Here is a 60,948-nt window from a genome sequence, read left to right on the forward strand (position 1 = left end):
TCCTGAGTGAACGAGAACATCTTCATCAGCAGATGATAGCTACCAAGAAATTATGGGAGGAGCTCTTGGTCTCCTTGCAATGGGGAAGACAGCAGACTCACTATCCTAGTGCACAAGCTCATGGCACAGCAGAGCTCGTATTAACAAATCACAAACTGGCAAAAGCAGTGAGTTCTCATTTTCTGGGAAATGTTGGCACTAATAGTCAAAAAAAGATTCCATCCACAGTCAAATTCTGCAATACCCCATCTGAAAAAATGGCTGAAACGATTCTACACATTTTGGATCCAGTTACCTGTACAGAAAGCTCAACCGATAATCCATTTTCTGAGTCTTCACCAACCACTTTACTTGCTACAAAGAAAAATATTGGATGATTTCATCCCTATACTAGATATGAAAATATAACTTTCAATTGCTGCAATCACTGCCAGGGAGAACTTATTGTCCTTTAACGTCCAGTATGTTAGAGACACTCACTTATAACCTAAGAGTCATTATTATTTGGGAACTGGGGTTCTTATAAGTGGTAGAAAGTACTACTACTTTCTATTTAAGTAATACATATGCCCAAAGATGTTTCATGTACTGGACTACAGATTACCCTTTCTTAAAAAATATCTCAGAGTATGACTAGTACAAAATTTTGTAAATATATTTAGACTAGAGACTACTTTACAAGTAATACACTATGCTTTTCCTAAAGGACTCTAAAAGTTAAAGATTCTGTACCTTAGACTAAATTAGTATTTATCTTACTGGATATTATATATGAACAGATTTAATCTTGGTGCTCTAAGAAGGGATCAGCAAACTATGGCCTTGGGTCAAATCTAGCCACACCCGTTCATTAATATTATCTATGACTGCATGTGTGCTACGATAGCAGCGTTGACCAGATATAACAACTTGAATGGCTATAAAGCCTAAAATATTTATTATCAGGCTCTTTACAGAAAACTCTAAAGTAATAATTTACTTTACTCCTACTCTAAAGTAATAATTGCTGGGGTGGAGGTGTTACCTTTCCCTTTTTTATGATTTTATTGGTGCTACAAAAGGGGCTTAGGGTAATCTTAGGGGAAAAGAGACTAATCTTTTAAAATAAATTCTATTAGGAAAAAAATATATGTTTTATGAACAAATTAGCAAGTGCTTCAGCAAAACATGTTTTCATGTTAATTTTGTGGAGGGAATTCCATACTCTAAATGGACGCAACCTGACATAAGTTGATGAAGCAGATTCTAACTATTCAGCTAATTTTACCAAACGTAAAACACAATAGCAATACCCAACTTGATTTTTAAAATATATGGTGAAGAGGTAGGATCATTCTAGAAAATGTACAATTTCAAAGAAAAAAATGCAATCCATAAATTTATATTACATAACATGTAATATTGTTTATTTAGGATAAACCATCATAAAATCCCAGTGTATATGCCTTTAAAAACATCCCCAAAATAATTTTACCAAATCACTCTAATTGGTTGCAGAAATGCCAATCAGTAGACAAATCTTCAAAAGACAAGTCCGGACAAATAATGTTTTATTGTCAATTTAATTTTTTTTTTTTGGCTGAATCATCTGGGATATATTTATAGGTAGTAAGTGGCAATAAATTTCTCCACTTTTATGATGAATATCCCCTCCCCCCCCAAAAATGATGTACTTTGGTTTCATATTCATCTAATTTATATTATTTACAATTGCTCCTTCAGCCTTTTCCTTTAGTTATGCTTAGTTTCCCAATGATTATATTTGCTTACGTTATATGTCTTTTGCAAATAGGGCTATTAAAACAATACATTATAGTAAAAATGACACAAGCACACTCATGGAAAAAATAGTCACTTTTCAGTATTATAAAATCAAGTTTTTACCTACGGCATCTCAGTTTTGCTTTGTATCCTTAAATTTGATAAGCAATTTATACATATTTTAATTTAAATGAGATCAATGAGATCATGGATATAAAATGCTTAGCACAGTCCTGGCACACAAGCTTTCAATAAATGTTGGCTACTATTATTACTAAACTGAATATACCATCTTGAGAATGATCCTTGAAAATAAAAAATCAAGTATAAAGCTAAAAAAAAAAAAGTCTGTTTATTAGCTCACAGCCCTGTAGGTCGGAGAAGCGGGCTTGATGGGGCTCTGCTTACAGTATCTCCAAGCTGAAGTCAAGACCTCACCTGAAGTCAAGACCTCCAGATAACAGCTGGAGGCTTGGGGAAAGAATCCACGTCCAAGCTCCTTCATATTGTAGGCAGAATTCAGTTCCTTGCCCTTGTATGACTGAGGTGCCTATTACTTACTGGGTCCTAAGAGTAATTCTTCCTGAAATTCTCACAAGCAGTGGGGACAACCAAAGCTATAGGACGAGCCCCCAGTCTTGGGTTTGTTCATATGATACTTAACCCCACAAAGGATAGGTCAAGTCTACTTAAAATTTAGGCCTAAGAGTCACCCCCAAGAGAGCCTCTTTCGTTGCTCAGATGTGGCCTCTCTCTTCAGTCAACACAACAAGCAAACTGACCACCCTCACCCTGTCTACATGGGACATGACTCCCAGGGGTTTGAACCTTCCTGGCAATGTGGGACAGAAATTCCAGAATGAGCTGAGACTCAGCATCAAGGGATTGAGAAAACCTTCTCCACCAAAAGGGGGAAGAGTGAAATGAGACAAAGTGTCAATGGCTGAGAGATTCCAAACAGAGTTGAAAAGTTATCCTGGAGGTTATTCTCATGCATTAAGTAGATATCACCTTGTTATTCAAGATGTAATGGAGAGGCTAGAGGGAACTGCCTGAAAGTAGCCATGTTTCTTGAAGATGATTGTATAATGATACAGCTTTTACAATGAGACTCTGTGAATGTGAAAACCTTGTGTCTGATGCTCCTTTTATCTACTATATCAATAGACGAGTAGAATATATGTAATAAAAATAAATAATAGGGGGAACAAATGTTAAAATAAATTTAGTTTGAAATGCTAGTGATCAATGAACGCGAGGGGTAAGGGGTATGGTATGTATAATCTTTTTTTTCTGTTTTCGTTTCATTTCTTTTTCTGTTGTCTTTTTATTTCTTTTTCTGAATTCATGCAAATGTTCTAAGAAATGATGACTATGCAACTAAGTGATGATCGGAATGATCACATGTTAATGTTTTAGTTCATTTGTTGTTAATTTTTTAATTAATTAATTAATTAATTAAAAAAGAGTAAGTCTTCCTTCCTGGCACCTATCCCCCTTCTGTTGGAAGCAACAAGCAGTAGGTCAAATCCTTCTCATGTTTTGAATCTAACTTTCTTCTGTGCTACCAGCCAGAGAGAACTCTCTGCTTTTCAAGGGTCATGCAACTTGATTGGATCCACTGAGAGTCTCCCTTTTGTCCTATAACATAACATAATCACAGGTTCAACCCACATTCTGGGGGTGGGGGAAGGAGATTATTCAGGGTCAAAGGTCACTGAAGCCCTGAGGGAGAACTGTGGCCAGTAGAATTCTATGCTGATCCCCCAATAATCCTCACCTGTGTGTATAATTCCCTCCCCTGTGGCTATGATAAGACAATACTCGTGTAAATGTTCCAGTACATGACACAGGAAATTTGGCAGCTGTAATGAAGGTTATTAACCAGTTGATGTAACATTATCCAGGTGATTTAAATTTAAATATAACAACAAACATTATCCAGGTGGACCTAACATAATCACTTCAGCCCTTTAAAAGCAAAAAGTTTTGTCCTATGGGTGACAGAAGAAGTCAGAGAGACAGAGCCTGAGGAAGATTTGATTTGCTTTTTGCTGTCTTGAAAATGGGGGGGTCAATGGCCAAAGGACCTGAGAGCAGCCTGTGGCCCACAGTCAGCAAGGAAAGGGGAAACCTCGGTCCTACAACTGCAAGGAAATGAATTCCCCAGCGATGTGAAGGAGATTGGAAGTGGATGCTCCTCAGAGGCTCCAGCTAAGAGCCCAGCCAATCTGATGCCTTCATTTCAGCCTTGTGTTAGTGTGAAGAGAGAATCCAGTGGAGCTCCCCAGATTTGTGACCAACAGAACGGTGAGGTAATAAATGGGTGTTGTTTTAAGCCACTGTGTTTGTTGTAATTTGTTAGGCAGCGATAGAAAATGAGTACACCTGGCATACACTTCCACTTCGGTCTGCCCCAAGTTTTTCTTTTGTTTTTTTCTTTTCATGAGAGGCATTTTGGCCTTATCACTAAGCATTCAGACTATGGACAGGCCAACCTGGGTAGAATTTTTCCTCTTTGAGGATTAGCAGCCACATACACAGTCAACATTCAGTAAACGGCAGCTGCGGTTATCCTTCTTATTTGTTCTGAGTCTCTGCTCAGCTCTCACCCCCTCTGTAAATGTTTCCCTGACTCCCTGCCACTCCTCTGGAAAGCTCATCACACGCTTCCCCTACTCTTTGTACCTATTCTGTTATTGTGTGTCTCATACCGAACTGGTTACAGGCTCTCACCAGACTGTGGTCTCACTGGAAGGCAGAAATCTTTTCTTTTCAGAGCCCCACATGGCCCCTGTGTGAAGACAGAGCTCTGAGGATGTTCGTGGAGATGAATATAGAGTTTTCTAGAAGTATGAACTACCCAGCAAGGAGGGCTGCTCAGGATGGGGTGAGTTCTGTGGTACCAGGGTAGCTGTCAGGGCTGCGGAAAGGATGAACTCCATGACATCGTGGGTCTTTCTGCTTCCAGCCTGTGGTTTGAAGTTGGGATTTGTTTCAGAGAAGCACACACAAAAAAGAAGAAGCTGGGAGGGTGAGAGACCTCTCCAGTTGGGATTAGTGAGGAAGGCAGAGTCAGGTATTCCGGCCGGGCATTAACTCACTCATTCAGTTATTTTCACAGGCTTTGTTGTCTGGCAGTATTGCACGGGGCGGGGGTTGGGGAGGGATGCTGAAATAGAGCTTGAAAAACAGGCTCGATTTTGACAGCTTCTCCTTAGGGGGAAGTTTGGGTAGAAGCCACATCATGATCAAAACCCGACAGATTCAGGTCTCCAAGGAGCAGAGTCACAGGATGAGGAGGGGGCTCTGACGTATGTGTTTCGGTAAGACGGAGGAGTGATGGAGGCTCGTGGTTGTTTCAGCGGTGTGGGACAGGGAGAAGGTGATAATGAGGGCAGTGGGTTTTGGAAGATTGGGGCTGGAAGCAAGGAGCCTCCCAGCTCTGCTTAGGGATGCAGACCTGTAGGTCCAGAAACAATTGTCCTGCTGGCAGAACCGGGAAAGACGGATGCAGGATGGATCCTAGGCGCCGCTTGGTGGCCATATTGAATAACTACACCTGAAATACCACCCAGAACCAGCCAGTGCCCGGCTCTGGGGACTGAGACGATCCACCCGCTCACACAGGAGGACCACTCAGTGCAATAAAAAATGATCTGTGTGAGTGCATTTGTGGTTGTGTTTCTTTGTGTTTCTCTTACCCAAATGTGTAGATGTGAACGTGTATATGAGTGTATGCATGTTCATTTGTGTGTCCGAGAGTATGTCAGTGTGGTTATTGTGTACATGCAGGTGATTTGTGCATGCATGTATGCACTGGGTGCTAGTGTGCAAGCATGCATTTATGTGCTTTTATGCACTGGTGCCAGAATGCTCATCTGTATATGTATCTGTTGGTATGATTGCTTGAGTGCCTCTGTCTCTGGGTGCGTGTGTGTTTTTGGAGCTTGACTTTCTTTTCTGTTACACATTGAAATAGTTAAGCCCCATAATCTTTTTGTTTGTTTAAAGCTTGCTCTTGGATGCAGGCCTGTTTCAGAATAACTAGCAGATGTGAAAAGCATCCATTATATATTTTTGCAATTAGCTGAAAACCCAGAACCTTTTCTTAAATAACAGACACAATTCTGTGGCTTTCTTATTGCTGGGAGCCACCTCTTCCCCCGCTCACCCAAACCAGTCCTGGACCTAGCCCCAACTCGGGCCAAGTCAGGGAAGGTTTGCAAATGGTCCCTAGTGAGACTGAAAAACCACTAAAGGTTTCAAAATAGAACTCAAGGGACAGCTTACAGTGAGGAGCAGAGCAGCCTCCAAAATCTGAAAGGCCTTTGTCAAACTGACTTATCCAATCCAGGAATTAACCCCCTTTCTAGTGTGGACCCAGCTAAATAGACGCAGGGGAAAAAATCCACACTCCTTTATTTGTTATTAAAGGTTCCATTATATTTCCCCACCTCATCTTTGCATACTCCTATCTCCCACTGCTTGGTATGTGGACCCCCACCTCATCCAGCTGAGTGTGGGTCTCCCTTGTCCCTCCCTCATGTTCATTGCCATCCTTTTGCCTGTGCTATTTCCCTTTCTTAGAATATACTGTTCCTCTCCTCCAATACAAGCCAGATGCCTCCTGACCTCCACCTGCATTACCACCAGCAAACTTTGTTAAGCACATATCTCATGTACTGGGGAGGGCAAACAGAGATAGAAACAGAGACTTAGGGGAATTTCTCAGCCTTTGGCTTCTTATGGGAAGCAGAGGCCACCACGACGTTCCTTTGCCTCTTTTCCCTACCTGCTTCCATGAACAGGGAACTGTCCTGTGTCCTGAGTTTCAAGAGGACCCAGAATATGAGGCTGGGGTTCCAGGTGAACTTCAGACTTCAGAGAGCTATAATTTTAACAGGAAAGTCCCCAAACCACAGAATCTCAGGACTGGAAGATTCTAAAACATCTTGCCAAATAGGCATCAAGGCACTGTTTGCACACAACCAGCGATGGGAAACTCATCTTGTCCTTCGGCATCCCAAGTCACTGCTGGGGAGTCGTTTCCGTTTGCTAATGTTGCCAGAAAGCAATATATCAGAAATGGGTTGGCTTTAACAATGGGGATTTATTAGCTTAAAATTTACAGCTCTTAGGCCATGAAAATGTCCAACTCAAGGCAACAACAGGACAATACCTACACTCTAAAGACAGGCTGCTGACATCTGGGACACCTCTGTCACATGGGAAGGCACATGGCTGGCATCTGCTGGTGCTTCGCTCCCAGGTTTTGTTGCTTTCAGCTTCTGGCTGGTCTGTCTCTCAGATTCTCTGGGTGCTTCTCTAAATTTTATCTCTTTGCCTTTTCTGTGTCCTTCATCTGCTTATGAAGAATTCTAGTAAGGGGATTAAGACCCAATTTGAAAGGAGTGGGTCAAATCTCAATTGAAATAACCTAATTAAAAGGTCCTGCCCACAATAGTTCTGCACCCACAGGACTGGGTTAAAAGAACATGGCCTTTTCTGGGGTACCTAACAGCTTCAAACCAATACAGGAGGTCTAACTTTAAAAGGTCTTTCTCATATTGTTCCTGGCAACGTGGGACAGAAATCCTAGAAGGAGCTGAGACTCAGCATCAAGGGATTGAGAAAATCTTCTGGACCAAAAGGGGGAAGAGTGAAATGAGACAAAGTGTCAATGGCTGAGAGATTCCAAACAGAGTCGAGAGGTTATCCTGGAGGTTATTCTTATGCATCAAGTAGATATCATCTTGTTATCCAAGATGCAATGGAGAAGCTGGAGGGAACGACCTGAAAATGTAGAGCTGTGTTCCAGTAGCCATGTTTCTTGAAGATAATTGTATAATGATAGCTTTCACAATGTGATGGTGAAAACCTTGTGTCTGATGCTCCTTTTATCTACCTTATCAATAGACAAGTAAAACATATGTAATAAAAATAAATAATAGGGGGAACAAATGTTAAAATAAATTTAGTTTGTAATGCTAGTGATAATGAAAGGGAGGGGTAAGGGGTATGGTATATATGAATTTTTTTGTTTCCTTTTTATTTCTTTTTCTGAAAAGATGCAAATGTTCCACGAAATGATGATGATGATGAATATGCAACTATGTGATGACATTGTGAATTACTGATTATATATGTAGAATGGAATGATCAAAAATTAAGAATGTTTGTATTTGTTTGGTGTTTTTTGGTATTTAAAAAAATTTTTTTAATTAATAAAAAAAATTAAATTAAAAAAAAATTGAGCCTTATTACAAGTAAACAGCATAGGCTACTGAAAAGATGGGAGGCAGATCTGGTGAGACCCAGAGACCTGGGTTCCAGTTCCAGACCCACAATTCCCTTAGCCACAAGATTTTGGGCAAATGACTTGGACTCAATGGGCCTCCTTTTAATCATCTGTAAAATAGGATAATCACCATTCCGACCTGTCTGAGAACTGTTAGAAAACAAAATGATATCAGAGAGGTAGAAAAGTGCCAGTGTCAAAAGCACTATTGAAACACAATATAGTTCAGAAACCACTAAACTTGAGCTTACCTAGTGAACTTGTTGAAGACAGTGGTTATGTTTTGCTCATTGCACTATCTAATATGCCTCCACCTGTTTTGAATAAATGGCCAGCAAATTTGTTTAATGTGGTCATTTTGGTACTAGTATCATCCCCAAGGGAGGGACATATACTCAATAACACTCAGGAATAAACTCTCTAATCCTAGTCAAAAGGGTCAGCATCTCTGTGAAATTTAGCTTGGCTTGCTAAAGTGACCAGTTAGGAGATTCTACAAAGGTTCCATGCACTATGATTACTTTCCAGAAACCCACAATCTCCAGATGGGTCGCTGGACCAGATAAGTCCTGAAATGTAGAGGGGTTAGCCTCTCCAAGAACACCAGCTAGTTCCATCTCCCATCCCATATTATTGACCCCCTTTCCAACATGAAAAATTTAGAATGGGTATAGCTCAACTGCTCCTATAGATTGGGAGAAAGATCAAAGAGAAGGTAGTTTAACAAATGAGTATGTCTGCTGAATCATTATATTGATGTTTCTTTTCATCTCCAGTGTCTTGAAGCAGCTAGAAGGAAAAACCTAAAATTGTGGAACTGTAACCTATACCAACTCTGGAAGCTGTTCTATAACTAATTGTTGTGGTGTGCTTTGAAATTTATTGCTTTTTTGTATATATGTTATTTTCCACAATAAAATAAAGTGGCCAGTTAGCTAAATTTAAATGGCAGACCCTTGCATGAACATGACTAAACTATCTGCCTGCTATAGGCATCTAGCTATTATTTTACCAATTAGCCATAATCTGTATAGTCACATAAAAGTTTCTTTTTAATTGATGACTATAAATTAAACAGCTACTTTCTTAAGTCAAATACACAAAAAAGTCAGAAGACAAATACACTTAAATCAAGCTGCTCTCAGAAATAAAGAAAATTACTCAAACCACAAGTTAAGGATAAATGAAAATAGACGGCTTGGTGTTATGGGAGTCACATTCCAGAAACCCATTTTCATCAACAAAATACTCATGAAGAGAAATGAGTATGTGGTCTGTGATCAAGAAAACTTTTGGACAGATTAAAAAACAATGTTTGGGGTGAGCAATTAACAGAATAGGAAAGATCTTACAAAAACCATCACGTATGTATGAAGTAGAACTAGATCGAACAAGACCTGTTTCTCTATACAACTGAGGTTTTTTGTTTTGTTTTGTTTTGCATGGGCAGGCACCAGGAATTGAACCCAGGTCTCTGGCATGGCAGGTGAGAACTCTGCCTGCTGAGCCACCACAGCTGCCATCTATACAATTGATTTTACTTTGCACGCTCCTACCATATAACATCCCCTGTATTTCTGAGTCTTTCATTAGCACATAGTAGCAGCAACCTCAAATTTAGTAAACTTCTTTCCCTAAACTTACCCAGACCTAAGTAACGTCCCTAAGCAGAGGAAGGAATACAGGTAAAATCATGTTTGATATTGGCTATGACTCATACATTTTCATACAGCTCTTTTGACACTGATGATATTTTGATGTAGCTGTTTAGCTTGGTCACGTGATGTGGAAATACTTTGACCCCATCTGTAAGTTAGCCTTTAAACACTGGCAATTTTCTTTTCCAAAAAATGTGTCCATCTTGACCCCATCCCAGTTATGGATAAGGGGCCTATTGAGCACATTATGTTAAGTTTTACATTTTGATGAGGCCATTTGATGCGTCCTCATCATGCTCATAGGTACTCTACTGGGCCAGTTCTGGCAGCTGCTCTGGAGCACTTGTAAAAATGCTTCTTTATAAAATAAACAACCCAACATGAACCATACACCACAGCTCCATGCTTTTAGGTACCGACTGATGAACCTGTTCGATATATGTCTTCCCTCTCTGGCTCCAGAAGCCCTGGGAACCATGCAGCTGTGAACCAGTGTGAGTCAGTTCTACCCAGAGTGCTCAAAGGACTGCAAGAATTTAGGAACTAAAGCTTATCCAATTCAGGAGTCTTCTTGGAAGCATATCCTGAGTCCCCTGCATCAATTGTTTCTAATTTCATCGAAATAGCTACTGAGAGTCTATTTCTTCCAGGAAGCCTTACAAAGAGTAATATAAAAGAGTTCCCAAGGTCACGTACATGGCTTTTTTGGGATATTACTTTCTCTTTTAAAATGTGGTTGTTCAACCAAATAAGGATGCATATGCTATTTATACTGTAGTTGCTTAACTATTTCATTCCACTGTGTGCAAGACAATACTTAAAGTTTGTTTGTGATTAACGTTATGGTTGGGATATGTGGTAAACGACCTCTGCGAATGCTTTTCCTCTGGCTGGTTAAAAGTGTCAAAGGCCAGTGTTCAGAAGCTGCATAAAGTTGCTTCAAAATATATCATAAATAAAAAACAATTTTCTGTGGCTGAAAGTACCTCACCTACAGAAATGTTCTGATTTATTACCCCTATCACCCTAAAGAAGATAAATAATTAAACTCTCTTAGCCTGGGTTTTAGGAGAACAAAAACATGAAATATAAACCTCTTTGAAAAGGGGAGATCTAAGAGAAGTAGGTTCTGCTCTGATGAATGGTGACCACAGGGATATCTGAGCCCTGAGAATAGCCTGGAGCGAGTATGGTTGACTTCGGGAGTAGAGTGGTGGCCTGAAGTTCAATTTAGTCCTTTGCCTCTCCCCAGAACAGGAAAGATGGTGACCTACTGAACTGAACCGAGGTCCAGGATTAACATCATAATCATAACAACCATACTCATTCAGTGGAACAATACCTGGATCAGGAATAAGGAAATAAAGGGAAAGGTGATTAGGACCATTTTTACTTCTTCCCTTTGCTTACACAATAAATGAGCGTCCTTTCTTTCACTTAAAAAAAATGCTCAGAATTTGAGAGTACTTAATTTAGTTGAAGAATGCTAAAATGAGCTGGGGAGAAGTGAAATAGGCCATTAATGATTGAAGTCAGCCAACAGAAAACATTTGAAGGTCTATGCCTATCTGAGTACTAGACAGAAAACTCCCCTGGAAGGCAGAGAATGCATCCGTAGGACTATGGCTTGTGTAATTAGTAACTGTTTGAAGATGAAGGACCAAAGCTCCAGGAGAAAGATGCTGGCCTAGTCTAGCTAATACTTTCAGCCACTGTTCTCCATGGGCCACTAGAATGTCAGGCAAGCACTTAAAGTACGTGATAAAATCACAAGTGGACAAAAATTCACATCTTGTGACACACTGCCTGCTGCCAATTTCCCTCTCAATGAGACAAGCTATTAATGCTGCAGCTGGTAATGAAACAGGCTGTTTGTGCCTCAATCGAGATTATTTCTTAAAGGAATGGTTTCTGCTTAATTCAAGATGCACAAACATAATACCCAGAGAAGAAAATACTCCTGGATCCTAAACTCTGCTTTTGCCATGCGAGGACCCACATGTTAAATATGAAACTTCCTGATCTTCAATATGCTTGAGAAAACAGAAATCTGAACCAACAAACAGTAAAGGCCAAAGCACAAAATTTATTGGGATTATTTTCTAAATAATTTATACATATCCAACATCACTGAATGGAAATAATATTAGTTAATTAAAAAAAAAAAAAAGACAAGACTCCAGTGGGGGTCTTTCAAGAAGGTCAAAAACTTCTTGCTTCTTGGTGGCTGTATTTTTAACAAATGGAATGATCAAACCTGTGAAGTCAGATGTATCTCAATCAACTCCAAAACTCAATACTGCCAACATATTTTTCCAGTTAAAAGCAAACAAAAAGCAATTTCTATGTTTCTTGGTTTCTGTTCTTAAATGCCACAGAAAGGTAACTAATGAAAGGAAGCAAAGCACCTAATTCTCAGCAGTCCTCTTAAAAACCTGAAGGTTCCTTTCACAATATCAATAGAGAAATTTACACCCCCCTTTACATATATGAGTAGGAATGCTTTCAAAACCTTAGTCTTTAGGTTTATATTACAGTTTATTCACCACCAATAAAGTCCCTTGGTTGAACTGAATCACTAGATAAGAATTTATTACAGTCTCCTTCAAGAAACCAAGATAATCTCAAAATATATTTCAGTGACCAATATGGATACTCTGTTTTCTAATGCAAGTATGTTGAAAAGTTTATCTTTAATAAGTGAACTTCATAACATTCACAAAATAAATGACTCCATTACAATGAAAGACAACTATTAAACTGTCTTCACTATTCCAAATGACTTTAAGTTATAAAATCTATTATACAAAGACAAAATTCCTTGTCCTATTTAACCCTGTATACCAAACAGTATAAATGCTGAGAATAAGATACATTTTAAGAAATCTCATAATAAGAACCTTGGATACCGCTTTGCATTGGAAGTGAGGAAGAAGATGAAAAATGCTTTAAGGAAGAAAGGATTTAAGAGAAAATTTCATTAAATTCAATATACAGTCTTTTTTATGCTGCATCTTTTGATGCTTCAACATAATGCAAAAAATAGAATTCACTGAATAAAGTAGCCAGGAAGGGAATCACACATTTATAAGATATATTTATTATTTTTCTAACCAAAGTGCAATGATTTTTAAATCTTAAATAACTATGAAAAAAAAGTATTCAAGAAAATAAAACACAAATGAGAAATTTAACCATTAGCATCTTCTCATCTACTTTATACTAAACCTATAATTTAATCTAGGGGAAAAAAACTTTGAAGTGTTACTAAAATGCTAATTGAATCATTCTACCAGAAATCTAGCACATGCATTTCAAGGTTCCACTACTAGGAATTTTAAGACCAGTTTAATCATTAATAACACTATATAAGAGGATAAGGAACATATGTCAGACGTGATCCTTGTCCCATACCCTCAGATTTAAGTCAGAATACAGTGGACATTCTGCCAGGCTCTGAACCCCAGTGTTCCCAACCCAAACCCTGGAAGCAAAGAATATGCCCTGTCACACAACTTTTTACCAATTGAAATAAAACAAAGCTCATATTTTCTTACCTATCTATAGGAAATGGTCAATTATTTGATAAATATTAAAACACTTCTGGGAATCCATTTTATGAATTTTGTTTACCAAACACATTTGCAAGAACTGACTACACAAAAAGTTCCTTTGAAATTTGGTCCATAAATTCACTTAACAGGTGAAAACCTTCAAGTAAAAGAGAAATTGGGGATCCCTAACCCTACCAAGTTGTAGCTACCAAAGGGATATACAGATATACTAAAAGGTTCTGCTCACAGAAGGCACAGACTATAAAAAGTATACTCTTTTTGAATAAAAACAAAGAACTAGCTGATACCCTTCTTTGTTTTGTGAGCACCATAACTAAGATGAAATTGAACCTGAACTCACTGTTAATGTGACAAAAAAAATGAAGATAAAAAAATTTAATGTTTTACTATGTACTTTCCAGACATAATGCTGAGATGAAGTTATGAAAAAATTAAAACTGCCTTAAAAAGGGTTTATGATAGCAGCTATCAAAGCAATATTCAAGCATGATTTCAAGGTTGCTTTCAGATTCAGAGTTAGCCTTCTTTGTCAAAAATCTTCACAACTTCATCAAAAACCTGTAAATGAAAACATAATAATAATTTGAAAAGCAGATATTGCTAAAACACTGTATGGCTAAGTTCTTGTTAAAGATAATGAACTTTAAATTAATTTTAAAAATGGCCATCATAAAAAAAAATCACCACTATTTTTTAGTTTCATCTATTTTACTTTAGACAGTAATATAATGTAATGTAATGTAATATATAAAATGAACATGTTGCATTTAAACAAACTTCCTGATAGGCTATCAATAATTTGATAAAATGTAAACTGAAGAGGTTTATTTTGTTAGTTGTGATTCGAAAACTATAAGATTTCTCATAGCGTTTCCCATAGGAGGTGACACTGGATAGTGAACAAAAGTGACCATAAGACAAAAATGAAATGACCAGAGGAAGAAGATTCAGGGAATCAGGGAAAGAGATTAGATGAATCAGGGAACCCAGAAATCCTCGGGCACTGAGGGCATGCAAACCACAATTTAGAGATCCCTGATTTATGAAAGAAGGGAAAAGTGATAAGTGGTGGAAACTCTGCACCTACACACTTCATGATGGAAGAGAGGAAAGCAGCCTGGGGCTTTTGAGCTAGATGAATTTGTCATTTATGTTATAGATTTTTTTTTTTTAAATGAACACAGTTCAAATCACAGTTCTCAAAATGCCAATTTTCCAGTGCTTGAGAAAAGGGGTTTAGATAAACCAACCACTTCCCATGAATAAGTCTGAAATTATAAAACCCATTTTAGACACTAAATGAATAAAAAAGGAGAAAAGCCTAATCTGTCAGTCTCCAGTGTCTCAAAAAAAAAACACAAAACAGAAAACAAAAAACAAAAACTAATCCATCAAAATTTTCCCCTGCTTATCCCAAAAAAGAAAACACTTTTTTTTGTACACTGTACGGTGGGGATATTTCATTCTTTTACCATGTGACTATCCCATTATTGCAGCACCATTTATTGATTTTTTTTTGGTGGAGGGAAGCACACAGGCCAGGAATCAAACCCAGGTCTCCCTCATGGCAGGCAAAAATTTTACCACTGAATTACCCTTGCACCCCCCCCAAAAATCACATTTTTACTTGACTTCTTTTTTGAAGTCTGGTTAGGGATACTCACTTCATCAACAGATTTAGAAGCATCTATTTTCTTGACTTTCCCCATTTCCTTATATAAGTCAATAATTGGCTTTGTTGACTGAAGATAGGTCTGAATTCTGCAAAAGAAGCAAATATTGCAAGGTTCTGGTTATCCATCTGTTTTCTTCCTCCATGTTACAGGATAGTTTAGAGGACAACACTGGATTTGACCCAACTCACTTATAATTTCTTTAGACAAGACATTTTACATATTTAAGCATAAAATTTTATTTTTCTGGGCCAAAATGAGGCAGGTATTTAATCCATTTTTCCCAAATTTCACACTGTGATGGTGGCTATATATAAAAACTGCAAAGTACCTCTTTTCCAAGCTCTCTCTGTTGTCATCAGTTCTACCACTACTCTTTCCCCTCTCAAGACATCGTTCAATACAGATCTAAAAAAAGAAATAAATAAAAAGTGATTCCAAGAATAAGAAGTTGTGAAATTTCCACTTGTTCAACCTGAAAACAGAATAAAATTTGAAGAGATTACAAAAGAAAATCTCTACAATAAATACAATATGTCTAATTCATTAATCAACATGGAAGGCCCTTTTAAATTTAAACATGTGGTTCAATTTATATAAACTAGGTTAAATAAGTACAGAGCATAATAATTTATTCATGACTCAGTTTTTCCTGTGTGTGTGTGTATGTGTGTTTTCTTTTACAAACTGCAATAAAAAGGAGATCTAAAAAAGAGAACTGTATGTGTATGGTTCCATCTAGGATATATTATTATGAATTACATGTCTCAAACTTTCTTCCATTTTTGCTTGAAGATAATTCCATAAATATCCAAATATTTCAGTCAATATATATCCACATTTGAATAAAACATCCCTTGTTAACAGTGAACAAACATTCCTCAGTTATAAAGCCGTGGCACTCTAAAGTTAACTTTGAAGAATAAGTGAAAACATACTTAGGGGTGTTGTGAGAATAACATTTTAAAATAACGGAGGGCAGGCCACGGTGGCTCAGCAGGCAGGAATGCTTGCCTGTGATGCCAGAGGACCCAGGTTTGTTTCCCCGTGCCTGCCCATGTTAAAAAAAAAAAAATTAAAATAATGGAAATGCTGCAGCATGTCTCCCCACCAGAGGCACAATGAACCCAAGAAGAGCAAACCTTATTTCTCTAAACAAATTCTTATCCTTTAAGGATGTTAGCATTAATAAATGAATTTTATATTACAGTAGCTGTCAAACACAGTGAGGCATTTTAATGAAATGATTTCAAGAAATTCATTTAGTTATTCAAAGGTAAGCCTGGGAATATTATTAGAAATTGAGAAAGAAAAAGTATTTTCCTGCTTTTCTCCAGATCATTTCACTATTAGAAGAAAAATCAGGATATTCTATGTTTCTTTAAAACAGAACTTTTCCAACTTCCCCAAAATCTGTTTATCCTCTAGTAAACAACACCCTAAGACAAGATACGATGGGGTGCATACTTAAGAAATAGTTCAGCTTCATTAGCTAACATCATTGCACGTGTCATTCTTATTTAAAAAAAAATAACCAGGCTCTTCTTATTTTAAAAATAAAGTAAATTTTAGGTTCACATGACTGATGATGCCAAACAGTTTTTAAACAGATGTCCAATAGCAAGAATATTTACAAGTTTGAGAAATATTGCTACCAATATAAAATATAAATCTAAATTTAAAAATTACTTTTTTTCTAAAAAAAGTTGACCGTCAGTTGCCAAAAACCCTGTAGGCAGATAAAGATTTCCATTACCTCATTATTACAGTCAAAAAACAGAACAAAAGCCACATCTGCCTTCCCATCCATGGTCTTGTTCCAACCTTGAAGGTTGTCTTCATTTCTTGGAAACCCATCAATTAAGAATTTATTCTTCTGGGCATTGGCAGCCATTGTCTGATCCATCTCCTAATGGAAAAAATGGGATTTAGGTTCAATAGTACATACAAAATACAAAAAGTATGGTGGATACACAGGTGTTTATTTTTATTGTTTAAATTATAATTAAAGAATGGAGGGTTCATAGAAAAGACCAGGAGGAAATAAGCCAATATGCTAATGTAGTTGCCTCAAGCTGGTGAAGTTGTGGGTATGTTCTCCCATTATTCTACTTTTACTTATTTATATATGTATTTATAGTGTGTGAATGTGTATATGTATGTATGTATATGTGTATATATGATTCTTTTCATAGTTTCCAAATTTCCTATTCTAAGTATATATTAATTTCACAGTTACTAATAAGTAGCAATAAGAGAAAGATAAGCAGTAACCAATATCTTTGCTTCAGTCACTTGACAGCGTATCTTGACTTCCCTTCCCCCTGCCCAAGTCATTCTGGTATGGTGGGAAATATGCTGTGTTTACAGGTACCCAATTCTGCTAGAATTCAACTGTAATAACAGAAAGCTCTGGACAAATATACTTTTTTTTTTTAATTGAAGCTAAGTAAACCTAAATGACATCAGCTACCCCAAAATACAGGCAGCAAAAAAAAAAAAAAAAAAAGATGACAAGAGCAACACATTTCACTATCCTCTTCCAAAGTCTGAATTTCTTAGAATATGAGAATATGTGAATGGGAGGTGCAGGTCTCTAATTGCCAAATTCTTGCCACTGCTAATCACCAAGGGATAAGTACAGGTGCATGGCTTTCATAGGGCCTAGAAAAACCTGTATTACAAAGCAAACTTAGGTCTATCCCCTAAATGCTAAGATTGTTTCCTGGTTCCTCAAGAAAAACAATGGTTCTCATAACCCCTAATTCCTTTATCTAAGGTTTAGTGTTATCCCAGCATCTAACTTCCTTTCAAATATTCACAAAGCTTACATAGAATGCTTTTAGGCCCCTGTTATAGCATTTCTACCCCAACTAAGGTAGTGGAAGATATCTGAAGAAGGAATATCAGTGTTCTACTCACTCAACATACATTTATTATCAGGAAACATCAAGAGCAAGGACATGTTTCTTGTTCCTGAGGGGTGCACGGTCTAGTGCATGACAAGTACATGTACGGAAATGTGCTAGGTTCTAGGACGATGTCTGCAAAGGATACTATGATAAAACAAAGAAGTGAGCACAACTGCCTGGGAAATGGCCAGAGAAAGCTTGACCAAAGAGGTGGCAGTGAAGTTGCATACTCAATAACCAAATGGCAGGCAGACAGCGATCAATGAACTCCAACAAATGGAAGAAACTGGATGTATAAAAGCTCAGAAAACAGAAAATACGACAGCTCTGATGAATCTAAAGTAAGCTACACAGGGTGGTATGAAGGTGGCTCAGTGGCAGAATTCTTGCCTGCTGTGCCAGAGACCTGGGTTCGATTCCCAGTGCCTGCCCATGCAAAAAAAAAAAAAAGAAGAGGAGGAAGAAGAAGAAGAAAAAAATATATATATATGAAGTAAGATACACAGCCAAATCTTAGGCTATATGCAGAGAGTGGTAGGAGATATGACTGCAAAGTAAGGGGCAAGATGAACTACCTTTTATGACAAACTGAGGATTTAAGCTTATTCTGGAAGCAATAAGACACCATTGAAAGTTTTAAGCAGTAGAATGATATGTTGTGCTGGTTTCAAAGTATTATGTACCCAGAAAAGCCATGTTTTAATCCTGATCCAATCTTGTGAGGGCAGTCATTTCTTCTCATCCTGATTCAACACTATAGGTTGAAAACTTGATTAGATTATATCCACGGAGATTAGGCATGCCCAATTGTGGATGTCACATTTGATTAGATGGAGATGTGACTCTACCCATTCCAGGTGGTTCTTGATTAGTTTACTGGAGCCCTTTAAAAGAGGAAATATGGGTGGGCCACGGTGGCTCAGCAGGTGAGAGTGCTTGCCTGCCATGCCTAAGGACCCGGGTTTGATTTCTGGTGCCTGCCCATGTAAAAAAAAAGAGGAAATATTTTGGAGAGCCTACAAAAATGAAAAAGCTGACAGAGAGAGAGCTGACACAGATTATTAGAGCTCAGCAGACATCACCACAAGAGGTTAAACAAGCCAAAGCGTCTTTACTGGAGAGACAAGTAAAGCCAAGAGATGAAAGCCAGACACACTGAAGCAAAGTGAGGAACCCCCACAGGAACAGAGGTTGAAAGCAACAGAGCCCAGGAACAAGGGAGCAGCAGATGCTAGCCGCATGACCACAGAGCAGACAGAGGTGTTCATGACCCATCGACCTTCCTTGAGTTAAGGTATCTTTCCCTGGATGCCTTAGTTTGGATATTTTTATAGTCTTAGAACTATAAAGTTGCAACTTATTAAATTCCCCTTTTAAAAAGTCACTCCATTTCTGGTATATCGTACTCTGGCAGCTTGCAAACTAACACAATGTTCATATTGTTTTTTGGAAAAAAAAATCATTCTGGCTGTACTGTGAAGGATGACTAAGAAGAGAACAAGGCTGGATTAAAGGCAAAAATACTAACTAATAGGCCTTAATGATGGTCCAGGTAAGAAAAATGGAGGATCTGAACTAAGATGATAGTGATGATGAGAAAAGACACTAGATAGAAGATTAAGAGAAGATAAGCAGAAGGATCTGCTCACTGAAGGGACTGGGAATGGGACGAACAGGTGAAGAATATAGGACGACTCTCCGATTTCTGGCTTGGATAACTGAGTAAATGGTAGAATCATTAACCAGGACAGGAAGTAAAGGAAGACTACATTTTAGATGATACATTCAACCTCTGATATGCTGAATTTGAGACACTTGTGAGATATTCAGATGGATATCTAGTAGTTAGTTAGTTAGAAATATAGGTCTGGAGTTCAGAACAAAGACTTGTTCTAGAACTATAGATTTAGGCATCATTAACATAGTAAAAGCCTTGGGCATGGTTTAAACCACTCAGCAGAAAAATATAATAAATGAGAGTTGAAAAGAAACTTGCAGAAGAGGAAGAGCTATTAGAGAAGACTAAGGAAGAACAATCACTGAAGTAGGAAGAGACTCAAGAGAAACAGTGTCACAAGAAAACCACGGAGGAATGAGTTTTAAAAAGAGCATGATCAGGATTAACACTACAAGAAGAAAAATGACTAAAACTATTCTGTAGATTTGATAAAGAAGATCACTAGTAACATCAAAAAAAAAAAAAAAAAAAAACGCAACTATTTCAATGGAGAGGGAAATGGAACCTGACTGCAAAGGGTTGAGGAGTGAACAGAAAGTAAAAAAGCAAAAAGAACACAGACCACTTTCACAATACTTAGCTATAGAGCAGAAGAGGATTAGATCCTGAGAACAGCGAGAGACGATCCACTCCCGACTGAAAGCAGGTCACACCAACCCCTGAGAAGAGAGGTAGGAATGTGTGTAATGTGCCATCTCTTCATCCTCACGTGGCCCTGGTTGCATCCATATGTTTATATATCTCTTTCCCATCAGTCTTCAGCTATTTCTTGCTGTTTCCATTCTTGGGTTTTTCCTTCACACTTTCTTATATGTGAAAATACTTGTTAATAACTGTAGCCTTAAAACCCCCTTGGGGGAATGGTGAGAAAGGCAGAAAATTCAACTTCCCCAAAAGGAGAATTCTTGATCTTCTCACAAGCAGTGGGGACAACTAAAGCAATAGGCCGAGCCCTCAGTCTGGGCGTTTGTTCATATGAAATTTGACCCCGCAAAGGACAGGCTAAGCCTACTTAAAATCAGACCTAAGAGTCACCCCCAGAGAACCTCTTTTGTTGCTCAAACATGGCCTCTCTCAGCCAACATGACAAGATCACTACCCACCTCCTCTCTACATGGGACATGACTCCCAGGGGTGTAGACCTTCTTGGCAACATGGGACAGAAATCTTAGAATGAGCTGGGATGATGCTCCTTTTATCTACCTTATTGACAGACGAGTAAAACATATGGATTAAAAATAAATTAATAATAGGGGGAACAAATGTTAAAACAAATTTAGTAGATTGAAATGCTAATGATCAATGAAAGGGAGGGGTAAGGGGTATGGTATGTATGAATTTTTTTTGTTTTATTTTTATTTCTTTTTCTGAATTGATGCAAATGTTCTAAGAAATTATCATGATTATGAATATATAACTATGTGATGATATTGTGAGTTATTGATTATATATCAAGAATGGAATGATCATATCGTAAGAATGTTTGTGTTTGTATGTTGTTATGTTGAATAAAAAAAAGCAAACAAAAAACAATAATTGTAGCCTTAGGAGTCGATAGTGTAGTCTTATCAAGCCAATGCAAGGTGCTGTTTAGAGGGGACATATTTTAATTTGATGAATATTAGTCTTAGCATTCATGCTGAAGATGGTAACGCATGCAACAAAAAAGAAGATATCAAGACTGAGAGACCGTCAACAAATGGGTAGGCTCATGGGTTAAAAACAAATGAAAGAGAGAGAAAGAAACAAATAAGATTTACAAGAAAAGAAAAATAAAGAAGAAATAGAAGAAAGAATGATTGTCTGAATGTTAGGAAAGAATGGACAAGTACACATATATGAATGTTAAGCTGAGATGTAGCTAATTCAAAACTTAGGTAGAGAGGATCTTTGCTATTGTACAATGGCAGCATTTCTTCCCAGGTAAAAACAAGAGTTTTCAGTCTTTTATGATTGACCACCTTTCCACAAGAAAGAAATTCAATCCCTGAATTTTTCATGACTCAAATAAAAGGTGACTTTAATTACTTTTCCTACTGGTTTGAATTGGTTGGCATTCATCTCCTTACCCTCTTTAATAAACTGATGGTTATCTCAACTGGCACAATCTTTCCTTCCTTAATATACTTTTCAATGAGTTCCCCATACTGTGAATCTGGGTTCTTCCTTTCATCACGAAGAAGTTCTCCTGCAGAAAGGTGTGTGTAGCCATATTTCTGAAACAATACACAGGAAAGAAAAAATCAGAATACATTCATTCCAATGATAAGAATATGGTTTTTTTCCCATTGTGTTAATTTTTATATTCTAATTTTTCTATAATAGATATTTTGCTTGTATACTAAATAAATAAATACTTTGAGAGATTTCTCACAACTCAGTTAGTTTAATAAATATCCTTAATCTACATGGGGCATAGTAGCTACGATGTTCACACTCCAAAAAATCACCCCTAAATTTATCTAACTATTCAAGGCAGATTAGGAATTGGATAGATATTTAACATTTCACTATACTGCCTCAAAGACATAAAGTTTAAATGTTATTACTAATGTTCAAAGAAATGTCTAACAAAAATTTAAGTATACAACTGAAGGCAAAAAACATCCAAAATCTTATTTGTTGGCTATACCCACCTTCTTAAAATCCCTCCTTCTTTAAACTTAACATGTCTAATTTGAACTCATCACCATTTACACAAACCCCATTCTTCTGTTTGTTTCTCCTTTCTTGGTACAAGTCCCACCTCCTCCATGAAATCAGCTTGCCTTACCACTCAGGGGAGGGGTAATATAATCAAATAGCATCTTAAGGTATCACTGTCTTTCCAACTAGGCCAGTATCCTCCTTACCATACCTAAAAATCCATACTAAATAAAATACAATATTCACAATTAATACAATATAATATGCAATACAATATACTATACATTTTTGCCAGTTCGAATCTGTGGTGGATCCCAGAAAAGCCAAGTCCTTTAATCTTCATTCAATATTGCTGGGTGGGAGCATTTTGATTGTTTCCATGGAAATGTGATCCACCCAATTGTGGGTGGTAACTTTTGATTAGATGATTTCCATGGAGGTGTGTCTCCACCCATTGAAGGTAGATTTGCTTACTGGAATCCTTTAAAAGAGGAAACATTTTGGAGAGAGTTCCTTTTGGTAGAGCCACGAGAAAGCCAGCAGACGCCGCCGTGTTCGCCATGTGCCCTTCCAGCTGAGAGAAACATTGAACGTCATCGGCCTTCTTGAACTAAGGTATCTTTCCCCGGATGCCTTAAATTGTACACTTCTATAGACTTGTTTTAATTGGGATGTTTTCTCAGCCTTGGAACTGTAAACTAGCAACTTACTAAATTCCCCTTTTAAAAACCATTTTGTTACTGATATATTGCATTCCAGCAGGCAGCAAACTAGAACAACATTTTATAAGGATGTGGGGATAACTCAATGACACCTTGTAGGGGTTAAAAACCATCAAATACCTATTTGCCCTCATAAAAATATTTAGCTTAAGCAATCTGTTTATTATATATATTATATCCATAGCATTTAAAAATTATATGGTTGTTATTTTCTTTTTTTCACTTTAACAGTTTTGATAAAGACCCAGTCAAGGGAGCTTAAACGAGATAATAGATATGAATGTTCTATGAAAGGTCAGTAGTAGAGCATTATTATGACTGTGTTGATCTTTATCATTAAGAACTTACAATTGATATATGAGGTCAAGATATAGAGTAAGAGTTAAGTCACATCAGATACTAAGTTACAACAGAGGCAGTTCAGATACTGTTCTGCCACTTTCCCATGGGTGTAAAACAATATAGATGTGAGAGATAATTCTGAGTAATGAAAAGCTTCCTTGTTCATATGAACTTGCCTGCTCCCTTTTACTAACATAATAGCTATGTAATCCATCAAAAAATTGTTTTCACTCTCATGTATGAGGACACTCAGAACTATATTCAATGCTTAGTTTCAACAATGTCATTCCAAATTCTAAAACTCCCTAAGTAGGTTTCATCTGAGCCATAATAAATGCACAATAAATATCTGATGACTTAAATATCATCTTTTATTTCAAAATTTGAGGCAGTCCCCCACCCCTTTAAAGTAGAGTGCTTAGTTTAAATTTCACATTTTACAAAAACCAATTCTTTCAATTACCCAGGCTTTGGTGAGCTGCCATTATTTGGACTACAGAAGCCATACATTCTTTACCCCTTTTCTATTTCCAAATTGTTGGTTAAATTTTTTCTTGCTTACTAAACAGTAAGCTAACAGGAATGTAGCCAGCAAAGGAAAATAAAACTCTAGTCTATATGCTGAATAAAAGTGAGTATAAAGTCTTGATGAGAATAAACAAAATCCATAGCAACATCTGTATCTTCCTGCTTGGTTGTATTCTATTAGAAGAAATGATCAAATGTATATTTAAGTGCTGTAATAGACTTATTAAAAAATTTTCCATCATTTATGGAAAATAGATAATAAATACAAAAATTATTTTAGAACAGTTTCCACACCATTTATAAACAGCCACTTTGATCTCTGAATATAAGCATGCTTTTGAAAGTTGGGTGCAGAAAGGACTTTAATGGGTGTGACCTACTTTCCCATTACTGTGTACAATTTTTAAAAGGCATTTTGAACTACTGTGCACAAAATTTTACAGCAGCCTCATTTCCCACTGCTTATTTTGGCTCCTGCTTAAGCAGCCTGTGCTTTCCTGACACGCTCGTCTTGTGATTATAGCTTATGGTAATACTGAATAAATGCAGAGACAAACAGTACTAAACAGTGGCAAACGCTCACAGAGAAAAGCACCAACAATACAGACTGCTCTGCAATTCTCTGCTGTAAGAACAACACAAGGTATACATTTAGAAGCCCAGCCAGTAATTTAAAAATTAGTGCATATGTGGTTTGTTCCCTGACATTGGAGAGCTCAAATTTGCAAGCTTTATAATGCATTAAACTAAGTTTTGGCATTGTATCACTTTTTTTTTTTTTAAGAGAAACTAGCTATGAATTGTAGAGGTATACAACTGATATTTTTAAAAATTACAGTTTATCAGAAAGATAAAAACCTTACCTGCAAAGTCCAAGGAAACGGAATTTAAAAAAATACAACTATGTGTATTTCTATTTCTCATCCACATGCCATTTTTAAAATCCTCTATTTTCCAGTTACATTTTAAACCATATTTTTCTTAAGAATTTTGTTGAAACTTTTCTTTCAGAAACCAGAGTTTTCAGTGACAAAAAAATTAAACTATTCTTTATATGCTAGTCATTGCGGTATTTTAATAAATAACTAGGCACTAAAGAACATTTAATGTTTTCAAAGCATTCTGTAGTCATTAAGTAATCATTGATGCTAATTTTGAGAAAGTGAAAATGGAAAATTTCCAGCCTTAACCAAAACTTTTTAAAATTCTATGAAAGCTTCTAGAAATTAAAACCTAGTAGGCCACTAACTGCAGTATAAGTACAACATCCAAAACCACAGCAGATTGTAAATATTACAAACTACAGTAAGTACAATTACTATTACTATAAAAGCTACTTACTATTTAACTAAAAATTTCAGTTTTCTAGTGACAAATGTATAAACTCAATTCATTTATGCTGTCTCAAATTTTACTTTCATTTCCTCAGTGAAGAAATTGAAAACACAACTCAATAAATAAACTTTATAAATCCCACTAAGATTTGGAGGGGAAGGGGAAGCACCATGTTCTTAATAAGTACAGAACGGCACTCTATTTTACTGTTACTAGGCGAATGTTGACAATTTTATGACATCAAATCTCAAATCATCTTGATCAGCTTCCTCACTCCTTAGCAACTAACTACCTTTCCCACCTAAATTTAGGCAATGTGTTCAGCTTCCTCTACAAATAATAGCAAAAAAATACCTATTTTTTAAATTAAAAGCAAAAACAAAAGAAAACCACATCAAAAAATAGTGTTCAAGCTACAAATAATGCATAAATGCAAGTCATTGGAGACAACGAGAAATCCAGATGCCAGGTACGACTTCCTGTTTCAGTGGCAATCAGCAATTGGATTACTAATTACTAATTAATCCAGTTACTAATTGGACTGCTACTGAGTCTTCCATTATAGAGGGTAAACAACAGAGATATTTGATAAAAATATTTTTAAATCAACTGAGTTTAAACTTTTGGGGGTCCTTTAGCTAGTCTATGCATGAAACATTTAATACTAAATTTGCTTTGCATTCCCTGTAAGATTAGTGAGCTTTATAATCTAAATGCTAGCTATGTACTTGTCAACAACTCACCTTCAGAAGAAACCAAGAGCTGCTCAGGGACTATGCTAAGCCATCTAGACTCACCAGAGTTACAAAAAAAAACCGTTACCTGTTACAATAACAGCTATAGCATCCAAGCACACAATTTATGTAAGGCTATCATTTGTTTCAAAGTCATTTTGATTAATCTAAATGAGATGTCTGATAAGTACTTTCTAAGAATGATTACCTGCCTGTCCTGGAAAACGTACTTTTCTTTGACTGTAAGTCAAACTGCCCAGATTCTTAAAACTGGCCAACATTTTTAGGTTTCCTTCCAGTTCTACCACAAATGGTTGGAAAAAAGGTTTATTCCTATAACATTTTACTTAAATTGCTAGCGGATTTTCAATATCATTTTTAGTTTGCCCTCATTGTATTTCTAAACGCATATACTGCATTTGACCATACATATTTAATTGCAAATCTACATATTAACCATAAACTATGGAAGTTATTAACCAAGTTTAATCTTTTCTTAAGCAAGAAGCTTTAGCAGACATACTGCAAATTAGCATGAAGCATACTTCTTTCTCTAATTAAAGAGTGATATTTTAAAGCTTACATGCAGCAAAGGAGAAGAGAGGAAGGATACAATCCATTCAATTTTCCTCAATATTTTGCTCTTCCTGCAAGAAAACTTAATTCAGGCAATCCTTGGAATATTCTTATTTTAAATCCATAAATATTTATTGACTGCCTATAAAGTGCCAGGCCATGTGCTGATTCAGGGAAGATAAACAGGTTATATTCACAAAGGATGCAATCGTGACTTGCATATATGAAGTGACCTGAGTTCTATTACTACTCATAAAGGCAATTCTTCATATTTGCATAACTTTTCCTAAGGAATTCAACATCTTCACTAGCACTGTCTGCTTGGGAAAGAAGTTGATTTTTCAGAGTCAAGTAGACAGAACAATAAATAAAACTAAGAAAAAGGGTGAGTGAAAAGCCATAAACAGATTGTTTCCTCATCTGTTTAAGGCCTGGATATCCCTCTAACATTTTGCAGAAGGCTTCCTGGATAATTGAGGATTATGACATCTGATTTACATATCAAATGGCTCCCACAGAAACTGTGAACTGGAATTTTCATACTCTAACTTCATTCTCTAGTTGGTTATTTCCAATATTTTTATTTATTTTATTTCATCCAAGCCATTCTGAATCAATCTACGTTCCCTAAATAAGTGGAAGGGAAACGGTCAGAAATGAAGACCAGGACCAGAAACCTCCAAGGATTCTAGCTACCCATAGGTAATAATTTGAATATTGCCAACATTAATGGAGACACAGAGGTCTTATTTTATTACTCTTAGTAATAAAATGGTCAACTCATAGCCACTGCAGAGCCTACGAATTACATATCCATCTTATTTCTGGGGAGAAACAATATACTCATCCTAAAAAGTCTTTCATACATCACAATTCAAATATTGTTGCAGGTGGCCTAAGAGCCTGGAATTCAATTCATTCAGTTCTTGTGAGAGGACAAATGGCAATGGTTAACAAGTTTTTATAAACATCCAACCACTCAAAGGAAGCCTTAGCCTCCGCTATTTTTTCTTATAGAAGAGATATTTCTTAACAAACATTAAAAGCAGGTCCAATTTACTTATTTGTTACTTTAAAGAAGTAAATGACATTAAAATGAGAATATCATTTACCCAAGGAATACCAAAAGTAACAAAGTCACAGTCAGCGATGCAACTACTTGAGAATGCAACTTGTAAAGATCTTCACAACAAAATAACCACAACATTTTAACAGTTCCAGCTCTCTTTAAGAATTAGAATTTATTTCAATTTAAGAATTAACACTTGAGAAAAATGTGCAAAGGAGATAAAACTCTTAAAGACAATGGTATATGCAACCATAACATCTGAACACTTGTAAAATTAGCAAACCAATGGGCAAATATATTTAGAAAACTACAAAGAATCCAACAAGGATCATGAGAACTTAATAACCATATATGAAGTCACATACTCAGAATAGTGGAGCTAGTAGATAAGGTTTTATAACTAAACTCTATCACAACCATGTGTGACACTGGGAAATTTACTAAACTTTCTTAGACCTCAGTTTCTTCATTTATAAAACAGAAATATCTACATTACCAGTATTCAACAATAGCAAAACATTAATAGTTGTTACAACTAAAAGCATCTAGTGGAGAACATACTTCTTAGAACCTGGACTATACTACTAGATTCAAGACCCCCCCATAAGAGCACTCTAATGGAAAGGGAGAAGTTAGACAAAGTCTTAGAGGTTACTCCTGGAACAAAGTCTTAAAGAATCAGTGGCTAGGCTACAAATTATACACCCAATAAGGAACAAAACTACAAAACTGGCTTAATATCAAACAAAATGTATACAAGAAAGCAGCAAAGAAAAGCTACAGAGCTAGTAAAGTATGATACATGAAAATTCAATCCACTAGGCAAATAGCCTCAAACACCAGGGATCCAAAAACTGATCACAGATACATGAGTGCAGCATAATAAAAACTTGGCTGGTCTCTATCCCCAGTTCCTTCTATTTATAGAGGACCCAGGATTATACCTGATGGTTCACAAGCAAAAGAGATCACAGGGTGGGGCCCCAAAACCCATCTTAGAGTGGGGGCTGCCACACCAGAAAGACCCGTGATTAGGGGGTTAGGGCTCTGAGCTGCTGTCATGTCAGCCCAACCTCCCTGACCTCTGGAAGGGGAGGGAGGCTGGAGATTTCAATCAGGTGGACACTGACTCCATCAATCATGCTTATATAATGAAACACCAAATAAACTTGGGACACGTGAAGCTTAGGTGAGCTGTCACAACTGACTTCATGAGAAGAGGAAGAGAGGATACAAAAGTTTGCCTTTGAAACTCTCTCAGACCTCACTATACACACGTGCCACTTCTTTTGGCTTCTACTCATAGTAAATAAGAATATAGTACAAATAAAACTATAGTGCTTTCAGCAAGTTTATGAGTCATTCTAGGGAGTTTCTGACCCCAAGGGAGTGGTGCGAATCCCCCAAATTTGTAGCTAAATTTGTAACCTGTGGTGTCTGGCCTAACTCCAGATAATTAATCAAAATTAAATTGAATCATACTGTAGCTGGTGACTGAAACTTTATAGTGAGAATAAAACATTTATGAGTAGTGTGGTGGTTTGAAGTGTACGTACCCAGAAAAACATGCTCTTAAATTCATTTCTGTGGGTGTAAACCCATTTTAAATAAGACCTTTTGATGGGGTACTTCAGCTAAGATGTGGCCTGCCTCAATCAGAATGGGTCTTAATCCTACTACTGGAGTCCTTTATAAGAGAATGAAATTCAGACAGACAGAGAGAAATCCATAGAAGAAGCAGCCAGAAGCTGAAATCAACGAAACCTGGAAGAGAAGGGAGGGACCAGGAAATGCCACCATGTGCCTTGTCATGTGACAAACTTAGGACCAAGGCTCTCTGGTGGTCAACCCCAGGACACCAGTCTTCAGGAAGAAACACTGCCTTGATGATACCTTGATTTGGACATTCTTTTAGCCTCAAAGCCTTTATTAAGTTAATAAATCCCCATTTTCAAAATAGCAGTAAAAACATAAACTAAAACTAAAAGTACAAGAACTGTATGAAAGTGCTAAAAAAAAACTTCTACAGAACTAAATAAAACCAATATAATAAAAAGGGGAAATTTTGTATTCCTGGATAAAGATTCAATATTGTAAATATTGAAAAGAATATTAACAATTACAAATAGGGACTTTTCCTACCTTGTGGCATAAAGTATTATAAAGCTACAGTAATTAAAACATGTAGAATTGGCACAAAAGTAGATAAATACAACAATGGAACATAACATAGTCCACACAATAGATCCACTTATAAATGCGAATTCAGTAAATAATACAATCAGCATCTAAAATTCAGTGGAGTAAAGATGAAGATACTTATGCAAACTGACTACCCATCTAGGAAAAAATTAAATTAGATCCCCTGCATCATACCATCACAAATTCAAGGTGGATTAAAGATCTTTTTTAAAAAAACACAAAGTAAACAAAAATATTATAATAGTAATAGAAAATAAAATATTTTCAGTGCACAAAGGTGATAGGGGAATATAGATAGGCTATAAAGAGATTCTACTATGAAAGTAAACAATAGAAAAATGGGCAAAAGAATAAAAACAAACAATTCACAGAAAAGAAAAAATGCGAACAGATATTCAACCTCACTAGTAATCATGAAAATGCAAATTAAACAATATGTTTCCATTTTCCACCCATCAGACTGGTTAAAGTGAAAGACCGTAGTATCCGACCACGGCAAGAATATGGGGAAAACCAGCATCCTCACACTCTGAGGGAGTGTAAATTGATTCAGTCTTTTTAGAGGGCAATTTGGAACGTCTGTTTTCTCCATACCCTTTGACTCAGTAATTCCATTTCTGGGAACTGTCCTTCTGAAAAGTGCACAAAAACACAGGTACATGAATGTTCACTGTGACATCACTTGTAAACAAAAAAATCTAAATGTTCGTCAAAATATGAATGACTAAATAAAGTATTATATATACTATGAATGAAGTAGAGCTATCTATGTATTCTGATACGAAAAGTTGCCTGAGATGTACTGTTAAACAAAACATGCAAGTCACAGAACAATAAGCAGCATAATGTATGTGCATACATACATGACATGTATGCATAACACACTGAAAAAGGAGCAGAAAAGCAAGCAAAAAAAAAAGATTGATAATTGATTACATAAGAGAAGTAGGATGAAGCTGGTTAAGGAGACCTTTCACTTTTACATTACATACTTTCAAACTGTTTGAATTTTTTACAATGTACATGTATATATATAAACTTTTAAACGTTTTAACTAGAAAGGAAATGGGGGTGCACGGGTGGTTCAGTAGTAGAATGCTCGCCTCGCTTGCCATGCAGGAAACCCAAGCTCAATTCCTGGCCCAGGCACTGCCCCCAACCAAAAAAAAAAAGCATATATACCTAGTCACACATCTTTAACAGGCAAGTACCACAAAGTAATACTGAAGGTTTAAATGTTTTAGTACCACATTAAGAGCACATCAAAATGAAATTCAAAGTAACCTCACATTATACATTTGAAAAAAATGTGCATACTGCACCTTTGGAATTTAGTCAATTGTACTATTTAGGTGTTTTTATACCTTTACTGATTTGGCTGTTTCACATTTATTTTATTGGCTGAGCTGGATCTGTATATTCAGCTATGATTTTTTTTTAAAGTCTTTGTTATGTCATTTCATGCATTATATATTTTAAACTATTCTACGGGGTGCACATAAATGTAGCATTATGTCTTCCTATTTAATCAACTTCCTACTATGATGTAAAATAACTGGTAATACTGAGGCATACTTTTTGCCTTTAGGTCAACAGTATTTGACAAGAACTCCACCACACAACCATACCAACTTTTGTCTTGTGTTTACACCATATATTTTTCCTGTTTTAAAATTTTATTTTCAATTTTAAAAAAAAGAACCTCACATTAACTAAGAATAAGAATCACAATGTAAAAACACCATCTGATTTCAAGAAAAAAGGGAAAAATACCTACACAGTCAATTTAAAACTAAATCATTGTAGATAATAGCAGCTATAGAGACAGATCAGTGAACTGCTTAAAAATAAAAAATCAAGTCAAATGTTTAGATAAAAATTTATCTGCAAAGTGATCCATTCATTAAACAAAAAAGAAACAAAAGCATAATACAGCAACACAGAAACACTCCATGGGCACAGGAAATCAAGAGGCACAGGAGGAGACAGAAAACAATCCAGTTTTATAGCCTAGAAACAGATGGAAATTTAGAGACACACTTCATTTAAGAAAATTCAAACCTCTGAGGCACAGCAGTAAAAGTTTAAAAGGAAGCATTTCAACATAACTCTACTCTAGACACTAGAGTTCAAAGGATATATTGTCTGTGCTACCTCCACAGCACAGACAATATAGCCATCCTACTTCTAATCTCCAGAATGACCCATAGAAACTTCAGAATTTCATCGTACCAAGCAACCTCTCAACTGACTTTAAAAAAAATGAATCTATTTCCTACCCCTACCCCAATCCCTGATAGTCTATATTCTAGATTCTGACTCTGAGTTTGCTTACTTAGATTATTTCATATCAGTGAGATCATATAGTATCTGTCCTTTTTTGTCTGGCTTATTTCACTCAACAAGATGTCTTCAAGGTTCATCCATGTTGTTGCACGTATCAGAACATCATTCCTTTTTACAGCTAAATAATATGCCATTGTATGTACATAACACATTTTGTTTATCCATTAATATGTTGGTGGACACTTTGGTTGCTTCCATCTTTTGACTATTATGAATAATGACATTATGAACATCCACATCAAAGTATCTGTTCAAGCCACTGCTTTCAATTCTTTTGGATAGCATATAAAAGTGGATTGCTGAGTAGTATGGCAGTTCTACATTTAACTGAGGACCTGCCAAACTGTTTTCCACAGTGGCTATACCATTTTGCATTTCCACCAGCAATGAATGAGATTCCTATTTCTCACATCCTCTCTACTAGTAATTTTCTATTTCTTTAAGAGTAGCCATTCTAACGAGTATGAAATGGTATTTTATTGTGGTTTTGATTTGGATTTCCCTAATGGCTAATGATGTTGAACATCTTGTCATGTGCTTTTCGATTTGTATATCTTCCTTGGAGAAATGCCTATTCCAGTCTTTTGGCTATTTGTAAGCTGGACTATCTTTCTATTGTCAAGTTGAAGGATTTCTTTATATATTCTGGATATTAAACCCTTATCAGACACGTGGTTTCCAAATATTTTTACCCATTGTGTAGGCTGTTACTTAGTGTCATGGTAAAGTATTTTGAGGCACAGAAGTTTTTAATTTTGATGACGTCCCATTTATCTATTTTTTTCTTTTGCTACTTGTATTTTGGTTGTAAGGTCTGAGAAACCACTGCCTAACACAAGATCCTGGAGATGCTCCATTAGGAATTCTAGGAGTTTTATAATTCTGGCTCGTATATTTAGGTCTTTTCAAAGAATTTACTTTTAGTTTTGTTGCTCATCTCTACTGTTTTTTTTATTCTATCTCCACTCTAATCATCATTATTTCCTTCCTTCTGCTCACTTTGGGTTTAGTTTGCTCTTCTTTTTCTAGTTCTCACAGTATTGAGGTTAGATATTTCATTTGAAATCTTTCCTCTTTTTTAACATAAGCATTTAGAGCTATTAATTTCTCTCTCAGCATTGTCTTTGCTATGTCCCATTGGTTTCGGTACATGGTATCTCATTTTCATTTTCCTCAAGATATTTCCTAATTTCCCTTATGACTTTCTCATTGACCCACTGGTTGTTTTAAAGTATGTTGTTTAATTTCCACATACTTGCGAATTTCCCATTTTAACTTCTTATTGACATCTAGCTTCATTCCACTGTGGCTGAAGAAGATTCATTGCATGATTTTGGTATTTTTTACTTTATTGAGACTTGTTTTACAAACTAAGATTTACTCTATCCTGCAGAATGATCCATGTGTAGTCAAGAAGAATGTGTACCGCTGTTGTTGGGTGAAATTTTCTATACATGTCAATTAGGTCCAATTGGTTTAAAATATTATTCAAGTATTACATCTCCTTATTAGTCTTCTGTCCAGATGTTCTATTCATTATTGAATGTGACGTCTTAAAGTCTCCTACTATTAATGTAGAACCATCATTTTCTCTCTTCAAATATGTTAGCATTTGTTTTATATTTGCTGGGATTCTGCTATTAGGAGCATATTTATATTTGTGACATCTTGTTGAACTGACCCTTTGGACAGTATATCAGGACTGTCTTTGTCCCTCATAACTGTTTTTTACTTAGTCTATTTTATTTATCACTGTTATGAGCTATCTTACCTCTTTTCTTGGTTTCTATTTGTATAGTATATATAAATTTCCATCCTTTCACTTTCAACCTACTACTGTCTTTGAATTTTTTTTTTTTTTTGTCTTTGAATTTAAGGGGAGTCTTTTGTAAACAGCATATAGTTGGGTCATGCTTTTTTTAATCCATTCTGCCAATCTCTGTCTTTTGACTTTAGAGTTAAATGCATTTACATTTAAAGTCACTACTGATAATCTTCTGCCATCTTACTATTTAGTCTTTGTAAGCCTTACACCTTTTTTGTCCCTCAATGCTGCCAATAATGGCAACTTTCATATTTATTTGATTTTTTGTATTGGCACCACTTGATTCCTTTCTCATTTCTAACTGGACATATTTTTCATATATTTTCCCTGTGGTTACCACTGGGTTAAAATTTAACATCCTAAATACATAATCAGTTTTGAATTGGTACCATCTTGACTTTACTAGCATATACATACACTACTCTTTTTTTACATGGGCAGGCACTGGGAATCAAACCCAGGTCCTCTGGCATGGCAGGCAAGCGTCCTTGCCTGCTGAGCCACCGTGGCCTGCCAATACACTACTCTTATAGACCTTCATCCCCCACCTTTTCTTATACTTGTTACAAATTATATCTTTGTATCTCATATGTTCAAAACCATAAATTTTTCATTACTCTGTTTTTGCATTTTAGCACCTGTGGGGAATAAGAAATGGATTTATATAACAAAAGATATAATACAATACTACTGGCATTTATAATTACCCAAATAGTTACTTTTACCAGAGGTCTTTATTTCTTTAGGATACTTTGAACCACTGTCTAGTGTCCTTTCCTTTCAGTCTGAAGAATTCCCATTAGCAGTGCTTATAGGGCAGACCATATGGTATGAATTCCCTCAGCTTTTGTTTATCTAGCAATGTCTTATTCTCTCCCTCGTTTTTCAAAGAAAATCTGGTTGGATATAAAATTCTTTGTTGCCAAATGTTTTCTTTCAGCACTTTAAATATTTCAATCCACTATCTTCTTGTCTCCATAGTTTCTGAAAAGAAATCAGCACTTTATTTAATTGGGACTCCCATAATCAATGTACTTTCCTGTTTGGGGAGACAGAAAAGTTTTCATAATGGAAGATGACAAGGGTGCTGCGATACTGTGAATGGCATATTCGGGAATGACTGAGATGGGAATGTTTATACTGTATATATGTCCTCACAATTATAAAAGTAAGAAACAAAGAGCAACTAAAAAGAAAATGATGATTAAATGCAACACATGATCCTGAGTGGTATCTAGTGGAGGAGAAGAAAAGTCTCAAAGGACATTTTTGGAACACAGGAAAAAAACAGAATGCAGGATGTAAACCCTAAATCAATGTCAAATTTCTTCAACTGATAACTCCATTTAAGGTGGTCAAAGAAACGTATACTCTTGTTCTAAGAAAATGCAGATGGCAGTATTAAGTGTTCACGGGGAATCATGTATACAGTCTACACTCAATGTTGAAAAAAATGGATAGATAGATAAATAGACTGATACTGAAAATGTGACAAAATATTAAAATTGGTGAATCAGGTACCTGAGAGGAGGGAGAGGTATGCTGGTATTTCCTGGGTTTGTACTTTTTTTGTAACTATCCTGTAAATTTTAAAGTACTTCAAAATAAAAAGTTTTTTTTTTTTAAAAAGGCATACTGTACTTTATAATATGCAAAATGCAAAACCTCATCAAAATAAAAGATCTTTCTGCTTCAAAGTTACCATCAAGGACTGTGGACTTCAGGCCCTCTACATGATGCCCGATAAATGCAGGTGGCTGAAGGATGCACTGACAGAGAAGTAGATTGGCAAACAATGGTGTATACTTATGAATGAAGGTTGTGCTACTACAAAAAGGAACAATGTCCTGAGGCATGCAATGATGTGAATGAACATGTGCGACATTTGGTGAAACAAAATAAGCCAGAAACAAAAAAACAACAATGGCATGATCACCTTTAGAAAATGCTTATAAGAAAACAGAGGCCTAGATTGTAAGCTTTTAGAGCAGACACATTAAGTCCAGAGTGGTGATTATTATTTTTGGATTTTGAGAGGCTGCATTATATATATAACCTGATATTTAGAGATATGCATGAAGCCAAACAGGGTGGGATTAAAGTAATTCAGAACATAGGGGTAAGGAAGACAGTGTCTATATTTTAGAACTACACATACTCTTTGAGACCAATGGAAGAAAGGTCTATTTGATCTAGAACTGAAATTTTCTGTAGTACATAATCTAATTCAACCTATCTGTATAGCTCATTTGAATAACTGAAACACAGGAAGTACAGAATAAGAAGGAGGTCCTTTAATCCTGTATAGATTATTTTAAGGCCTGGAAATATCCTAGAGTATATTAAGCAGATAATCAGAAATTATTGACAAAGTCGCCTGAGGAAGGAGAGAAAGACTATGGAACTATTAAACCTTACCATCAGGGAAAACCCTGATACTGTGTCAAACTTTAGGGATAACCAAATCAATAGGCCATACCCTCGATCATAAGGCTTATTCTTGTGAAGCTTATGTAGGTAGCAGAGAAGCTTAGACTATCTACAGGCATGCCTAAGAGTTACTTCTGGAGGACCGCTGTTGTTGCTCAGATGTGGTCTCAGTCTCTCTAAGCCCAACTCTGCAGGTGAAATCATTGCCTTCCCTGGTATGTGGGATGAGACATCCAGGGTGAAAGTCTCCCTGGTGACGTGGAGAGGACTCCCAGGGATGAATCCAGACCTGGCACCGTGGGATCAACAATTCCATCCTGACCAAAAGAGGGGAAGGAAGTGTAATTAACAAAGTATCAGTGGCAGAGAGAGTTCACATAGAATCGAGAGGCCATTCTGGAGGTTGCTCTTACACAGCTTCAGGTAGACCTTGCTACCTATCATAACTCCTTACCAGGATCATTCCCGCCAATCCTAAAGAACACCTAGGACAATTTATAAGATTCCACAAGGGTTCCAGGCACTAGAGAAACTTTCCAGAAACCTACAACCTCCAGATGGGTCCCTGGTCCAGATGAGTCCTGAAACCTAGTGCAGTCTCCCTAGAACATCAGATAGTTTCATCTCCCTACCCTGTATTAGTAATAGATCCTTCCAATATCAAAAATTTAGAATTGCCATAGCCCAAACAACCACAAAGAGAGGTATGGAAAGATCAAAGGTAATAGTGGAATTATACATAGAAGATAGGACTTAACAAATGAATATGAATGTTGAATCATTAACTTGATATCTCTTTTATAAAAGTCTCCAGTATTTTAGAGCAGCTAGAAGAAAAAACCTAAAACTGTGAAATTGTAACCCATGTCAAAGTGTGAAATATGTTCTACAACTAATTGTGGTGCTGTGCTTTGAAATTTATAGCTTTTTTGTATATATGTTATTATTCACAAAAAAAGAAGGAAAAAAAAGTCGAATGTGATGATTAAGTATTTAAGCCCTCTAGGCTCCTGTATTTTGGAGCAGCTAGAAGGAAAAATCTGAGAGGATCGTATGGCAGCCCATGACAAACTGTGGGATCTGTCCTGTAACCACTTGTTGAAGAGTGCTTTGAAAACTATTGCTTTTTTTTCTTTGCTTTGTATACACATTATACTATACAATAAAAAACTAAAAAAAAAAGAAAGACACCATCAAGAAGGTGAAAGACAAGCCACAGAATGGGAAAAATAACTGCAAATTATATATGTGGATAAAGGACTTGTATCTTTAGATTATATGTTAAAAAAAATCCAATTTAAAAATGGACAAAGGTGATAAAAAAATTACTGTTTGGGAAAAAAATGAACAAAGGCTCTGAATAGACATTTCTCCAAAGATGATATACAAATAGACAATAAGCACATGAAAAGTTGCTCAAAACATTAATTATCAGGAAAATGAGAATTGAAACTAAAACGTGATACCACTTCACACCCACTAGGATAGCTATAATAAAAAAGAGAAAATAACAAGTGCTGGCAAAGATGTTTAGAAATTTAAACCCTCATTCACTGCTGGTGGCAATGTAAAATGATGCAGAAACTTTGGAAAACAGTCTAGCAGTTCTCAAAAGATGACCAAGAGAAATGAAAACATATGTCCACACAAAAACTAGTACATAAATGTTCACAGTAGCATTATACATAATAGTCAAAATTTGGAAACAATCCAAATATCCATCAACTAATGAATGGATCAGAACGGATCAATAAAATGTGGTGTATCCATACAATGGAGTATTATTTGGCAATGAAAAGGAAAAACATAACGATACATGCTACAATGTAGATGAACCTTTAAAAAAGTATGCTAAGTGAAAGAAGCCAGGGACAAAGGACCACATAGTGAAAATCTACTTCATATGAAATGTCAAGAATATACAAATCAGTAGAGACAAAGCAGTTTAGTGATTGCCTAGGGCTGGTAGATACAGAGTTTCCTTTTCGGGTGAGGAACCTTCTGAAATTGATTTGTGATGATGGTTGAAAACTGTACATACTAAATACCACTGAAAGGGGTCTTGAAAAGCCACGGCCAGTGGGGCTGTTGGTGCAGAAAGCACCCAAAGCAAGGAATTCAGGGGCTAGCTCATAAGATTTGCCTAATGGTATAACATGGAAGCAACCATGCCTTGCAACAAATGAAGTTACCTAGCTCATTCAGAGAGGACTGCTTATCAAATACGAGATGACTAAAAAGGCATCTGCATTTAACAATAGAAAATAAAGAATATGCTCTCTGAAGGACAGCATTACCACCTGCTGCTGCTGAGTCACAGATTCCATCATCACAATTCGTCTTGCTAAGGAAAAATATGTTATATGCTATTTTTACTAACCAGACTATTTTTATAGAAATAGCTGAGCGTATCTAACCCAACTCTCTATATACCTTACAAATACTGAATTCTTTCTTTTTATAAAGAGCAGCTTAAAATATGCAATTAGTTTAATAATTTCCAACAATGGGTTTATCTGCAATACGATATATATTACCTATTAGAATTTACTTGATGAAGTAGAGAACAAAATATATGACTATTTAGCACTTAAATATTCAGAATTTTTGACATTTTCTTTAATGACCTCAGACAACCAACAGCTGGCATCATGTCTAAATTTTTTCATGCTTGAAAAATGTGTCTATGTATTTCTATGCAGTGTGTACTGCTGATGAATTGTATAGAATGTGAACTATATCTCAGTAAAATGTTATTAAAAAAAAGAAAAGATACCTGACTACAAAATTCTCCATTCACTCTGATCTTTGATCTGTGAAAAGACAAGGATCCTTTCTGATTCCATGTGGGAAAGTAGCTAACCTGCCCATTTTTTCCAAAAAAATAAGAATTTTTCCAGATGTGTGAGTATGCTTGGATGGGTGTTCCATATGCTTCAAAGCAATGTGCTGGATGAAATGGATGCTGTAGGTGCTATAATGTACCACACTCACCGTGTTTCCAGTTAAATGCATGAATTACTTTCATTTTATTATAGAAAAGCATTAGTAAACTATGTCATTTAAACTCCTCAACCCAATACTCAACCATGAAGCCTCTAACTGGATCCCAAACTATTTTTCCAATCATAACTCTGACAGCTCCCCTATAAGCCTTCCTCTCCACTCACTCACCATTCTTAAATAGGCCTTACATTTTCCAGCTACTTTATCTTTGCTCTCCTCCCCTGGAATATCCTTCCCTCTTCTCTTCTTGGTTTAGCATTACTTCAGATTTCCCAGTTAGGGCTTCATTGGCCTATTACATCTATGCATGCCACTTTTCCCTTAATTAACTTATTTGTGGACAGTTTTGAATGTCTACTAGGTGACTCATACTATTATATTTCAAATTAGCATATGTGGCAAATAATATAGAGATCCTGCCTTTTAAAAAATTCATAGTCTAGTTGGGAGGGATATATGAATACTAACACTGATGGAACCAATGAAATCGGATGCAAGGAAACTCAGAAGCAGCAATTAGAGAAGAAACGGGAAAACTTGAGAGCAAGGCCATGTAAATCAAAAGAGAAGACAGTAGCAAGAAAGGAATAATCACTGTTTCTAAAATCTCCCAGAGGTCAAGCAACATAAGGGATAAAAACTCCCCTTGATTTAGCAATTAAGAAGTGATTTGTGAACTAGAAAAAACAATTTCAATGCAGTAGTAGGGGCAGAAACTAGCTTTCAGAGCTAAGGAGAGATGGTGAGAATGGAGAAAAAGAATACAGACCATCTTATGTGAGGAAGAAAGCAAGGGTGGTAGTTTTCAAAAGGAAACAGGGCCAAAGGGCCCTTTTCTGAAGATAAGAATGAGAAGTAAATTTATAGAGTTAGTATAGGGGACATATAAGATACAGGACAAGGGGGGGTTGATTGACAAACTAAGATCAGGGAAGAAATGGTAGGAAATTGGAGGAAGTCGGAGAGTTACACTTGAAAAATAAGAGAAGAGCGTATAAATGATAGGTAAATCCACTTTCCAGAAAAACTGAGGGAGAGAGTACATATTACACAAGTGAAGTAAATATGACTCAACGCAAGAGACCAGGTAGGATGGAAGAGCTTCCCCCATCCCCCCAAAAAAGGTAAACAAAACACCACTGAAAACAAATCTTGAAAAATTTTAAATATCAAAAATAGGGAATGGATTAAATAAATAGGCCTATCTATGAAGTATGATGTAGTACTAAAGGTTGTATAATAGAAGTACATTTATCAGCATAATAATAAGTTTGCGAGATAAGTGAAAAGTAGGTTTCCAAAAAGTATGAACCTAATTAAAAAAAAAAGTTGGAAGGATAATCTCTAAAATATTAATGGTGGTTTTCTCTGAATAGTAAGAGTACTGGTAATTTTTTTTAATGCAAAATATTTTAACAGATAGTCAAATATACAGCATTAGAATTATCTAAATATCACTTGTTATTAAAAAATCAGTGTATCACATTAGATGAGTCTACAAAATAAAAACACAGATCACATACTGATAATAATCCCTGCAGTCCAAAAATACCCGCATCAATACAAATTACAAATACATTTTAAAAAGAAACACTAGAGACATTAGACATTTAAACGAAAGTAACTGAGACTAGACTATAAGTACAGTTAAGTACATTCATCCATCAAGTACAATAAATTTATCATCGCTGTTTATAGTCACTGAAAACACAATTTCAGGAGCAATTTCACATGCTTTCATAAATCTTCCAGGACAGTTCCCTTAGTAAAGTGCTTTTGTGGGCACCACTGTTATTTACATGCTCATGCATCATATATCATACCTCAGAATATTTCACTTCATAGTGAACTGTTAACATATATCGTTTAAGTAAACACCAAGTCAAAATTTAACTCCAATGATGACAAAGTTTAAAAATTTTTTAAATATTGAAAGTATATACCAATTTTGTTTAATCACATAAGTATTATTTCCTCTTACTAGATGCTCCCAAAATAAGCAGCAAGAATTTAAATATTAACTCCATAAAAAGGAAGACAAACTTTCCTAAAATATTAACAAGGATTTTAAACAACAATAAAATCATTTTGTAAGTCGAAAAGTAATTTCCTATTCATTGCCAACTTTAAAATACTAATACTGGTAATTTCTTATACTCTTTATTTATCTGTATTTTCTAATTTTTCTATAATGTATATATATTAGTTTGTTCAAATGGCTACTAAAGTTACTAGAAAATAACTACTTAAAGTTGTTTGAACCTATTTATTAAATATATGTATTACGTATTTCTTTTGGACTGGGGATGCTACGGGTGGAAAAAAATTACGAAGACACTAAAGGCCCCATGAACTGAATGTTTTGGGAAACTTTCTAATAACACACAGTAGAATGGGGTGGGGGGCAAAGGTCAGGGTCTCCACTCTTCAATACATTGCATTTAGCTAGGGAGGAAAAACTAAAAGATAAAAATTTAAAAACCAGCTTAAAATTAAACTTTCACATTCACAAAATTCTTTCATATCTTTTCTCATGAAATTCTATGATGCATCTGTGTTTACTCCAAATAGAGAGCTCTAAAAGCCTGTATTTCCACACACAGAACTTAAGAGTTCAAACACCTTTTCTGGGAAGCCTTCCCTGCCCCACTGGGCTGAGATTTAGATGTCTCTTATCTAAATTGTATAATTTGGTATATTTCTATCATAGAATTTACTTCCTATCCTCTAGTCACTGATTAACTTTCTTGTCTCCCCAATACACTACAAACTTTTTTGGCAACAGGGTCTGACTCTTAATCACCTCAGCAAATGGAATAGAGCCTGACTTTCAAAAAGTGTTTTCTGAGTAAATGACAAGTACAGGGAAATATTTAAAGAAAAAATAAAAGCACAGATAACTATACCATTTCACTTTAATGGACTGTTATAATAACAATAAATAAATAGTATAATAAAGTGTTCTCAATCTTTAAGAAAGGAGGTTTAAATATCCTTTCTAGCTAACATATAACACAGGTGTGGCTGTTGTTTTCAAAAATGAGAAATTTACTAGGAAAATCTTTAGAAAGTAGAAACTCTCAAATGTCAATCATTAATTACAATGATTGTTAATCATCTGGTACTGGTAAGCAATTATACACTCTGATAGAAATGTTTTGAAAAGTAAGCTGGTACTACATCAATTAGAATTAAAAATGCACATATCCTTTGATCCAGCAACCCAATTTTTAGGAATCTAACGTACAAAAACAAAAGCATCCATATACAATACTATATTTTCAAGAAAGTTTACTGGAATACTGTTTACAATAACAAAATAACCCCTGGAAACAAATCTGAATGTCCATCAACTGGGGAATGGTACAACCACACTACGGTAATTCCATGTTAGGGAATATCCTGCAGCTATTAATCAGGATGAATGAAATCTGCAATGTATAGCCCTGAAAGGATATCCATGACATATTCAGTGAAAAATAGAACAACCCCATTTGTAGGTAAAAAAATGATAAATATTTACATTTTTGTTTATAAGAATATTAAGAAAGAAATGGAAGGCATACACACCACTGGTGACCTCAGGATTAAAGGAGATTTAACTTTTCCCAACAAGCATGGGTTACTTTTGCAACTGAAAATGTAAAGGCAAAAAATTAAATTTCAAAAGGACAATAAACAACCTGAACATATAACTCTCTCTCCCCCATTTGCTTAAAAAAATCCCACTTTTACAACCACTTTTAACAAAAGTGTGATGCCTCAGGATCAGGGATTCTGTGGACCGCCTCTTTTACTGAAAATATAAACTCTCTTTAAAACAAAAACAAAAACCTATCTCTTTTTCCACCCCAGTCCTACCAAAGGAGAGAGAAAGGCCTAATCTTAAACAACTTTAACATACAGTGGGATAGTCCTATTGGTTTTTTCTATGAGTGATAATGTGCTTTGAAGATTTGTAATCAAGAGCTTGAAAATTTTAGAATGCTCAGCAGATTTTCAGCAGATACAATGAATAATTATACCATTATTCATACAATGAATAATTATATACCATATTATTTTTTTGAGAGTAAACAGAAACATTACATGAGAAATCTGGGGAAGACAGAGCCAGGTGCCATTCAGACACTTTTGGTCCTGAAATTGGAAGAGCTAACAGCTAATTAGGCGTCCCCCCACGGAACGGTATGTTTAAATTTTTACATCATCAGGACCCATGTTTTCAACAAATATTCATTAAAGGAATACTTATTAAGCACTAGTACATGCCAGACACAATGTTCAGGACAGGAGATACAAAGATAAGTAAAACCAAGCTTATTATTTCTATATGCTTAGAGTAAATATCACCCAAAACTTTTTATAGGTATAGTAATTAGGATGACTATGTAAAGTATGAGTTACCCATATAGCCCTGGAGGAATGTGACACAGATAATAAGAATACTTTCATTGCATTCTTATTTTTTTGGCACAGCTATAAGCTTTAGTCATAATGACAATAATAAACTAACATAATAAACAAAATGTTCACAATCTTTAAGAAAGGAGGCTTAAATATCCCTTCTAGCTAACATATAACACGTGTGTTTGTTATTTTCAAAAATGAGTGTAGGTTATCGTCATAATTTCTCTTGGACCAATACAACAAATAAAATAAAGCTCAATTAAAAAAATTTTTAAATGATAAGGAATCATTTTTTTTAGTAAGATGATTTTTTAGTAAGAAGTAAATTATTACACAATATTAATTTCACTCTGAGCACTTAACTCTAATAAAGGATTACACTGATTTAGAAAATGTCTAATTTTCAAACAAATTTAGCACTGGAAGACAGATTTAGAAACAATAAGCTAGAAGATAACAAAAACTGAAAAAGATCAGTACCAACAAAGGACAAAGTTAATCCCAAAATCTTTCCTTCCCAATTTAGAACACTTTCGGAAAATGTCTTTTCTTCCCCCAGTGTTTGGTGGTACAACCTGCAGATGGCAGAATTAGCCTTCAGTGAAAAAAACAAGTACCAACCAGCCCATCCCTAAGGAAAAATCCCAGGGCCTTAGAGAGAAAGATAACCTCAGGTCCTGTTGCCAGGGCCTAAAGATGCTTCTGGCAGCCACAGTAGAAACTTTCCCAAAGAAACACTTCTATTTCAGGCAATTTTCAGGAACACTTTATGCTAATTTAGCATTTGCATGACAGTTGGGGAATTTAACCTTGTTTTATATAACTTTTTCCCCCACAGGAAGTATATTTTAGTTCCAAAACTGCAATCTTTTGGAATTCAGTTTATGTTTGCGCGTTTAACAAAATACTGATTCAAAATATAAGAGACTCACAGAGGGAAAAATCCTCTGTCTTAACCAACCATAGACATTCCAGTGTTTTAATTTGTTTAGTTAGCTAGGGATACCATTTGCAAAATTATAAATATTTGGAATTATATGATACTAGCTTAATGTTTTTGATAACTGGAATTAAGAGCAAAAATTATTATGGAAGAAGTCAACATTTAAGACTGAACTGCTGAAATCATAAATAATAATATAATACATTACTGAAGATATTATCCCAACGTGGAAATTTTATAACTGACAATCAACAAGTTTAAAATATTATCAGCCATCACCGAAATAGAGTAAAGAATAAATACTAGCTGCAGAATATGTAGATTATTTTTAATCCAACGGAGTAATATCAGTATTATTAGTTTGGGTGTGGTCATTTAAAGCCACATTATGACTCAGAAACAATAAATGTAAAATGTTTTCAAGAATAACAGTCATAAAACAATTTAAAAATACTACTGTTTCAGAGTAAAAATCAGGAAGTCTAACGTGTGGAAAAAATTACTTGTACCTGTTCATGCCTACCATGTAAATAAATATATCTTATTTACTATTCACAAGTATCAATCAAGATAGGTATTTTTTCTTCGTACAGACAAACACAAGCTAAAAGTAACAACTTCTCTGGACTTATTAAAACAGGAGGTAGAGTCAGGGATTGAACTCATATTTGTTTGACTGTCAAGTCTGCTCCTATCAATGCTATTTACATGTAAAAGTCACTTCCAATGTCAAACAAAAATCTGAACTTGTCACTTGTCCTTTTTACAAAACGAAAAGAACAGAAATTAAAATGAGGAAAATATTTACTTATACTTTCCCATTTTTGGTTGAGCTAGTTCCTTTTATTCCTAAAAATGATAAGCAATTATAAATACAGCTGTAGAACACATCACGAATTAGATATTATCACCCTACTTTTTCTGGATTCTCTTTAGAGAATAAAATATAGAACAAGGGTTGACTGCATGATCACAGACACGGAGAAGTAAAAGCCCTAAGCTAATACAGACCATACACCTTGGAAATGAGGGAAAGAGTGAACTATTTTAGAAGTTCAGGTCAAAAACTTTTCTTAATCACCGAATTTCACAATTATTCTGCGGGTGTTTTTCAGAACCACCACTTGTCTCCAGTTCTAATTACCTTCTGTTTTCCTTCTCTCCCAAACATTCGCCAAATTCTCTATTAAGCCTTTCTCAGTATCCCTGCAACTAACCACGTATCTGCACTCTGGTTCGAAAATTATTAATAGAGCTGAACTGATAACAGACCATGCCTTGAAACCAAAATAACAAACACAAAACAATTTTAGGGTTGGGAAGTACTTTACACTCCGGATAAATCTGGGTGCCCATTTTCCTTTAATTTTTCAGAGTGGATAAATGGGACTCGGAGCGAGGAAGTGACCTGTCCAAGAACAAACTGTGAGTTGGCAGCAGGGCCAAAGGTTGCAGCTTGACCTCAGTCCACCGCTCCAAGGCTTTTCCAACCGCACGAATCCCAGCTGAACTTCAGAGCTGTAACTGCCCTAAAGCCGGCAACTGACCCGGCCAGAAAGAGCTATCACAGATAAACAGATGACTTAAAATAACGCCCCGCCCCACGGGACTCCTTTCTGGAGTAAAGTCGGGTTAATTGAGGGTTCGGAGTTCAGATGGCCTGCGGGATAGGGCGGAGAGGAAAACGGCAGCTGTGGGAGAATACGGCCTCTAACCTAAATCCCGGGTCCCGCTGCGTTCACCCACCACACATCCAGAGGCACACTGACCTCTAGGCGCAGAAGGTACCCGGAGGCTGGCCCTCACGGTATCTAGCTCCCAGACTACTCTTTGGGAGATGTTGCTCCCCAAAATGTAAGAAAAGAGGGGGCGCAGTAACAATGCGACTCCAAGCACTCCCTCTCCTTTCTGGGCGCCCCGACGCGGGCCGAGGCGGACTACGACTCCCGACAAGCCGCGCGCCTGCATTTCCTCGGCCGCAGCCACGCAGGCGGCGCGACGGTCGCCGGGACTCGTAGTCAGCGGCTCAACCGCTCCGGGGGGCGCGGACGGCCAGGCGGGCCTGGCGTCGCGTCAAGCCCCAGGGTGCCCGCCAGCTGCCCGGGACTCACCTCAACGATGCGGCTGCACTGGGTCCCCTTGCCGGCACCCGGCCCGCCGAGGACGAACACGACCAGCGGCTTCATGAGGCAGCGAGGGCAGAGGAGAAACGGCCGGCGGGTCAGCAGCGGGAAGCCAAAGCCAAGGCCCAGAACGTGCAGCAGCCGGCGGTGGCAGCGACTCAGCATACACCACGTCTCGGACGGACACTAGAGAGCTGACAGCGGCCGGGGCGGCGGAGGCGCGGGGTGGGGTAGGGGAGGCAGCGGAGAGAAAGGGGCGGGCCGTGCCCGCTCCCGCCGCGGCCTGCCGTTGTGGCAGCCAAGGTAGACGCGCCGCAGCCGGAAAGGGAGGAGCTTTCCAGTCCCAAACTCCGCGGCGGTCCCCCCTCGGTTACTCCCAGTGCTGGTCGGCTTCGCATTCTTCTCCACCCGGCTGTTTATTCATTCATTCGTTCTTTCCGTAAATAGGCTCGAAACTCTCCACCTTCTAGGAAGGAGGACCTAGAATAGGTCAGCTGAGAACAAGGACAACTTGTCATATTGCCAAGTAGGAGGTAGTCGACTGCAAAAAAGGTCGTACTGAAGCATATGTGCCTTCTTTTCCTTTGTGCACGTTTCTCATAAGCGACTTTTCTGTGTCTCTTCTGGCAGTTGGAGTTGTGAGATTTTAATGGTATGAGGTCTGTGGAAAAAGTGTCTAGGACGCTATTGGTATGTTTTTAGCGAAGGCTTTAGGTCAGACAAACAAGACAGTCTTTTTTGTTCCCATGGTGGTGCCGGCAGAGCTGAGGATTCCACGTAGGGACTTGGTTGCAACGCTTCATTGTATACCTACATATCACAATATGTGATTTTTCTCTCTGTGTCTCCTTGGAGAGCTATGACCACAGTAGGTTGAATACTTAATGCCCCGCACCCTGCCCATCTCCTGCCAATCCTGCTAGGCAACTAAGGAAAATACTAATGTGGAAAGATAGAAAAAAGTGAAACCTAGATACCCATCTTTGCCAAGTGTTTCCCAGGGAGTTATTTCCAGGAAGGACATGGCTAGGCAAAAGAACACTTTGAGCCTGTTCTGGTTATCTCTTGCTTTGTAACAAACTACCAAAACTTAATGGCTTAAAACAGCAATACCATTTATTTTGCTTGTGACTTGCAATTTAGGCTGGGCTCAGAGGGGACAGCTCATCTTTGCTCCACGTGGCAACAGCTGCAGCAACTCAACTGGGAGCTGAAGGATCCATTTCCAAGATGGCTCGTTTGCATGGTTGTCAATTTTGTACTGGCTGTTGGCTGGAAACTATAGTAGGACTCTGGGCCTTGCCACAGATTACCCGGGCTTCCTCTTACAGCACCATGGCTGGGTTCCAAGAGTGAGCATCCCAAGAAATGGGGAATGGAAGCTGCCAATTTTTAAGGCCAGAAATTGCCACAACGTTACTTTTACCATTTTCTTTCAGTCAACGAGGCACAGAGCCCTGATTCAAGGAGCGGGTACATAGATCCTACCTCTCAATAAGAGGAGTGTCAAAGATTTTTGGAGTCATGTTTTAAAACTGCCATAGGGTGCTAAACCCCACTGTGGAACCTTAGCCTTAGAGAGCTGAACTGGATCATGTAACACTTGGAGAACTCTCTTGTATAAATTAGGCAGGCCTAGGTGACCCTTTCTTCCTAGACTTTCCCCTGTTGGAAGGCAATCCCAGACTAGCTAACTTGAGAGGACTCAAGAAGAGAAACAAGCCAAGGAGGTAAGAATCCCCAAGCAGCTTTTGGTTTAACTTGCCATCCCAGGATGTTACCAGTGTGTTCGTTTGCAAGCTGCCGAATGTGATATACCAGAACTGGAACAGCTTTTATAAAGGGGAATTTAATGTTACAAGTGTACAGTTGTAAGGAAGTGAAAGTGTCCAAATTAAGGCACCAACAAGAGGTTACTTTCACTCAAGAAAAGCCAATGGGTCAGGAATACCTCTGTCAACTGGGTAGTCCCATGGCTGCCATCTGCTGGTCCCTTACTCCTGGGCTCCTCTGCTTTCACCTCAGTTCCAGTGGAGGTTCCTCACTTTACTTTTCCAGGGCTGGCTTTCATTTCTTGGCTTCCCTTGGTTGTCTCCAAGTTCTAGCTTACTTAACATATAATGACAACCTCTGCTGGGCTCCAGGCATCTCCAAACATCCGTGTCTCTGTTCTCCATGTGTCCGCATCTGTGTCAGCTCTGCTACAAAGTTTCTGTTGGTTCTGAGGCTTCTGTCATTTCTCCAAAATGTTTCTTTTAAAGGATTCCAGTAAGCTAATCAAGACCCACCTGGAATGGGTAGAGTCACATCTCCATCTAATCAAAGGTAATACCCACAATTATGTGTGTCACATCTCCATGGAGACAATTTAAAACAAAAGATTCCAACCTATATTATTTGAATCAAGATTAAAAAAAACAGCTGCCTCCACTAGATTAAGTCGGACTCAAACATGGCTTTTCTGGGGTACATAATATTTCAATCCAGCACACATGGAGTCAAGCCCCTGGCTTGGATTCATTAAAGACACCAAGCTACACTGATGCTTGAATATTTAACCCCTCTGCTGTTATACTGTGAAATATTTCCTGGAGGAATGCCCAGCCAACTGCATAACCTGATGCTTAATGGAATTTCTAAATGAAAGTCCCTGTCATTAAGATTTACATGGTTATTGCTGTGAGGCTTTATCAACGGATGTCTTATCAAAGAAACTGAGAGCATTAGTTAAGGGAAACATAGTCTTTAAACAAGCTGATGTGCCAAATCTAATGGCAAACAATTTGCTGACCTTCACAGAAATGACTACATCACCTGAGATCAGGCAGGCCTATACTTGTGGCGGTTTAGGGCCTGGGCCCTCTCTGGAACAGGAATGAGACCCTGAGTACATAGCCAGACTGCTTTAACAAGGACAAAGGTCGAGAAAGTAAACTATGTCCCTGGATGGGGGAAGAATGTTATCATGGATGTAAAATGGCATTGATTGTATCTCGGTCTTAAATATTAATCTAAGTAAAACATGAGGTCTTAAGCCCCTTTAATGTTTATAGAGGCCCAATGTCTTTGTTCTAAAATCATATACATACTACCCCTTGTACGCCCTGTCCATTTGCAGGCATGCTATACCTCCAGACTGGCTGTTGCTGGAGAATCTCTCCTGTTCATAAGTCCAAATAAGTCTACTTCAGTGCCCAGCATGGTTTTTCAGTCTCATGGCAGCACCAGCCTGTCCTCTGCACAAAGTATGTCTGAGCCCAAACAATACTACAGAATGGCAGGCAGACCAGTGAAGGGAAATTGTCATTGGTAGTTAACTTTGAAAATTTTTACGGGTCTTTCTTAACTCATTAACTTTGAGAGCTAATGCAGGTTGACTAGTCCTAAAATTTCCTGCAAAATTTTAGGAATAGTCTGCAGAATTAGGATGATGGAACATTAACGTACTTTAGCAAATATTTTCAGAGAACTTTTTGGTGTTTGATTTTTTTTATTAATCCTGTCTTCATTCCAAATAATCCAAGCTTTTAAAATTAAGTAAAATAAATTAATGTAACTTGAGGTATAAATTGTTACCTCTCTCAAGAGCTTTAAGAGCCTGAAAGGGTTTTGGTTCTTAATAAATTGACAGATTAGTAAGCCTTCTTGAAAATATGTTCCTTAAAAGTGACATTGTAATTTTCAGTAAAACAGAAAATAACAAGTAGTGGTGGGAATGTGGAAAAATAGTAACCCTTGTACACTAATAGTGGGAATGTAAAATGGTGGCGCTGCAGTGGAAAACAGTTTGGCCATTCTTCAAAAGTTAAACATAGAACTATCATATGACTCAGTAATCCCACTTCTGGTATAACCCCCCCAAAATTGAAAGAGAGGTTCAAAGAGATACCTGTACATCAATGTTCATAGCAGCATTACTTGTAATAGCCAAAAGGTGGAAATAACCAGAGTCCATCACCAGAGAAATGGATAGACAAAATATGGTATATAACATACGATGAAATATTATTCAACCATAAAAAAGTAATGAAGTTCTCTCATGCTACAGCATGGATGAACCTTGAAGACATCAGGTTGACTGAAATAAGCCAGATGCAAAAGGACAAATATTGTTTGGTTTCAACTATATGAAATAACTAGAATATGCAAATTTATAGAGGCAGAAGGTAGAGTACAGGTTACCAGGTGCAGGGCAGGTGGGGGAGGAGGTTATGGGAGTTATTGCATATTGGGTATAGAATTTCTGTTTGGGGTAATGGAAGAGTTTTGGTAATGGATAGTGGTGATAATGCACAACATTGTGAATATAATTAGTATCAATGAATTGTATCCTTGAAAGTAGTTTTTTTTATGTTTTATATATGTTACCACAATAAAAATAAAAAACCCATAGAAGTGTACAACACAAAGCATGAACCCTCTTTGTGGACTTGAATTAATAATATGATTCTAATAATACTGGATCATTAACTGTATCAGATGTACTATACTAATGCAAAATGTAAATGATGAGGAAAACTATGTGTGTAAGGAGTGGAGTATATGGGAACTCAGTACTTACCACATACTTTTTTTCTGTAAACCTACAACTACTCTAAAAAATAAAGGGTATTTTTTTAAAAAGAGTAAAGTTATAGTTCTTTTTTAAAGCAGTAGTTCAGCTTAGCTCAGAAATGTAGGATGAGAGAGGAAAAGTTGGACGTGGTACAGTTAATAAGTAACAGAACCAGGAAGACGAGACAAAATAACTTCCCTGTTCCTGGTGATAACAATACCTCTTTAATCCCCTCAGTGAGCCTATTAGCAGGTCCTGTAAATGGTTTATTTAACACTGAACATTTACCTGAGCTAATTTCCCTATGTTACGTGGATAGGGACTGAAAGGAACCAGGAAAGGTGAAAACAATTGGATAGAATTTTAAGTGAACTTTTCCCTTTAAAGTTTTTCTTTCTTGTTACAACATTGTGTAATAAATTTATAAATGTATATTTTCTAAAAGCATGACACTGAAAATGGTTCCCTGTGATGCAAATTAGAGCACGTGGATATTCTAAAAATAAAATCAGTAGCTTTTCTCTGTAGGAGTCAATAGCCAGAGCAAGTCCAGTGTTCTGAAATGACAAATATATATAAACAGGAATCAAGAGTAGCATAATATATACTCAGTCTATTTAAACTAGCTGACAATTTACCAATACTTCATATTTGCTTTGGATAATTACCTCATATTATCCTCTTAAAATTGTGCCTTTCTTGTTTTAAGCTTGTCATGTCTTTTCAATTCCTCATTCCTTATGCTCCCTCACACCATCTAGCATAAAGCTCGATATATAATAGGTCCTTGGTGTATCATTTGTAGATTTTATATCATTAAACTTACTGTCTTTTTAATTTAATCAGTTATTTTAATCCTAAGAATGTAGGGAAATGTGTTGCTCATTTATTAATACTGTCAGCTTTCAGCACACCTAGACTAATAATAATTTATAGATAGCCCTGTTAATTAACTTTCACACATTATGCATTAACTATTTATGATAACATATAATATGCAAATAAGGAAAATCAATCTCAGAGAGATTAAGTGGCAGACTTGGGGCCAGGTCCCCAAAGCCAGTGCTTTTTGCATTATGCCATAATTCAAAGAAAACATTTTTAAATATCTGAGGAATTAAACTCTTTTTGTAGCTACAAGCTGTCTTGAAAGTATAGCTGAGTCATTCCAATCCTAAAATGGTAACTTAATAATTACTTTTATCTGGATTCAATTTTAAAAGTATTTACTCTATGCATGGCATTAAATGTATATCCTGCTTATTAATAACTAGTCCAGTGCTAATAAATTGTTTAATCAAAATCTTACTGATATTTGAATTATTGTTCAACAAAAAGGAAGACATTTATTTTATTGCTGTTCTGAAAAGATTAGAAATGCTTCAACTCTCCCCTACCTCTTATTTTATTTCTTTCTTTGCAATACACTTTGTTTTTTAGAACGGTATTAAATTGAGAAGATAGTAGAGTTCCCATATATGCCACACGCAGCTTCCCCTATTATTATCTTACATTAGTATATTTGTGACAATTAATGAACCAATATTGATACATTATTATTAACTAAAATTTATAGTTTATTCAGATTTCTTTTAGTTACCTAATGTCCTTTTTCCATTCCAGGATCCCATCTGAGATACTACATTACATTTAATTGTCATATCTCTTTAGGTTCCTTTTGGCTGTGGTAGTTTCTCACTTTCCTTGTTTTTGAAGAGCTTCAAGTTTTGAGGAGTATTGGACAAATATTTTGTAAGATGTTCCACTACTGCAATTTGTCTGATGTTTTTCTCATGCTATGACTAGGGTTATGGGTTATTGGGAGGAAGGCCACAGAGGTAAAATGCCATTTCCATCACATCATATCAAGCCAATGATTTGGAACTATTGATGTTGACCTTGATTACTTGGCTGAGATAGTATTTGCAAGGTTTCTCCTCTGCAAAGTTACTCTTTTTCTCCCTTTTCCATACTGTATATTTTGGAAGAAAGTTACTTCTCAGCAACCCACACTTATGCAGTTGGCAGTTAGGGGTTATACTTGCTCCTTACTTTGTCATATTTATATATCAGGTCAATAATAATGATATCTTTTCATATCATATTACATTTCTCTTTCAGACATCTTAAGGTTGTTCTAAGGCAAAACATAAACGAGGGAGCCTCCCAGAGTCTCTTTCTTTCAAATTCTACCTTCAGTTGGTCATCAAATCCTGTTGATACTAGCTTCAAACTATATCCAGAATGCAACAATCTCTCACCTCCTCCATTGTTACCTTCTTGTCCAAGCCACCATTAATTCTTGTCCTACATTATTGCAGCAGCTTTCTGACTGTTCTTGCTTCAGCCCTTGTCCCTACAGTGTATTCTCCATAGAGCAACTACAGTGGTCCTTTTAAAGCAAAGAAGTCAGATCATTGTTGGTCCCCTAAAATCTTCCAGTGGCTTCCCATCTAACTCAGAAAGCAGCAAGATCTTTATTATAGCCTATAAGGCCCTAAATGGTCTACCATCCTTTCTACCTCAACTTTTTAAAAAAATTTATTTATTAATTAAAAAAATAAACAAAATAATACAATATACATAATCAGTAATTCACAATATCATCACTTAGTTGCATATTCATCATTTCTTAGAACATTTGCATTAATTCAGAAAAAGAAATAAAAAGACAATAAAAAGAAATAAATACCTACCATACCCCTTACCCCTTACTTTCATTGATCACTAGCATTTAAACTAAATTTATTTTAGCATTTGTTCCCCCTATTATTTATTTTTATTCCATATGTTCTACCCCTTTGTTGACACGGTAGATAAAAGGAGCATCAGACACAAGGTTTTCACAATCACACAGTCAACATTGTGACAGCTGCATCATTATTCAATCATCCTCAAGAAACATGGCTACTGGAACACAGCTCTACGTTTTCAGGCAGTTCCCTCCAGCCTCTCCATTACATCTTTTTTTTAAAAATTTTTTATTAATTAAAAAAAAAGTTACAAGAAGCACAAACATTCCCAACACATACACTCAGCAATTCACAATATCATCACATAGTTGCATATTCATCATCATCATCATTTCCCACACATCTGCATCAATTCAGAAAAAGACAGAAAAAGACAACAGAAAAATAAAACAAAAAGAGGAAAAAAAAATTTTTACATACCATACCCGTTGCCCCTCGCTTTCATCGATCACTAGCATTTCAAACTAAATTTATTTTAACATTTGTTCCCCCTATTATTTATTTTTATTCCATATATTCTACTCTTCTGTTGACAAGGTAGATAAAAGGAGCATCAGACACAAGGTTTTCACAATCACACAGTCACATTGTGAAAGCTATATCATTGTACAATCATCATCAAGAAACATGGCTACTGGAACACAGCTCTACATTTTCAGGCAGTTCCCTCCAGCCTCTCCATTACATCTTGAATAACAAGATGATATCTACTTGATGCATAAAAATAACCTCCAGGATAACTCTCTACTCTGTTTGGAATCTCTCAACCATTGACACTTTGTCTCATTTACTCTTCCCCTTTTGGTCAAGAAGGTTTTCTCAATCCCTTGATGCTAAGTCTCAGCTCATTCTAGGGTTTTTCTCAATCACTTGATGCTGAGTCTCTGTTCATTCCAAGATCTCTGTCCCACATTGCCAGAAAGGTCCACACCCCTGGGAGTCATGTCCCACGTAGAGAGGGTTAGGGTGGTGAGAGTGCCCGTTGTGTTGGCTGGAGAGAGAGGCCACATCTGAGCAACAAAAGAGGCTCTCTTGGGGGTGACTCTTAGGCCTAAATTTTAAGTAGACTTGACCTATCCTTTGCAGGGTTAAGTTTCATATGAACAAACCCCAAGACTGGGGGCTCTGGCTATAGCTTTGGTTGTCCACACTGCTTGTGAGAATATCAAGAATTCAACTTGGGGAAGTTGAATTTCTCCCTGTTCTCACCACTCCCTGAAGGGGGCTTTGCAGATACTTTTCCACTCACTGGTCGAATCACTCTGGGATTCATTGGGGCATCACTCTGGACAACCCAACAAAATCTCATGTCCTATCTAAGAGTCCAAGTACTTATGGCGTTCAATCAAACTATCTACGTAAGTTATATTAGGAAATGCACTAATCAAAATATTAATTTTGTAACAGATAAACATTTTTTGCTTTAGTCTCACACAGGTGACATTTTAAAATATTAATTACCATCTATTTTCAGTACCCTGCAAAAATGACATTCCTTTGTTCTTCCTCATGCAAAAACATTTTTAAAATTGTACCTTGTACATTTCACTATTATTATACAATCTAGGCATTCCTAGATTATACCATCTCAATCTTTAACATCTATCTTTCTTTCTGATTTCAGTATGTCCCCAACCCTCCTCCCTCTATCATTCTCACATGCAGCTTCATTCAGTGTTTTAACATAATTATATTACAGTGTAGTATTGTCCTGTCCATTTCTGAGTTTTTGTATCCAGTACTGTTGCACAGCCTGTATCCCTTCAGCTCCAATTACCCAATATCTTACCGTATTTCTATCTCCTGATGGTCTCTGTTACGAACAAAATATTCCAAGTTTATTCTCTAATGTCGGTTCACATCAGTGGGACCATACAGTATTTGTCCTTTAGTTTTTGGCTAGTCTCACTCAGCATAATGTTCTCTAGGTCCATCCATGTTGTTACATACTTCATAAGTTTATTCTGTCTTAAAGCCGCATAATATTTCATCGTATGTATATACCACAGTTTGCTTAGCCACTTGTCTGGTGATGGACATTTTGGCTGTTTCCATCTCCTTGCAATTGTAAATAACGCTGCTATAAACATTGGTGTGCAAATGTCCGTTTGTGTCTTTGCCCTTATGTCCTCAGAGTAGATACCTAGCAATGGTATTGCTGGGTCATATGGCAATTCTATATTCAGATTTTTGAGGAACCACCAAACTGCCTTCCACAGTGGTTGCACCATTTGACATTCCCACCAACAGTGAATAAGTGTGCCTCTTTCTCCACATCCTCTCCAGCACTTGTCATTTTCTGTTTTGTTGATAATGGCCAGTCTAGTTGGTGTGAAATGATATCTCATTGTGGTTTTGATTTGCATTTCTCTAATGGCCAGGGATGTTGAGCATCTCTTCATGTGCCTTTTGGCCATTTGTATTTCCTCTTCTGAGAAGTGTCTGTTCAAGTCTGTTTCCCATTTTGTAATTGGATTGGCTGTCTTTTTGTTGTTGAGTTGAACAATCTCTTTAAAAATTCTGGATACTAGACCTTTATCTGATATGTCATTTCCAAATATTGTCTCCCATTGTGTAGGCTGTCTTTTTACTTTCTTGATGAAGTTCTTTGATGCACAAAAGTGTTTAATTTTGAGGAGTTCTCATTTCTTTCTTTCTTTCTTTAGGGCTCTTGCTTTAGGTGTAAGGTCCATAAAACCGCCTCCAATTATAAGATTTATAAGATATTTTCCTCTGTTTTATGGTCTTAGATCTGATGTTTAGATCTTTGATCCATTTTGAGTTAACTTTTGTATAGGGTGTGAGATACAGGTCCTCTTTCATTCTTTTGCATATGGATATCCAGTTCTCTAGGCACTATTTATTGAAGAGACCGTTCTGTCCCAGGTGAGCTGGCTTGACTGCCTTATCAAAGATCAAATGTCCATAGATGAGAGGCTCTATATCTGAACACTCTATTCGATTCCATTGGTCAATATATCTATCTTTATGCCAGTACCATGCTGTTTTGACCACTGTGGCTTCATAATATGCCTTAAAATCAGGCAGCGTGAGACCTCCAGCTTCGTTTTTTTCCCTCAAGATACTTTTAGCAATTTGGGGCACCCTGCCCTTCCAGATAAATTTGCTTATTGGTTTTTCTATTTCTGAAAAGTAAGTTGTTGGGATTTTGATTGGTATTGCATTGAATCTGTAAATCAATTTAGGTAGAACTGACATCTTAACTATATTTAGTCTTCCAATCCATGAACACGGTATGCCCTTCCATCTATTTAGGTCTTCTGTGATTTATTTTAACAGTTTTTTGTAGTTTTCTTTGTATAGGTCTTTTGTCTCTTTAGTTAAATTTATTCCTAAGTATTTTATTCTTTTAGTTGCAATTGTAAATGGAATTCATTTCTTGATTTCCCCCTCAGATTGTTCATTACTAGTGTATAGAAATGCTACAGATTTTTGAATGTTGATCTTGTAACCTGCCACTTTGCTGTACTCGTTTATTAGCTCTAGTAGTTTTGCTGTGGATTTTTCAGGGTTTTCGACATATAGTATCATATCATCTGCAAACAGTGATAGTTTTACTTCTTCCTTTCCAATTTTGATGCCTTGTATTTCTTTTTCTTGACTAATTGCTCTGGCTAGAACTTCCAACACAATGTTAAATAACACTGGTGATAGTGGACATCCTTGTCTTGTTCCTGATCTTAGGGGGAAAGTTTTCAGTTTTTCCCCATTGAGGACGATATTAGCTGTGGGTTTTTCATATATTCCCATTATCATTTTAAGGAAATTCCCTTGTATTCCTATCCTCTGAAGTGTTTTCAACAGGAAAGGATGTTGAATTTTGTCAAATGCCTTCTCTGCATCAATTGAGATGATCATGTGATTTTTCTGCTTTGTTGATATGGTGTATTACATTGATTGATTTACTTATGTTGAACCATCCTTGCATACCTGGGATGAATCCTACTTGGTCATGATGTATAATTCTTTTAATGTGTGGCTGGATTCGATTTGCTAGAATTTTGTTGAGGATTTTTGCATCTATATTCATTAGAGAGATTGGTCTGTAATTTTCTTTTTTAGTAATATCTTTGTCTGGTTTTGGTATGAGGGTGATGTTGGCTTCATAGAATGAATTAGGTAGCTTTCCCTCCACTTCAATTTTTTTGAAGAGTTTGAGCAGGATTGGTACTAATTCTTTCTGGAATGTTTGGTAGAATTCACATGTGAAGCCGTCTGGTCCGGGACTTTTCTTTTTGGGAAGCTTTTTAATGACTGATTTAATTTCTTTACTGTGATTGGTTTGTTGAGGTCATCTATTTCTTCTTAAGTCAAAGTTGGTTGTTCATGCCTTTCTAGGAAGTTGTCCATTTCATCTACATTGTTGTATTTATTTGCATAAAGTTGTTCATAGTATCCTCTTATTACCTCCTTTATTTCTGTGGGGTCAGTGGTTATGTCTCCTCTTCCATTTCTGATCTTATTTATTTGCATCCTCTCTCTTCTTCTTTTTCTCAATCTTGCTAAGGGCCCATCAATCTTATTGATTTTCTCATAGAACCAACTTCTGTTTCATTGATTTTCTCAACTGTTTTCATGTTCTCAATTTCATTTATTTCTGCTCTAATCTTTGTTATTTCTTTCCTTTTGCTTGCTTTGGGGTTAGTTTGCTGTTCTTTCTCCAGTTCTTCCAAGTGGACAGTTAATTCCTGTATTTTTGCCCTTTCTTCTTTTTTGATATAGGCATTTAGGGCAATAAATTTCCCTCCTAGCACTGCCTTTGCTGCATCCCATAAGTTTTGGTATGTTGTGTTTTCATTTGCCTTGAGATATTTACTGATTTCTCTTGTAATTTCTTCCTTGACCCACTGGTTGTTTAAGAGTGTATTGTTGAGCCTCCACATATTTGTGAATTTTCTGGTGCTTTGCCTATTGATTTCCAACTTCATTCCCTTATGATCTGAGAAAGTGTTTTGTATGATTTCAATCTTTTTAAATTTGTTGAGACTTGCTTTGTGACCCAGCATATGGTCTATCTTTGAGAATGATCCTGAGCACTTGAGAAAAAGGTGTTCTGTCCATTGATGAGAGTGGGGAATTGAAGTCTCCAACTATTATGGTAGATGTGTCTATTTCCCTTTTCAGTGTTTGCCTCATGTATTTTGGGGCATTCTGGTTTGGTGCATAAATATTTATGATTGTTATGTCTTCATGTTGAATTGTTCCTTTTATTAGTACATAGTATCCTTCTTTGTCTCTTTTAACTGTTTTACATTTTAAGTCTAATTTTTTGGATATTAGTATAGCTACTCTTGCTCTTTTCTGGTTATTTGCATGAAATATCTTTTCCCAACCTTTCACTTTCAACCTATGTTTATCTTTGGGTCTAAGATGTGTTTCCTGTAGACAGCATATAGAAGGATCCTGTTTTTCAATCCATTCTGCCAGTCTATGTCTTTTGATTGGGGAGTTCAATCCATTAACATTTAGTGTTAATACTGTTTGGGTAGTACTTTCCTCTATCATTTTGCCTTTTGTATTTCGTATGTCATATCTAATTTTCCTTATTTCTACACACCTCTCTCTTCTGTCTTTTCGTATCTGACTCTAGTGCTCCCTTTAGTATTTCTTGCTGAGCTGGTCTCTTGGTCACAAATTCTCCCAGTGATTTTTTGTTTGAAAATGTTTTAATTTCTCCCTCATTTTTGCTGGGTATAGGATTCTTTGTTGGCAGTTTTTCTCTTTTAGTAATTTAAATATATCTTCCCACTGTCTTCTCGCCTCCATGATTTCTGCTGAGAAATTGACACATAGTCTTATTGGGTTTCCCTTGTATGTGATGGATTGCTTTTCTCTTGTTGCTTTCAAGAGCCTCTCTTTCTCTCTGACCTCTGACATTCTGACTAGTAAGTGTCTTGGAGAACGTCTATTTGGATCTATTCTCTTTGGGGTATGCTCTACTTCTTGGATCTGTAATTTTAGGTCTTTCATAAGAGTTGGGAAATTTTCAGTGATAATTTCTTCCATTAGTTTTTCTCCTCCTTTTCCCTTCTCTTCTCCTTCCAGGACCCCCACAACATGTGTATTTGTGCGTTTCATATTATCATTCAGTTCCCTGAGTCCCTGCTCATATTTTTCCATTTTTTCCCTATAGTTTCTTTATCTTGTCAGATTTCAGATGGTCTGTCCTCCAGTTCACTAATCCTATGTTCTGTCTCTCGAAATCTACCATTGTAGGTTTCCATTGTTTTTTTCATCTCTTCTATTGTATCTTTCATCCCCATAAGTTCCGTGATTTGTTTTTTCAGACTTTCCATTTCTTCTTTTTGTTCATTCCTTGCCTTCTTCATATCCTCCCTCAATTTATTGATTTTGTTTTTGATGAGGTTTTCCATGTCTGTTCGTATATTCTGAATTAGTTGTTTCAGCTCTTCTATCTCGTTTGAACTATTGGTTTGTTCCTTTGACTGGGCCATATCTTCAATTTTCCTGGTGTGATTTGTTATTTTTTGCTGGCGTCTAGACATTTAATTACCTTAATTAGTTTATTCTGGTGATTGCTTTCACTTCTCTTACCTAGGGTTTTCTTGCTAGATGAATTTGTTGTCTATCTGTTCTTTGACCTTCAGTTCAGCTTTTTCTGGACCTCTAGCTTAGGTTTTGTTTAACAGAGGATAATTTTTCAGTTCTTGTTTTCTTGTTTCTTGCCCTGCTTGTATGGTGCCTTTTCCCTCCCCACCCTTAGGAGGGTCTACATAGGTATTATAGACTTGAGCTGGGTTTTC

The 60,948-nt window shown here is 36.6% G+C and overlaps 1 protein-coding gene and 1 pseudogene across 1 annotated transcript; one reads left to right on the top strand and one right to left on the bottom strand.

Annotated features, from left to right (window-relative positions):
* The window catches only part of LOC143663145 (golgin-45 pseudogene), a 1,337-nt pseudogene extending 882 nt beyond the window's left edge, over positions 1 to 455 (top strand).
* An 11,331-nt stretch (positions 456 to 11,786) lies between these two features.
* On the bottom strand, positions 11,787 to 47,184 carry CMPK1 (cytidine/uridine monophosphate kinase 1). The gene is made up of 6 exons (XM_077149748.1): positions 46,844 to 47,184; positions 21,688 to 21,834; positions 16,725 to 16,877; positions 15,300 to 15,376; positions 14,960 to 15,056; positions 11,787 to 13,853 (listed from the first exon to the last, which is right to left on the bottom strand). Exons 1-6 carry the CDS (start codon positions 47,018 to 47,020, stop codon positions 13,812 to 13,814), a joined length of 693 nt encoding a protein of 230 aa, XP_077005863.1. The 5' UTR covers positions 47,021 to 47,184; the 3' UTR covers positions 11,787 to 13,811.
* Positions 47,185 to 60,948: the final 13,764 nt, after the last annotated feature.

This window comes from Tamandua tetradactyla, chromosome 2 (assembly GCF_023851605.1).
Source record: "Tamandua tetradactyla isolate mTamTet1 chromosome 2, mTamTet1.pri, whole genome shotgun sequence".
Classification (NCBI taxonomy): domain Eukaryota; kingdom Metazoa; phylum Chordata; class Mammalia; order Pilosa; family Myrmecophagidae; genus Tamandua; species Tamandua tetradactyla.

Excerpts from the sequence above, each read along its gene's own strand:
- CMPK1 (XM_077149748.1), bottom strand. The coding sequence starts at position 47,020 with ATGCTGAGTCGCTGCCACCGCCGGCTGCTGCACGTTCTGGGCCTTGGC. Across the intron at positions 15,377-16,724 it reads TTTTTGACTGTAATAATGAG|ATCTGTATTGAACGATGTCT; the intron begins GTAATGGAAATC and ends TTCTTTTTTTAG. Across the intron at positions 15,057-15,299 it reads AGAGAGAGCTTGGAAAAGAG|AATTCAGACCTATCTTCAGT; the intron begins GTACTTTGCAGT and ends CTTCTTTTGCAG.